The 72089-nt window shown below is 43.7% G+C and overlaps 8 non-coding genes across 8 annotated transcripts; 2 read left to right on the top strand and 6 right to left on the bottom strand.

Moving 5' to 3' along the window:
- Positions 1 to 13376: 13376 nt before the first annotated feature.
- Positions 13377 to 13448, bottom strand: trnam-cau (transfer RNA methionine (anticodon CAU)). The gene has a single exon. It is a non-coding gene; the product is annotated as a tRNA-Met (tRNA).
- A 14577-nt stretch (positions 13449 to 28025) lies between these two features.
- Positions 28026 to 28098, bottom strand: trnaa-agc (transfer RNA alanine (anticodon AGC)). Its single transcript has one exon. It is a non-coding gene; the product is annotated as a tRNA-Ala (tRNA).
- An 11728-nt stretch (positions 28099 to 39826) lies between these two features.
- trnaa-agc (transfer RNA alanine (anticodon AGC)) lies at positions 39827 to 39899 on the bottom strand. Its single transcript has one exon. It is a non-coding gene; the product is annotated as a tRNA-Ala (tRNA).
- Positions 39900 to 40829: 930 nt separating this feature from the next.
- On the bottom strand, positions 40830 to 40901 carry trnam-cau (transfer RNA methionine (anticodon CAU)). The gene has a single exon. It is a non-coding gene; the product is annotated as a tRNA-Met (tRNA).
- An 8547-nt stretch (positions 40902 to 49448) lies between these two features.
- On the top strand, positions 49449 to 49520 carry trnam-cau (transfer RNA methionine (anticodon CAU)). Its single transcript has one exon. It is a non-coding gene; the product is annotated as a tRNA-Met (tRNA).
- Positions 49521 to 50676: 1156 nt separating this feature from the next.
- trnam-cau (transfer RNA methionine (anticodon CAU)) lies at positions 50677 to 50748 on the top strand. The gene has a single exon. It is a non-coding gene; the product is annotated as a tRNA-Met (tRNA).
- A 3360-nt stretch (positions 50749 to 54108) lies between these two features.
- trnaa-agc (transfer RNA alanine (anticodon AGC)) lies at positions 54109 to 54181 on the bottom strand. Its single transcript has one exon. It is a non-coding gene; the product is annotated as a tRNA-Ala (tRNA).
- Positions 54182 to 55056: 875 nt separating this feature from the next.
- Positions 55057 to 55128, bottom strand: trnam-cau (transfer RNA methionine (anticodon CAU)). Its single transcript has one exon. It is a non-coding gene; the product is annotated as a tRNA-Met (tRNA).
- Between the last annotated feature and the right edge of the window lie 16961 nt (positions 55129 to 72089).

Genomic DNA, 72089 nt, shown 5'->3' with positions numbered 1-72089 from the left:
GCGTCTCTGTACCATGTGTATGTGGTGGTGTACTTTGCTAGCTTTCCCACATGACTCCTGACTTTATGTGGGCTGAAATGTTTAACGTCGGCACAGGTCTCATTCTGCTAAAGAGGTTCATCCAGACTCTAAATTGACCGTAGGTATGACTGGGAGAGCCAAAGGTTGTGTGTCTATATGTGTTGGCCCTGCCATGGACTGGTGACCCATCCAGGGTGAACCCCACCTCTCGCCCAAAGGCTGCAGGGATGGGCTCCACCCCCCAAACCATTGCAGATCATCAGTATAGACATGGAAATTTATCTGTTAGGTTGAATCACAGACACCTTTATAAATTTCCATTCATCCATTGTCTTCCACTTATTCATACTTTAAGGGTGGCAGGGGGCTGGAGCCTATGCCAGCATCAACGGGCGAGAGGCGGAGTTCACCCTGGACAGGTCACCAGTCCATAGCAAGGCCAACATATAGAGAAAAACAACCATTCACACTTACTTTCATACCTACGGTCAATTTAGAGTATCAATAAGCCAAGTGCCCAATTGCATGTCTTTGGATGGTGGGAAGAAGCCGGAGGACCATAGAGAACACACACAGGTACAGGGAGGACATGCAGACTCACACAGAAAGATCCCGTGCCCGAGACGGGATTCAAACTCAGAACCTTCTTACTGTGAGGCAACAGTGCTGACCACTGCACCACCATAAAGCCTCCTTCAAAAATATATATTGACATATTTATTTAATTCATATGTATATATATATATATATATATATATATATATATATATATATGTATATATATATGTGTGTATATAGGAGGCAAAAGTGCTGACCATTGCACCACCATGCAGTCTCTTTCAAAAATATATATTGACATATTCATTTAATTCATATATATATATGTATGTATATATATATATATATATATATATATATATATTTATATATATGAATAAACTTCTGCTTCAGTCAGAAGTAGACTGTTGAATGTTTCACCTTTTGTCTCTGAAGCAGGAAGTCTTGCCATCAACCTGCAGGATGAACTCCTTCACTATGTGGGTGGTTCAAAGTCACTGGTTTCGTTCCAGCTTTGACCTGAGCACGTGTTCATTCACATTTCCAGTAGCAGGGTGATACTTTCTCACACTTGTGGACAAACGTCAGCATTTTTCTCTCAGCAGCTCCTCTGATCAACAACAGAAGAAGCTCAAGTGTTCTGGAGAATGAGGGCATCGATCCCTCTACCTCTGGCATGCTAAGCAAGCGTTCTACCATTTGAGCTAGCTCCCCTGCTAGTGGTCACAGCAGATAATGCAACTTGACCTTAATGCATGGTTGTGTGATTCACCAGTTGAAGCTTCTCTGGTTGACCAACATGTGGAATCTTTTTCAGTCCTCCAGTGGTGGTTTAAGTGATGAAAAATATGTGTGTGTGTGTGTGTGTGTGTGTGTGTGTGTGTGTGTGTGTTTGTGTGTTTATGTGCAGATTATCCCCTGGAAAAACTGATTTTATTTGAAGCAAGAGCCTCCAGATCCAAGTCAGAATTAACGATGATGTCATCAGGGCTTTGATGGTGTATTTATTTGTACCTAGAATTCTGTCTTTGATCTCAGGAGGACATGAAAGAAACACAATAAAAAAGTTTATAAGAGGACATTCAGCTTCATTAGAAAACACTTGAAGTGTTTCACAGTAGAATTTGTTTGAAACAGTTTACAACACTTAGAATTAAATTGAAGATACAAAAAAATCTTCCATACTTAAATCCGGTCTCTAACTGAAAACTAGGGATGAACATTTTTATAATCAGTCTGTTTATATGTGTTGGCCCTGCCATGGACTGGCGACTTATCCAGGATAAACCCTGCCCCTTGCCCGAAAGCTGCTATGATAGGCTCCACCCCCCTCGTACCATTGCAGATCATCAATATAGAAATGGAAATTTTTCAGTGAGGTTAAATTGAACACCTCTATTAGTAAACTTCTGCTTCAGTCAAAAGTAGACTGTTATTAACACTCAGAATGGTTTGTGGTTCTGCAGGAAGACCAGTTTCTTTTCCACCGTGTTTTAACAGATGAACATCTCTAAACAATCAGGTTTATTTTAGTCTTTTCATTTGTCAGAGGATGGTTTTGATCCATCAACCTCTGAGTTATGGGCCCAGCACGCTTCCGCTGCGCCACTCTGCTCTACCACTTGAATAGGCTTTGCTTTAGGAGTGCAGGATTGTGACAAGAACAGGAATTTGAGTCTTGAATGTTTCACCATTTGTCTCTGAACCAGGAGGTCTTGTAGAAACAGGGACTGACCTGACACCAGCTCCCTCATGGAACAATGGTTCATTCATTCATCGCTGCCAGTCAGCCTCAAAACACACAAAACACCAATTAAATCAACTCTCTTGGAGCCAAAAATTAAACTCCATCACACACGGTTGCTCCGCTATGGCTCACGAAGGTGAGTGAGGCTGAGCGCTCCAGTCTGCTCTGTGGAGTCATCAGACATCTGCACCACTCAGAGATTTGGTTGGTCTCTTTGAAAAAATGCACACAAACTAAAATGCTGTTGAATCCAGGAAGTTCTTGTTTCACTCTCATCCACGTCCCATGAAAAAGAGAACCTACTCATTCATTCAGCTTCTGTGACAGCGTCCTACCCAGCTCACTTTGAGTCCATTTTTTAAAACTTTTGTGATAACAAGATCACACTGTTGAGGATTTCCATTTCCACTCAGAATTTATCCAAGTGAAGCAGCCCCCCCCCCACCAGAGAACCTAAGATTATTCCAAAAACTATGACCATGAGGAGGCCTGAATGAGAGGAACTTCAGACTCTGACCAAGTTTCAATAAGGAAAAAAAAAGTGATACAATAAAATCATTACCAATAAAAGATGGCTCTTAGATTCCACAGACAACCCTTTGAAAGTGAGTGACTAAACTGACTAGCAGGAAGTATTTTAATAGTAATCAAGTCAGATAGAACCCACCTGTGCAAACACATACAAACAGGTTTTTTTGACAGTCTTGCTGTGTAATGTACTGGAGTACTTGACACTTGTATGGTGGCAGGTAAATTATTGAGGGAGGAAAGGTGCTCTTCATGATGATTGGGAGTGGCTACTGGCTCAGGGTCATGCTGACATGAGCATCAATCAGAATGAAAAGCAATGAACTTCATGAAGTTTTGTCAAACACCTTTCATGTTGGGGTGTGGGCCATCAGATCTGTGAAGGACAGGATCGGTCGAAAAACAGTCAAAGTTGCTGATAAAACCAGAACCAGTTGCAGTCCAGAAGTCTTTCAGCCATTCATGCAGACCGTAAAGACGGCTGAAATGCTCCCTGCATTTGGAAGGAGCAGGGATGGGGCCAGAAGAAACACAGAATTGAAATTACAAGAGACTGGACTTGGTCATGAAGTGTGATTGACTGCCTCTTCCTGACGTCATTGGTGCACACCTGTATAATCAGAATGTGAGCTGAGGGGTGGAGATCGATGAGTACTGGGGACGGTTTGATAACGTCCACAACTTTGGCACCAGGAAGACAGTTGGTGATAGCACCTGGGAGTTCAACAGACCTGATGATTGAATCACCAATGACAAGGATTTCAGCCACCATCGTAAACACAGAGTTCAGATGAGAGAGAAAACCTGCTGTCAGCCTCACCAGCGAGGGCAGTGGCAGAGGCAGCAGAGTTGAATGAAGCAGTATCAACCGGCAAGTCTCAGCTAGAGGTGATGTCACCACTGGTTTTAGTCACAACCAGTGCTCCACCTAGCAGCAGGGACTATGGTGAAGGACCAGTAGAAGCACCCTCAGAGTTGGAGACAGCAAGAGGAGAGAGACAACCACAGCGTTTCCCATGGTAAACCGTTGGATCCACTCAGGACAGGCTGCTCCAGAGAGGTCGAGGCACCCGGAGCCACTGGGTCAGGGAACTCTTTGAGCAAAGTAGTTTGACACACAAGAAGGTCATCTGGAGAGAATTGAGGAAAAGAAATCCGCCTCCCCTTCTCCACAACCGACATACACAGGAGAGGGTGGACATCAGATGAGCCGAGAGCAACACTATTTGCTGGATTCTCAGAGCTGCGGGGCCATCCAGGTGCAGCGCGTCCAGCCAGGAGACAAACAGGGACTGCTGCTTGAGGACATCAACCAGGAGGCTCTCGATGGTGTGGAGTTGGGATCTCAGACTGGACAGTACTGGATGCTAAGTTGTCCAACCAGCCGTCACATCACTTCCTGAACTCTTGTCTCCTCTTGACCAGGTTCTGGATGGTGATTCAGCAGGAGACAGGAACGTAATCAATGTTGAATGAATTGAAAAGCTGCCACCAACCTGCAGGATGAACTCCTTCACTATGTGGGTGGTTCAAAGTCACTGGTTTCATTCCAGCTTTGACTTGAGCACGTGTTTATTCACATTTCCAGTAGCAGGGTGATACTTTCTCACACTTGTGGACAAACGTAAGCATTCGTCACACAGCAGCTCCTCTGAACAACAAAAGAAGAAGCACAAGTGTTCTGGAGAATGAGGGCATTGATCCCTCTACCTCTCGCATGCTAAGCGAGCGCTCTACCATTTGAGCTAATTCCCCTGCCAACGTCCACAACAGATAATGCAGCTTGACCTTCATGCATGGTTGTGTGACTCACCAGTTGAAGCTTCTCTGGTTGACCAACATTTGGAATCTTTTTCAATCCTCCAGTGGAGGTTTAAGAGATGACAAATATGTTTTAGCCAGTGGGCATCTGATGTCAATGCGACCTCAAGATGATTTCAAACATTGATATCAAAATGAAATCATGATGTGGTCAAAAACCTAAATCAACATGATGTCAAAGTTTGACATTAATTTGATTATTTTCAAATTTCTGCCAAATAATGATCAAATTGATCTTATTTTGATATTGCTTTGATTTTAAGATTCTTTTGTGCTGAAGCCAAATCATGATATTGATGTTATTCTGATGTTTCAATGTGATTCTTTAAACTTTCAGCCATACAATATGATGTTATTTTGACATCATTTGAATGTCAATATAGTATATCAAGTAGAATTGCCTTACTCTAGACTTTGTCTCACTAAAGGATCTCTATCAGGATTAAAAGAAGAAGATCTTGTGATTCCAGTTCAAAGCAATAAAATAAAGCTTTAGATCCATGTAGTTTTGCAGTATTGCATGCGTGGGAGTGGCAGTGCTACATTTTCTTTTTCTACAACAGGTTCCACCTGAGAATATCTCTCAATGACCAAGCATACATGTATGCTCAAAACATTTTATTTTCTATTTTACACAATTTTTTTTACAAAAACTTTTTCAAAACACAAATAAATTTCAATCAATCTATCAATCAATCACAGCTGCAGGCCTGCGCCCACCCCCACCTTTTCTGTCCGGTGCTGACCGCAAATATATTGCAATCCTGGACACAATAGCAGCCTCAGTCGTGCCAGGCTCTGACTTCTGAATGGTGTCTGAAAAAAGCAAATTTTACAAGTGTTGATTAAAATGAGTTTTTTGATTGAGGACCTAACATTTATCAAAACAGGGTTTCCCCCAGAAATTAGGCATAGCCTGGCGATGGGGTGGGGGGGTTTCGTGATCGTTCCTCAAGCAAACAACAGCTCACCGCAGGGGACGCTAGTGGCTATAATGAAGCCCACCCAAACTGTTGCGCACCAGCTTTTCCTGACAGGTGGCCCGCCTTGTTTAAAATGCACTGGGGGAAACCCTGCAAAACAACTTACACTGCTCAAAAAATAAAGGGAAACTAAAATAATACATCCTAGATGTCTTTTAAGGAAATGTTCTGGTTGAAAATCTTGATTAATCAAACAGCAGAATGTTGAGAGTGTTGAGAGTAAAATAACAAAAGAATGTTTTATGTAAAATGAAATTATCAACCCATGGGGTTCTGGATTTGGAATCCTGCTCAAAATGAAAGTGGAAACTCAGAATACAGGCTGATCCAACTTCAGTGGAAATTCCTCAGGACAAGTCAAAATGAGGCTCAGGAAATGCCTCTGATCACCAAACATCATGACTGGCAAATTCGCCATTGGCGCCCTGTTTTCCTCAGAGAGCAGGTTCCCACTGAGCACATGTGACAGATGTGACAGAGTCTAGAGACGCCATGGAGACCACTACGCTGCCAGCAACATCATCCAGTGGGACCAGTTTGACTGTGAGTCAGTAATGTTTTGGGGAGGCATTTCCTTGTAAGGCCATACAGCTCCCCTTGTGCTTGCCAGAGGTACCTTGACTGTTGTTAGGTACCAGGATGAGATTCTCAGACCTATTGTGACACCATATGCTGGTGCAGTGGGCCCTGGGTTCCTTCTAATGCATGGCAATGCCAGGCCTTGTATGGCTGAAGTTTGTTGGCAGTTCCTGCATGATGAATGCATTTATGCTTTGGACAGGCCTGCACGTTCCCCAGACCTGAAACCAATTGGACACATCTGGGACATCTCCATCCGTACACCAAGGCCACAATGCACCCCAGACTGTCCAGGAGCTGACGGATGCTTACATCCTGGTCTGGTAGGGAGAGAATTTTTTTGTCTCATCAGGAGAATGCCCAGGCATTGTAGGGAGGTCACACAGGCACAAGGAGGCCACACACACGACTGAGCCTCAATTTGACTTGTCCTGAGGAATTTCCACTGAAGTTGGATCAGCCTGTATTCTGAGTTTCCACTTTCATTTTGAGCAGGATTCCAAATCCAGAACTCCATGGGTTGATAATTTCATTTTACTTTTTTTTTTTTAAAACCTGTCCTGTTCAGTAGCTGAGGCAAGCAGCATCAATGTTCCTGGTGCCTTGTTGTACTGAAGCAGTTTTATTCTGTATAGGAGGAATCTGATAAACTCCTCCTATTGCCATTTATGTTTAATTTTATTAGGAATGGTATTGGTTCATTGATGAAGCTACTGGACTGAGGCTCAGGAGTGGACAGGAAGAGAGAACAGGGACAGGACAGCGAGGACAAGGGGGAGGGGGGAGACAAAAACAACAACAGCAATAGAAGAAAAAAAAACAACAACAATAAAAAACACAAAAAACAAACAAAAAACAAATAAACAAACAAAGAAAAAGTAACAACAACAAAAACAGAAAGAAAAAACATTGGTTGCAGAATTTCCGGTGCAGGCTTACCATTTGGTTTAATATAATTTTAAGATAAATGTCTGAGTGTGTGTATTTGGGTCAGCTTTGCGCCCCATGCGTGTATGTGTGTGTGCTACGGTTTGTCTTGGATGCTGTGCGTAGCTGGCTGTAGCTGATGTGGGGGAGCCAGGACATCCCACCCCCAGTCCAGGATAGCAGGTAGGTCAGGACCAGGCCACCAGAGCACCCAGAAACCCCCAGGACACGGGGAGCCCCAGGCCACCCCTCCCCCAGGAAACAGCCACAGGCCCAACCCATGCCAGGACCCTAAGGAAAGCATAGCAAGCATTTCATTTTACATTAAACATTCTTTTGTTATTTTACTCTCAACACATTCCCCTGTTTGATTAATAAAGATTTTTAACTGAAACATTTCCTGAAATGACATCTAGGATGTATTATTCTAGTCGTCCCTTTATTTTCTAAGCAGTGTATTTCAACAACAGGCGATGCACAAAAAGAGATTCACAAAAGGAGATTCTACTTACCAATCATGACCTGGCAAAGGCTCATTGCTCTGAAGGCACCCTTGCCATTACCGCCATCCATATTGAGCCCCGCCATTACCCTATTTGTAAGGACTCTGTCGAACACATACACATCAAGGTTATTAGTTAATCATGGTCAACTGCAGTTTAACTGCTGCAATTTTTCTAGGATTAACTGATAAAGAACACAGCTAACCTCTTCATGACGTTGCTGACATTGTCACGGATGCCACTGCCACCAATCTTGATCATTTGAGCAGTCTGAAAAAATAAGTTTCCAACATTATATTAAATATGTTTAAATACACTTCCAGGTGTTACTTTGAAGGGGACAACACAGATACTTGAACATACACACACAGACACAGTCATACATATTTGTATATATGTATATATGAAGAGCTCTTTTCCAAAATGCAACACAAGCCAAACTTTTGTAAAAAAATGAGTTTTTGGTGCGACAGTATTTTGTTGTGTACTGATCCTTCTACCTGCCCTATCAATGTTTCATGCCAGAAATTTCAAAGTGCAGTTCCCCAGCAAACCCAGTAGTGATTCTGAGTAAATAAGTTAAAAAAAATGATATATTTATAAAATAAAAACCTACCATCCCTTTTCTTTCGACATCCAATTTCAGCTGTCTGTTAAGATTGTGAAGCTCTTCCATAGAGTCAATGACTTCGAGATGAACGAGAGAGTCTTTGGGCACAGACTGCTTGCCAACTTTGGACAGTTTTGCTCTGATGTCCGAGAGCAAAAAAAGCACTCTCTTTTGGAACTCTGAATGTCAGACCAAAGACAGCAATGTCAGTTCATGTTCGGTACCCCATGCAGTATTTTCTGTTTAGTACACACTTACTCTTCTCTTCCATGGGGAAGGGATCTCCTCTCTGGGACCTTTGGTAGCCTGATCTTGACCCTGACCTGCAGCGGTTAACCTTTGTTGATGGGGACCTGCTGTGTGGTATTGGCATTGACACGGTCCTTTTGTGTCTCGAGCTGCACAATTATGGAAAGAACTATAATCACTATTATTTTGATTGCTATTGAAATAAAAGATATGATTATTCACTCTTTGAATGTGCCTATTCATTGATAAACTTTTAAACAGTGGGGTTTGGTTTTTCATGATTTTGAGCATCAAAAGAAATGTTTGGGAAAAAAAAGCCCCCCAGCTTGGCTTCTGCTTCTCCCCTCCTCTACACTCATCAACCACTGTATTTATTCATTAAAGGATAACTCCGGCTGGGTTCCATGTAAGGCTACACAGCTCAAGGTCCCTGAGTGCTACAACAGGAAAAGTTGCAAGGAGAATCTGTCCTGGTGGATCGGAACCCTCCCGCAGCTAACTGCGCTACATTGTCGCTAAACGGGGAAATCCATGGGGGCAGCTTTTTCTAATCGCAAGTGTGGTGTCTCAGGTCTACCCTGGATCTCGATTCTACCAGCGCATGTGTCGGAAAAACAGCTTTAACACCGCTTTCTCTCATCAACAGAGTTCATCCAGGCTCAGGTTTATGGAGCTGCTGGATGTTCTGAAGCCTGTGTTGTGATATGTTTAACATACCGTAAATTCCGGACGATAGAGCGCACCGTTATGTAAGCCGCAGATGGTTATTTGTTCAACGTGTTAAACGTCACGCATCTGCTGTTTCCTTGGCGCAATGAATGCACCATCATTATTTTGCGTTTCGTATTGAATACGGATGGAAGCCGTGAGTCACATATGTAGAGTTCACTACCAGTAAAACACCATGGACGTCCGCGCGAGCAGCAGTGAGGAAGATTGTATTTGTAATGCACCCACAACGTTTAAGTCGTATGTTTGGAAACACTACGGATTCGCAAAGAACAGAGGGAAGGATTGACAAAACGTCCGTCATTTGCAAAGAATGCCGCGTTAAGAAGCCGTACAATGGCAGCACGACAAATATGCAGACCCACTTAAAAAGAGTGCACCACATCACCGACAAATCTCCCGCCACCTCCCCCGCCTCCCCGTCTAGTTCCTCGTCGGACACAGGAGAAAAATCACGCAAAACGGGTCAGGATCAGAAAAGTGTCGCCTCTTATTTTGGGGGTCCTCTCGCAGCAAACTGTGACCGCGCAATGGCTATAACTAAGGCCACTGCTTATTTCATATGCAAAGACCTCCAGCCTTATAGCGTGGTGGACAATGAGGGCTTCAGACAGCTCGTGCACGTTTTGGAACCCAGGTATAAAATACCAGACAGGTCTGTCTTCACTTATAAACATATTCCCGATCTGTACAACACAGTGAGACGTGAGATTATTGAGTCGCTGAACAGTGCACAAAGAGTCGCGCTTACAGTGGATGGGTGGACGTCTTGCACTACTGACTCATATATAACAGTGACGGCACACCACGTTGACATGGAGTGGGAAATGCAAAACTTCGTTCTCCAGACCAGAGTTTTCCGTGAGTCGCACACCGGAGTAAATCTTGCAGAGTTACTGCGCGACGTTAGCCGCGAGTGGAACACTGGCGACAAGAAGCCAGCGTTAGTCACGGATAATGCCACTAACATGATACTGGCTGGGTCTGGTGCAGAAATGAAGCCGCATGTGCGATGCATAGCGCACACACTTAATTTGTCCCCGCAAAGAACATTTAAAGTAGACCAGGTGAAACCTATCCTGGTGAAAATAAGGAGAGTCGTTACATTTTTTCACAAAAGTACCAAAGCATCTGATGCTCTCCGTGATCAGCAGCACAACTTGGGTCTGGCACACCACAAGCTAATCCATGATGTTTCCACAAGGTGGAATAGTTCCCTTGAGATGTTGGAGCGTTATTGGGAAAAGAAGGATGCTGTGGCGGCAGTATTAAGGAAAATTAAGCCAAGGGGAGAACCACTGCCTCCCCTCTCAGATGATGAGATGAGAATTATCCCAGAAATTGAGAAACTGATGTCCACCCTGAAATTGGCAACCGAGCTTCTCAGTGAGGAAAAGACCCCCACCGTCTCCATCGTTTCCCCACTACTGGCCAAACTACGGTCAGTATTTAGAGAAAACCACAGCGATCTAGCAGTCATTGGCAAGATGAAAGAAAATTTCAGACAGGACTTTGATTCCCGTTACAACTACATCCAAGACTTCCTCGACAATGCCTCAGCCCTTGACCCCCGATTCCAAGACCTGCACTTCATGGATGCTGACAACACTGCAAAGGATGTGATATTCCTGAGGATAGCAGAACAAGTGGAGGATATGGTAAGAAATACAATATTATCAGCAGTTAGTTTTACTCTACTTTTAGTTCTAATGATATTTTATGTATTTATTTATTTCACATGGAAAATAAATTATGATGATGATCATCTCAGCTGCTCTCTGCTCTGCTGATTGTCAGGCAAGGGTTGATGGTATGCTGGATGATGAGAGCCAGGCAGCTAAGGCAGAAGGTGATGGGAGAGGCCACAAGGAGGAGGAGGACAATGAAAATGATGTGGAGGAGGTGGAGGAAGATGTGAGAGGTTTGTTTTGGGACTTGGGTATATTATCTATGATGGTATTGTAATGCAGTCATATGGTATTTAACTAATAACTAGTCTAATGCTGGTATTATTGTAAACAAAAGCACAGGTTTGTGCAGCTGCGTGTGAATTAATTTGGAGCATTACAAAGTGAGTTATGAGACTGTGCTATTGTTTTTGATTCCTGTTAATGTATCAGCACCAGGAGGAGGATGTGCATTATACAGTTTTTTTGTTGTTTGTGTTTGTGATAGTACTGTAGACATATTGTTGTGACTCATGTTTCTTTTGTCCTGTCTTGCTTTGTCTTGTCTACCCCAGATGATGAACCAGAGCCCCCCAAGAAGAAGTCAGCTATGGACCAGTTGCTTGGAGGTTTCCTTGCTCCTAGAGCACCAGAGAAGACCATAAGGGAGAGAGCAAAGGAGGAAATAACAAAATACAGGGGGAGGGATGGGTTGGATGTCAATGGTGATGTGTTGCAGTGGTGGAAAGAACAAGTGGATCTTCCACTGCTTTCAAAATTGGCCAGGAGTTATTTGTCCGTCCCTGCAACAAGTGTCCCCTCTGAACGAGTGTTCAGCACAGCAGGTGACATTATAACAGCAGAGCGCAGCCGGCTTCTTCCTGAACATGTGGACCAACTAATCTTCCTGAAAAAAAACCTGAAGCAACGCCATTTAAAGTGCATCACAAAGTGAGGTGTTGATATTGAGAGTGGCATTTACAGAAAGATCTGTTTTAATTTTTTCTTTCTTAACTCTTATGGACATTTCATATTGAGACACTCAGTGAGAGTGGTCTGTGTATACTATGCACACAGCAGCTTTGAGCCTGTGACTGCCATATTGTTTAAATTGTATTTTACTTTCTGTCTCATGGAGATGGATATTTCATAGAAGACACTCAGTGAGAGTAGTCTGTTTGTGTTTACACTACAGCAGCAGCTGTGAGTCTCAGGTGCCACATTGTTTATATTTTCTTTGCACAAAACCCAATTGTGAAAGGGTAAAAGTAGTTTTACACGTTCTACTGTCTATAAGGAATAAAGCCGAATCCTTTTTGTAATACCAAACTGAATTTCATCATTTTCAAAACTTTTTTTTTCTTTATTTATTTACATCATGTTGAATCGCACAATATCGTAACAAATTGCATCGTAATGTATCGGATCGCATTGATTTGAACTAAATGATTATCGAATCGTATCGTATCGTGAAGAGGGTGAAAGGTATCGCATCGTGTCGTCAGAAAATTCCATGTATCGTTAAAGTATCGCATCGCTGGTAGTACATCGAGATGTGTATCGAATCGTCCTCAGTGCTGAGATTCACACCCCTCTGCTATGCCCCCCCCCACACACACACACACACACACACACACACAAGGCGGTGTCGGCGCACTTAAAACTCGGTGGAATGCCGCCGAAGCACTGAATGCGCATCAAACTCACACCAATTTGATGTCAGGTATAAAGCAGCAACGTTAATTTGATGTCAAATATTTTGACTTACAATGTGTAGCACAGTAACCTGATGTAGGATTGATCCCTTTGTAGGATCTTTTTCCAAAAATGAGGATGTCTTAACCCCTGCAAGCTCTTTTTTGATAGTAGTCAAAATTTTTTTTGCCCGCTGGGTAGCCACTGGGAGCGTGTGTGTGTGTGTGTGTGTTTGTGTGTGTGTGTGTGTGTGTGCTTGTGTCTTTATGTGCAGATTTTCCTTGTAACAACTGATTTTATTTGAAGCAAGAGCCTCCAGATCAAAGTCAGAATTCATGATGATGTCATCAGGGCTTTGACAGTGTATTTATTTGTACCTAGAATTCTGTCTTTGATCTCAGGAGGACATGAAAGAAACACAATAAAAAAGTATATAAGAGCACATTCAGCTTCATTAGAAATGCATTGGTCCTGCCATGGACTGGCGACTTATCCAGGATAAACCCTGCCCCTCGCCTGAAAACTGCTGGGATAGGCTCCACCCCCCTCGTACCATTGCAGATCATCAGTATAGAAATGGAAATTTATCTGTGAGGTTAAATTGAACACCTCTATCAGTAAACTTCTGCTTCAGTCAAAAGTAGACTGTTATTAACACTCAGAATGTTTTGTGGTTCTGCAGGAAGACCAGTTTCTTTTCCACCCTGTTTTAACAGATAAACATCTCTAAACAAACAGGTTTATTTTGTTCTTTTCGTTTAGCAGAGGATGGTTTCGATCCATCGACCTCTGGGTTATGGGCCCAGCACGCTTCCGCTGCGCCACTCTGCTCTACCACTTATTGAACAGGCTTTGCTTTTGGAGTGCAGGATTGTGACAAGAACAGGAATTTGAGTTTTGAATGTTTCACCATTTGTCTCTGAAGCAGGAGGTCTTGTAGAAACAGGGACTGACCTGACACCAGCTCCCTCATGGAACAATGGTTCATTCATTCATCGCTGCCAGTCGGCCTCAAAACACAAAAAAAACACCAATTAAATCCAGGCTCTTGGAGCCTAAAATGAAACTCCATCACACACGGTGGCTCTGCTGTGGCTCACACAGGTGAGTGAGGCTGAGCGCTCCAGTCTGCTCTGTGGAGTCATCAGACATCTGCACCACTCAGAGATTTGGTTGGTCTCTTTGAAAAAATGCCAACAAACTAAAATGCTGTTGAATCCAGAAAGTTCTTGTTTCACTCTCATCCACGTCCCATGAAAAAGAGAACCTACTCATTCATTCAGCTTCTTAAACTAAAACTTGTGTGATAACGAGATCACACTGTTGAGGATTTCCATTTCCTCTCAGCATTTATCCAAGTGAAGCAGCCCCCCCACCCCCACCCCCAATCGGAGAACCTCAGATTATTCCAAAAACTATGACCATGAGGACGCCAGAATGAGAGGAACTTCAGAATCTGACCAAGTTTCAACAAGGAAAATAAAATGTGCTAAAATAAAATCATTACCAATTAAAGATGGCTCTTAGATTCCACAGACAACCCTTTGAAAGTGAGTGACTAAAATGACTAGCATGAAGTATTTTAATAGTAATCATGTCAGACAGAACCCCCCTGTGCAAACACAAACTAACAGGTTTTTTTTTTACAGTCTTGCAGAACCCACTCATTCATTCAGCTTCTGTGAAAGCGTCCTTCCCAGCTCACTTTGAGTCCATTTTTTAAAACTTGTGTGATGAAAAAAGCACAGACCAGAACATAAAACATGGAAATATCTTTCAGCATCTTATCATACAATATCACTGTCTTGTTTGTTTGCATGTATAGGAGGTGTGTCTGTTTCTGTTGAAGCCTGTTTGGTCTGGGGGGGGTTAAGATGGTGGGGCTGTTTCAGCTCTGGTGGTGAAGGCTTTCGCCATGACAATCAGACTCTCATCTGTCCTTCATATTCCCTCAAATGTGCAGTGTGGACCTCACACACTGAATTTAGTCTGAAAACTCTTCATGAACAGCAGGAGACTCAGAGTCTCTGTGGTGCAATCGGTCAGTGCTCAGCTGTTAACCCAGAGGCTGGTGGTTGGAGCCCACCCAGGGACCAGGACCAGGCTTTACTGGTGCTGAGGACTCTTGATCAACTGGTGAGTTGCTCCTTGATCTCAACATTGGTTTGTTTCATCCTGAGTAGTTTGATTCTAGCAGAGTCGTTGTTTCAGTTTGAATGTGGACGGACAGATAGACCCTCCACAGCAGAGGCACCTGACAGAGCTCTTGATGAGGCCCTTTGGTCATTCAATGAAGTCATCATGTGGAGGAGGCTGGGGGGGGGGGGGGGCACTGGCTTGGATGCTACAGCTAAGGTTCACGAGGTGGTGGAGAAATGTTAGAGAGCTTTACCAGCTGGAGCCTCTTGGGTCACGGGAGGCTTCACTCCTGGAGGTGGCAATGATGAGGAATTTTAAAGGTCCCCTAGAATGAAAATCATTGTTTTCGTGTTTTCGGTGTTTATTCAACGTCCCCCAGTTGTGGGGAAGACACACGAAGTGTGAGGCATTGTCATAACCTCTGTTTGAAGTATCTCCCCTTTTTTAAATCGCCGCGGGAAAACGGACAAATGTCACATAGCGGTTTCAGAGAGCCTTTTAGGAAGGTTCTGAGCCATCACAGACCCAACCATTTTTTGAGGGGTTACATATCACACCACAGAACAAGTATTAATACCCCCTTCAAAATCTCTGTGGCACCTATAAAATGCGCTCCTCCTGGACAAGACGGCTTTTTAAACAGCTTAAACGACACGTTTCAACATTTAATCTGATGGGTTCATGTATTTTGGAGGGGATGTGAGCTGCATAGAGAAGCTCTTTGAGACAGGAAGCATTCAGAGCTCCATCCTGCTTCTTCCAGCAGGATCCACGGATCCCACAAACACAGCAGCTGTCTGGTGTGGAGGGTTTTTAACAGGATCATAGACAGCACACCTGGACTCACTCAACAGGTAACTTGTTACCACTGACTAGACAGGACCGCTTCTATGGTTTTACTCATCCTTTCAATGTTTTTAGAAGATGTCACACTCAGCCTGAGGGTTTCAGTGATCACTCTTCTTTCTCCTGTTCTGTTTTTATGAAAAATATTCATTTCAAAGCTCCTGTTGGCATTTGAACACAGCTCTTCTCACCCACCAGGCTTTTAGAAGTGCTTGTCAGTATTTTTGGGAGCGTCCCAGGAGAGCAGGCCTGCCTTTCCTGACTCTCGGCAGAGGTGGGATTTTACCAAAGCTCAAGTTCAGCAACTCTGCCAGCAGTTCACTGGTAGGCTCACTGGAGACTGAACCTCATCTTTGAAAATCTGGAGTTTGAGCAGGAAGACCTGCAGGCTTTGCAGGGTCCTGGAGAAATTAGGGCCATTTAGCAGCCACCTGCTAGGTGTGTCAGCACAGGGCGCTCTGGTCAGGTCAGGTTCTGAAATGTTGAACTGCATGTGATCACGATGATCACTGGGATCACTACAGACCAACATGAGGCCTTCCCGTCGGCTCAAGGCCCCACCAGCCTGTGAACACCTGATCTGGTCTGATCTCAGAGGTTAAGCCTGATTGGGTCTGGTTAGTACTTGGATGGAGACTGTTGGGATACCAGGTGCTGCAAGCCTCTTGCTCTCTCCAAGAAGGAGCACAATGCAGATTTCATGGTGGGTTTACAGGTACAAAGTGGGCCAAAAGTTACACACTGATCCAAGAGAGAGAGAGAGCTTGACATTTAATCATCCAATATATTACCTACATTAATGAACAACAAACATCAATCAACATCTACAGCAAAAACACCAACAGGAGCAGACATTCTGTGATTCAGAGGTCGACCACAGTACATAAAACACTCCCCCCCCCCCAAACAGTCACCAATCTTTCTACGTGAGACATCATCCTGTAAGATGTCAACTCAACTTTCAGCTGAGTGGCAACTAAACCTTTGAACATGAGTGTGGCCTCAATCGACCCCAGAACTTTCATTTTGTGTCTTCTACTCAGCCAGATGCTTATTTTAGCCTGACTGATGAGGAAGTTGACCAGAGGGACACGGCTCCGCTGTGCCGCTACGTATCAGGGCCCAAATACAAACAAGCTGTCGTCTAAATCACTTAGCAGCTGACGCAGCACTGAAAAGAGAGGACTCAGTCTTGGACATCCAAGCCACAAAGCTGCAGAGACTCCTCACTATTGAAGTAGAAGCAGTGTCCGCATGTCTGTTTGTAGCCACAGCTCCACAGAGAGGCTGGATCCAAGTCCACCTTGACAATTGGGCACAGACTTTCTCAACTACACCCTCCCAGTTTTTACTCACAAAGCTCTCACTGCCCAGGAAAACACTGAAGAATTTCATCCCCTCAGTGTTCCACTGAAGCCCTGCTGGGAATACTGGCTTCTCTTTATTACTCCACTTACCTAACAGCAGACCTTCAGACTTGGACCAGTTAACTTTTGCAGAGGATGCTTGCTCATATAAAGCAAATTTTTTAAAAAAGAATTATGACATCCTTTTGACCTGTTAGGAACACTGTGACGTCATCAGTGTAAGCAGACGTATCACTGTTGTCAGAGAAGGCCAGCTCTGAGAGACCCTGCCTTAGCTGGTTTAAGAGAGGCTCATGGCCAGAGAACACAAGATCCCGGATAAGGGACAACCTTGTCTGACGCCACTGGTCGACTGAGTCCTCCCCCCACCTTTAAAAGGACACTGGCCTCAGAATACAACAACTTAATCCATGAAATGAACTTTTTACCAAAGCCAAAACCTTCAAGTGTTTTAAACTGGAAACCTGCCATCGCCTCTGTCGAAAGCTTTTTCTTGATCAATTGAAAAAAGATTTACATCTAAATCCTGTAACTTGGAAATGTCAATAATGTCTCTGATTAGGAATAGGTTGTCCATAATTGTGCGTTCAGGGACACAGTATTTTTGACTGGAGTGAATAACACTGTCCATGAATTTCTTGAGTCTGCTAGAAAGACATTTTGCCATTATCTTATAGTCTGTACATAACAACGGCACTGGTCTCCAGGTTTTTAGCAACCCCAGGTCTATTTTTTGGGTAATAATGTTAAGATTGCCCTCATACAACTTAATGGCAAGGTCCCAGAATCCAAGCATTCCATGAAAACCTCATACAAGTCTTTACCAATCAAAGTCCAGAACCCCTTGTAGAACTCTGAGGGAAGTCCATGAACTCCTGAGGCTTGACCACAGCTGAGCTGTTGAACTGCTGCAGTCATTTCCTCAAAGGACATGGGGCCTCCAGCGAGCTGCCTGTGCTTCACTCAGCTGTGGTCGTCCTTCCAGGATCTCCTCCACACACTCCAGTTCACAGCTCCCAGCACTCAAGAGATCAGTGTACAAATCTATTGCCAGCTTCCTCATCTTTACTGGACCTGTTGTTGTGACTCCATTTGGAAGCTTGAGATGCATCATCACATTATTCTCTCTGACCTTTTTCTCAGGCTTAAAGAAGAAGGATGTTGGGGCATGTGTGTCTTTGATAGTGGAGACTATTTTTAATCAAAGCCCCTTCAGCTTTTTCATGAAGAAACCCACCTAGAGCCTTTCTCCTATTTTCCCAATTCTCACTCCTACCATAACTGGTTGAGATTAATTCATCTTCCACACTGTAAAAAAGATAACGAGCTAATGTTGGTCTATATTAAGTTTTTTCATTGATCTGACTCAAAATAAGAGTATTTTGTATTCAATTTACAGAACTGTTTCCTCAACAAGCAACCCCCTATGGTTGGTCGAAATAGAATTTCCTTGTCCGCACAACAAGACGACATGCGTTAAAATTCAAGCGCGTTCGTCTTGTTGGTCAAATCACGTCAGCGCATGCTCAAGTGACTTGAACGGGTTTAATGGCTCAGCGGTGCGCACAGACTTCACTTTTGTGCCTTCATCACAAAGACTGCAAGATCCCAGGGATATTTTACTACAGCACTTCTGCTCTTCTGAGCTGGTAAGTACATTTTCATAAAACAATTTCCAGTAGAATTTTTTTTTATCTCTATTGAAACAAAGGGTTGTTGAATTTGTGCCCCCTAGGGGACATTCGCCTCACACTTGATTTTTTTCTCCTACAACTTTGTTTTTTATATCCTAATGCTTTATTTTTTCTCCTAAGTTTTTTTTTTCTACTCAATTTTTATTTTTTCCCCTGACATTTTGTCTTTATTTCCTTCCACTTTTTCTTTTTCTCCTTCAACTGATAGGAACACTTTTGTCTTTTTTGCTGTTGTCTTTGTTTTTTTGTTCCTTCAACTTTTTTTTTTAACTCAAAGTACCACTTTAAACTCGTACTTCGACTTCAAACTCGTACTTCGATCCTTGCGAACGCACGTTTTTCTTGCGTAAATCTCATTGATACATGAGGCCCCTGGTCAGTTTTCAGTGTTTGGGTGTTACATTTTCTGAAAGGATCTTCACATCATCGTGTATCAATAACATTCTCTATGTCAGTTTCTGCAAGACCAAGATTTGCAAGCTTTTACTAGAGTTTGAAAAGCAGGTTCGACTGACGAATGTCGTGCATCTGTTGATAGTCCTCAATGATAGCCTGAATCACAGAAGCTGGGAGGAGAAATTTGACTTGCAACTTGAGATAAAACATTGCTAAATTTCTGAAGAACTGATTTTCTTCCACAGCCTCTGGGCAGACTTCTGATTGTTCACAGCACTATCTCCATTAGTATCTTGGGAAGTGGACAGCAGTGGCGGTCGCTGTGAGATTTAAATGTTCTGAACTTTTGGAAAGTTCTATGACATCCAGGAAAAACACACTTACAAGAAGCACTGGGTGTGCAACTGTGGGTCCACATATGCCTAACATATGTTAACATATGAGTGCATGTCTTAGCACACGTCACACAAGATTATTTTGCTTTAGTTAAATGTCTATCTTTGACCACAAAAATCATGTGATATACTAACATACTAAATCTAAACTTGTGGAAGATCCTTCCTTTGCGTTTGAGGAGCACAGGCAGCTCTGTAATATCACAAGTTGACACAAGTTAGTTCAACATTGTAATTGGCAATTTATTTGTAGTTTCTAAGACAGGGGTGTCAAACTCAAATACACAGTTGGCCAAAATTTTAAAAATTGGTAAAAGTCGAGGGCCAGACTGGTTCAGTGTTTATTGAGACCTTGCAAATGACCTTATTGCATGAATTGAACCTGAAATTAACAAAGCCTGCAAAGCATATCAGAACATTAATAATTATTATAAATTTCAAAAATCAGGTGTATTCACTTCTTATTGGGAGCTTTCCATAGTCATTTATCATGGAAATATTTCTCTACAAGAAATTTCTGGTGGATGATATACCAAGATTTTTACCATTTCTGTACCAAGTCTGAACATGCCTTTAGAGTGCTGATGAATGAGTGCAAGAGGACTTGCGCTCGCGGGCTCCCGATTGACACGCTAACTCACTTACGGTGCATTGTGGGATTTGTAGTGTATTAGCGGTGCATGCAATAATCCAGCGGGCCAGCTCTAACAGTGATTAGATATTATCATGCAGGCCAGCGATAGTTACATCGCCCCCCACCCCTACCGACTGAAGGAACGGTGGTTATGACACATGAACTACAATAAAAACAATGAAAAACACTTTTTGAAGGCGAGCAAAAAGGCTTGGGCTCAAGCTAGCAACAGAGCTTGCTTTAGCAACCTGAAATATTGAAAAGGACTGAACAATCAATTGAAAAGTCAACAGTTCAAGAATCATGCAGACAAAACGACAGTGGACACTTCAGCTTTAGGAGATGAGCATGAATTTACATTCCCTGCTCTCCATGCGCTGCTCTGGCTGCAATTGACACTGGTTTCCACTGGTTTGAAGAAAATACTGTTTCATGCTGTGAAATTAAGTTTGTTATTGACTGAGCATTAGTTGTTAATCAACATGTCAGCATGGATATAAAACAGTAGTTTACAATTATTATAAAGTACTGTAATATCGTGTTGTAATCCACTGTAAATTTAAAGCAATTCATTTCAAATACTGTTTAGTGCTGTTAAATTAACTTATCTGACCTTTGTCTCGATGTCATTGTTAACTGGCCATTTTATCTGTAAATTTACAGGAAAGGGATGAATATTTAACAGTATTTTACAATTATCATGAAATACAGTAGAATACTGTTGTAAATCCACCGTAAATACACAGCAATTTGTTACAGTGAAGACCTGAAGGTGTGGTCCAGTTTTCTGTATGATGAAGTAAACAGAGATGGAACATTTGAGGTTCTGATGTTTGAGACCTGATGAACAAAAAGGAACGAAAAGATGGACATCTCTCAATAGAAGTTACTTCAGCAGTCACAGGAGGGCAGTGGATCAGGGAACTGATGGTCTTGAAAAGCAGCCTAGGGTTATGGGGGTAAGCAGCAGTAAGTTGAGAGAAGTACTTAGATCGTTCCTCTTCTGTTAAAATCCTTTAAAAGATCCTTCATCATAACGAGATCAAACTGGAGAGGATTTCCATTTCCACTCAGCATTTATCCAAGTGAAGCAGCCCCCCCTCAAAACAGAGAGCCTAAGATTATTCCAAAAACTATGACCATGAGGACATGTCTTCATGAAAGGAACTTCAGACTCTGACCAAGTTTCAACAAGGAAAATAAAAATGTGCTAAAATAAAATCATTCACAATAAAAGATGGCTCTTAGATTCCACAGACAACCCTTTGAAAGTGAGTGACTAAACTGACGAGCAGGAAGTATTTTAATAGTAATCAAGTCAGACAGAACCCACCTGTGTAAACACATACTAACAGGTTTTTTGACAGTCTTGCTGTGTAATGTACTGGAGTACTTGACACCTGTATGGTGGCAGGTAAATTATTGAGGGAGGAAAGGTGCTCTTCATGATGAGTGGGAGTGGCTACTGGCTCAGGGTCATGCTGACATGAGCATCAATCAGAATGAAAAGCAATGAACTTCATGAAGTTTTGTCAAACACCTTTCATGTTGGGGTGTGGGCCATCAGATCTGTGAAGGACAGGATCGGTCCAAAAACAGTCAAAGTTGCTGATAAAACCAGAACCAGTTGCAGTCCAGAAGTCTTTCAGCCATTCATGCAGACCGTAAAGACGACTGAAATGCTCCCTGCATTTGGAAGGAGCAGGGATGGGGCCAGAAGAAACACAGAATTGAAATTACAAGAGACTGGAGTTGGTCATGAAGTGTGATTGACTGCCTCCTCATGATGTCATTGGTGCACACCTGTATAATCAGAATGTGAGCTGAGGGGTGGAGATCGATGAGTACTGGGGACAGTTTGATAACGTCCATAACTTTGGCACCAGGAAGATAGTTGGTGATAGCACCTGGGAGTTCAACAGACCTGATGATTGAATCACCAATGACCAGGATTTCAGCCACCATCGTAAACAGAGAGTTCAGATGAGAGAGAAAACCTGCTGTCAGCCTCACCAGCGAGGGCAGTGGCAGAGGCAGCACAGTTTAATGAAGCAGTATCAACCGGCAAGTCTCAGCTAGAGGTGATGTTACCAGTGGCTTTAGTCATAACCAGTGCTCCACCTAGCAGCAGGGACGATGGTGAAGGACCAGTAGAAGCGCTCTCAGAGTTGGAGACAGCAAGAGGAGAGAGACAACCACAGCGTTTCCCATGGGAAACTGTTGGATCCACTCAGGACGGGCTGCTCCAGAGAGGTCGAGGCACCCGTAGCCACTGGGTCAGGGAGCTCTTTGAGCAAAGTAGTTTGACACACAAGAAGGACATCTGGAGAGAATTGAGGAAAAGAAATCCGTCTCCCCTTCTCCACAACCAACGTACGCAGGAGAGGATGGACATCAGATGAGCCAAGAGCAAAACTATTTCCTGGATTCTCAGAGCTGCAGGGCCATCCAGGTGCAGCGCGTCCAGCCAGGAGACAAACAGGGACTGCTGCTTGAGGACATCATCCAGCAGGCTCTCGATGGTGTGGATCTCAGACTGGACAGCTCCTACAATCCTCCTAGAATCCTACAAGCAATGCAGTCAGAGATGTCTTCCAATGATACAGAAGATGACACACATTTTTATACTGATTTCAAGCTGTGTGTGTGTGTGTTTGTGTGACGTGATGGACTTTATACTATCTTCAGGTACCACAAAGGAATTGGACATTCCTGGATATGCAAAAGTAGAGAAGTTGCGCACATCCCATGAATAGGTGCTGGACTACACATCAATATAGAAAGGCAAAAAAGAGTCCGCAAACATCAGCTCACTTTTGTGAATTTATTTCGCACATCACCATACAGCGGCGTTTGGAGCGTAGCCGCTCTTCTTCAGGCTAAATCCTGTGTACAGGACGCCATCTTTTAATCCACCCTGAGGGGTCACATGATCAGGGTTTTTTTTTTTCCACGATTCACATCGTGACAAATAAATACATACATATGTACAAAAATGAACACATCAAAAAACACAAGATAATTGTAATGTCATATATACATAGGACTTTAAATTAAAACAGATGGAAAACACATGAGGCTGGCCGGCCGGGATAAATCTAGTAGAATATAGAGGCGCCTCTTAATATTTTTAAGAAATTGCTTTATCAATAGGATGGTTATTTAACATGTTGAATCTAAAGATGTTTTAAATTATATGATAATCTAAACTGATCCATCCTTAGACAGGACCAAAGGTACCTGTCATATCCATTGTATTGAAGCAGTACACAGATAGAAATATAGAGGAAGAATCTCGCAGGCACATACATAAGAAAGTCAGAGGTACATGAAACACCACCTTCATAAACCACATGGAAATTATTTCAATGGCCGCAAGACCATCAAAAAAGTCACTCAAACATCGCAGAAAGTGGACCATGATACGTTTATAGGAATGGCTTCGTGTTGAAGTCCTCATTAAGTCCTTTTGATGCTGGAGTACCCAATGTATTTATCCAGAATAGTTCCCTCCTGAGGAGTAACGTGTCCACATTCCCACCTCTGCGAGGGGGTTTGATGGATTCAATCCTGATGTATTTTAATAAGGTGACCCCGTGACGGGCTTCTGTGACGTGGACAGAGACTGGACTGGAAGGGTCCTGGTTGCGGATAGCGCACCTGTGTTCTGTGATTCTGTTTTTTAAAGGTCTTGTGGTTTTGCCAATGTAGGAGAGGCCGCAGGGACACAGAAGCATGTAAATGTCATTTTTGGTTATACAGGAGATGATGTTCTTGATGGGGAATCTCCACCAGGACCCTTCCAGTCCGGTCACTGTCCACATCACAGGAGCCCGTCAAGGGGTCACATCTTGTCTTTGGCTGTCTGTATGTGTGTGTCTCTGTACCATGTGTATGTGAGGTGTACTTTGCTAGCTTTCCCACATGACTCCCGACTTTATGTGGGCTGAAATGTTTAACGTCGGCACAGGTCTCATTCTGCTACAGAGGTTCATCCAGACTCTAAATTGACAGTAGGTATGACTGGGAGAGCCAATGGTTGTCTGTCTATATGTGTTGGCCCTGCCATGGACTAGTGACCCATCCAGGGTGAACCCCACCTCTCGCCCAAAGGCTGCAGGGATGGGCTCCACCCCCTAAACCATTGCAGATAATCAGTATAGACATGGAAATTTATCTGTTAGGTTGAATCACAAACACCTTTATAAATTTCAATCCATCCATTGTCTTCCACTTATTCCTACTTTAAGGGTCGCAGGGGGCTGGAGCCTATCCCAGCATCAACAGGGGAGAGGTGGGGTTCACCCTGGACAGGTCACCAGTCCATAGCAAGGCCAACATATAGAGACAAACAACCATTCACACTCACTTTCATACCATACGGTCAATTTAGACTATCAATAAGCCGAGTGCCCAATTGCATGTCTTTGGATGGTGGGAAGAAGCCGCAGGACCATAGAGAACCCACACAGGCACAGGGAGGACATGCAGACTCACACAGAAAGATCCCGTGCCCGAGCCGGGACTCAAATCCAGAACCTTCTTGCTATGAGGCAACAGTGCTGACCACTGCACCACCATGAAGCCTCCTTCAAAAATATATATTTACATATTCATTTATTTTATATGTATATAAAATAAACTTCCACTTCAGTCAAAAGTAGACTGTTCTTCACACTCAGAATGGTTTGTGGTTCTGCAGGAAGACCAGTTTCTTTTCCACCCTGTTTTAACAGATAAACATCTCTAAAAAAAAAGGTTTATTCCAATCTAATCTTAACATTATCAGCACACACATTCAAAGATACTAATACCGACTGAAAGGGACTATCGTCATTATGACCGTTGCTCTCCGTTCACGCAACAGGTCCTCGTGGCCTTAAGGCCGCATGTTAGACTGAACATGAAAAAAGCACAGACACACTAAAAAAGCAATTTCATTGCGGTATTAATGTGATTAAACAATATGAAAGTGACTTTTGAAGTGTTTTCCCTTACACTTGCAATTTTCTTAACCTCGAAGACCGACTCGTACCCCTCGCTTCACGTCCTCCATGTTGGTTGGATTTTTCTGGCTTCATTCGGTCCCGCCAATGTAGCGACATGCTTATGTCATTAGGCTGCATGCATCCGCGCATTCAAAGGTTTTGAGTAAGGCCGAGATGATCACTCAGACAACTTAAGTAGCATTAAATTAAAACTACGTTACTCGTTCGGAACACTTGGCAATTTAAAGTTTGGTTGACTTGATAGCCAATTTTGATTGCTGTTCTCACAATACTTTTGAGTTCGTAGTACTGTTCGGGTTTACAGTGTAGAAATGGAAATTTTTCTGTGAGGTTAAAATGAACGCCTCTATCAGTAAAATTTCTGCTTCAGTCAAAAGTAGACTGTTATTAACACTCAGAATGGTTTGTTGTTCTCCAGGAAGACCAGTTTCTTTTCCACCCTGTTTTAACAGATAAACATCTCTAAACAATCAGGTTTATTTTGGTCTTTTCATTTAGCAGAGGATGGTTTTGATCCATCGACCTCTGGGTTATGGGCCCAGCACGCTTCCGCTGCACCACTCTGCTCTACCACTTGTTGAACAGGCTTTGCTTTAGGAGTGCAGGATTGTGACAAGAACAGGAATTTGAGTCTTGAATGTTTCACCTTTTGTCTCAGAAGCAGGAGTTCTTGTAGCAACAGGGACTGACCTGACACCAGCTCCCTCATGGAACAATGGTTCATTCATTCGTCGCTGCCAGTAGGCCTCAAAACACACAAAACACCAATTAAATCCAGTCTCTTGGAGCCAAAAATGAAACTCCATCACACACGGTGGCTCCGCTGTGGCTCACACAGGTGACTGAGGCTGAGCGCTCCAGTCTGCTCTGTGGAGTCATCAGACATCTGCACCACTCAGAGATTTTGTTGGTTTCTTTGAAAAAATGCCAACAAACTAAAGTCCTTTTGAATCCAGGAAGTTCTTGTTTCACTCTCATCCACGTCCCATGAAAAAGAGAACCTACTCATTCATTCAGCTCCTGTGACAGCGTCCTACCCAGCTCACTTTGAGTCCATTTTTTCAAACTTTTGTGATAATGAGATCACACTGTTGAGGATTTCCATTTCCACTCAGCATTTATCCTAGTGAAGCAGCCCCCCCCCCCTGCCCCCAACCAGAGAGCCTAAGGTTATTCCAAAAACTATGACCATGAGGACGCCTGAATGACAGGAACATCGGAATCTGACCAAGTTTCAACAAGGAAAATAAAATGTGCTAAAATAAAATCATTACCAATTAAAGATGGCTCTTAGATTCCACAGACAACCCTTTGAAAGTGAGTGACTAAACTGAAAAGCAGGAAGTATTTTAATAGTAATCAGGTCAGACAGAACCCACCTGTGCAAACACATACAAACAGATTTTTTTGACAGTCTTGCTGTGTAATGTACTGGAGTACTTGACACCTGTATGGTGGCAGGTAAATTATTGAGGGAGGAAAGATGCTTTTCATGATGAGTGGGAGTGGCTACTGGTTCAGGGTCATGCTGACATGAGCATCAATCAGAATGAAAAGCAATGAACTTCATGAAGTTTTGTCAAACACCTTTCATGTTGGGGTGTGGGCCATCAGATCTGTGAAGGACAGGATCGGTCCAAAAACAGTCAAAGTTGCTGATAAAACCAGAACCAGTTGCAGTCCAGAAGTCTTTCAGCCATTCATGCAGACCGTAAAGACGGCTGAAATGCTCCCTGCATTTGGAAGGAGCAGGGATGGGGCCAGAAGAAACACAGAATTGAAATTAAAAGAGACTGGAGTTGGTCATGAAGTGTGATTGGCTGCCTCTTCATGACGTCATTGGTGCACACCAGTATAATCAGAATGTGAGCTGAGGGGTGGAGATCGATGAGTTCTGGGGACAGTTTGATAACGTCCACAACTTTGGCACCAGGAAGACAGTTGGTGATAGCACCTGGGAGTTCAACAGACCTGATGATTGAATCACCAATTACAAGGATTTCAGCCACCATCATAAAATGAGAGTTCAGATGAGAGAGAAAACCTGCTGTCAGCCTCACCAGCGAGGGCAGTGGCAGAGGCAGCAGAGTTGAATGAAGCAGTATCAACCGGCAAGTCTCAGCTCGAGGTGATGTTACCAGTGGCTTTAGTCATAACCAGTGCCCCACCTAGCAGCAGGGACGATGGTGAAGGACCAGTAGATGCACTCACAGAGTATGAGACAGCAAGAGGAGAGAGACAATCACAGCGTTTCCCATGGGAAACCATTGGATCCACTCTGGACAGGCTGCTCCAGAGAGGTCGAGGCACCCGTAGCCACATGGTCAGGGAGCTCTTTGAGCACCGCAAAGTAGTTTGACACCTGAAGAAGGACATCTGGAGAGATTTGAGGAAAAGAAATCCGCCTCCCCTTCTCCACAACCGACATACACAGGAGAGGATGGATATCAGATGAGCCGAGAGCAACATTATTTGCTGGATTCTCAGAGCTGCGGGGCCATCCAGGTGCATCACGTCCAGCCAGGAGAAAAACAGGGACTGCTGCTTGAGGACATCATCCAGGAGGCTCTCGATGGTGTGGAGTTGGGATCTCAGACTGGACAGCTCTGGATGCTTGGTTGTCCAACCAGCTGTCACATCACCTCCTGAACTCTAGTCTCCTCTTGACCAGGTTCTGGATGGTGATTCAGCAGGAGAGGGGAACCTAATCAATGTTGAATGAATTTAAAAGCTGCCATCAACCTGCAGGATGAACTCCTTCACTATGTTGGTGGTTCAATGTCACTGGTTTCATTCCAGCTTTGACCTGAGCACGTGTTCATTCACATTTCCAGTAGCAGGGTGATACTTTCTCACACTTGTGGACAAACATCAGCATTCTTCAAACAGCAGCTCCTCTGATCAACAACAAAAGAAGCTCAAGTATTCTGGAGAATGAGGGCATCGATCCCTCTACCTCTCGCATGCTAAGCGAGCGCTCTACCATTTGAGCTAATTCCCCTGCTAATGGCCACAGCAGATAATGCACCTTGACCTTCATGCATGGTTGTGTGATTCACCAGTTGAAGCTTCTCTGGTTGACCAACATGTGGAATCTTTTTCAATCCTCCAGTGTGGTTTACGTGATGAAAAATATGTGTTAGTCAGTGGGAGTGTGTGTGTGTGTGTGTGTGTGTGTGTGTTGATGTGCAGACTTTCCCTTGTAACAACTGATTTGATTTGGAAACCATCTTTTCTAAATCTCCCTCCAAAAACCATCTTTTGCAACTTTGTACCACAGTTGTGTCCTCATCAGGCACCACAGTATCCAGTATGTTCAGTTCAAACAAGTCGTTCTTGATTGATGTTCATGTTAAATATTGATGTCATCATTGATTCTCCTAGAATCATCTGAACAAACCCTCCCCCAACATCATGAAGCTAAACATATTCACATTAGTGATTCAATTGATGAAGTGAAAAGCTGAGCTCATCAGAATGGTCTGATAGGATCAACTACTGTTGGCTCTGGAGTGGAAACAGCAACCTGTCAGAAATCATGAGTCAGATCATAGTCAAGATTAAAGCAAGAGCCTCCAGATCAAAGTCAGAATTCATGATGATGTCATCAGGGTTTTGATAGTGTATTTATTTGTACCTAGAATTCTGTCTTTGATCTCAGGAGGACATGAAAGAAACACAATAAAAATGTATACAAGAGCACATTCAGCTTTATTAGAAAACATTTTGACTGTTTAACAGTAGAATTTGTTCAGAACACTTAGAATTAAATTGAAGATACAAAAAATCTGTTTAACAGTAGAATTTGTTTGAAACAGTTTCCAACACTTACTGACAGTATTTAAGTATGGAAGCTTGGGGATGAACATTTTTATAATCAGTCTGTTTATATGTGTTGGCCTTGTCACGGACTGGCGACCGCTCCAGGATAAACCTCGCTCTTCACCCGAAAACTGCTGGTTTAGGCTCCACCCCCCTCGTACCATTGCAGATCATCAATATAGAAATGGAAATTTATCTGTGAGGTTAAATTGAACGCCTCTATCAGTAAACTTCTGCTTCAGTCAAAAGTAGACTGTTATTAACACTCAGAATGGTTTGTGGTTCTGCAGGAAGACCAGTTTCTTTTCCACCCTGTTTTAATAGATAAACATCTCTAAACAATCAGGTTTATTTTGTTCTTTTCATTTAGCAGAGGATGGTTTCGATCCATCAATCTCTGGGTTATGGGCCCAGCAGGCTTCCGCTGCGCCACTCTGCTCTACCATTTGTTGAACAGGCTTTTTTTTAGGAGTGCAGGATTGGAACAAGAACAGGAATTTGAGTTTTGAATGTTTCACCATTTGTCTCTGAAGCAGGAGGTCTTGTAGAAACAGGGACTGACCTGACACCAGCTCCCTCATGGAACAATGGTTCATTCATTCATCACTGCCAGTCGGCCTCAAAACACACAAAACACCAATTAAATCCAGGCTCTTGGAGCCTAAAATGAAACTCCAACACACACGGTGGCTCTGCTGTGGCTCACACAGGTGAGTGAGGCTGAGCGCTCCAGTCTGCTCTGAGTGGTGCAGATGTCTGATGACTCCACAGAGATTTCTTTGTTGTCTTTGAAAAATCACAAACTGAAATCCTGTTCAATCCAGGAAATTTTGTTTAAGGAATACATGAAGGGGAGGGGCATTGCCCTGGACACATGCATTAAATGGCCAATCTCAAACATGGAGAGGTGGTGTGTCATAGTGTATCACTGTTGAACGATAAGAGCTGTTAATGGAATGACTGTTGTGAGTGAGGAATTCTGGGTAATGGACTTACTGGCAGCACAGTGGTGCAGTGGTCAGAACTGCTGCCTCACAGTAAGAAAGTTCCAGGTTTGAGCCCCGGCTGGAGCACGGGGTCTGTCTGGGAGAGTCTGCATGTTTTCCCTGTTCCTTTGTGGGTTCTGATGATTTCATCAGGGCTTTGATCGTGTATTTATTTGTACCTAGAATTCTGTCTTTGATCTCAGGAGGACATGAAAGGAACAAAAAAAGTATATAAGAGCCCATGCAGTTTCATAAGAAAGCACTTGAACTATTTAACAGTTGAATTTGTTTGAAACAGTTTACAACACTTAGTGACAGGATTTAAGTTTGGAAGCTTTTTTTGTATTTTCAATTTAATCCTAACTGAAACTGGGGATGAGCAGTTTTAAGTAGTTCATATTCTAATATACAGAGGAAGTCTTGTCATTCACTTTTGGAAAAAAAGAGAAAAACTATGTGAAGGTCCTGGCCCCAGCTCCAGATGGTAGAGACAGATAGAGAGAGATGAGGAAGCAAAGAAGTGTTTTGATCCTCTTCAGTGCTCTGGTGTTGTTGAGTTCTTCTCAGCTACGTCATGAAGACGTGCTGGCAGTGGGCGCTGGTGGAAGTTTGCAGCACTCACTGGAAAGTCCTGAGGCTCGTCCCATTCTGAAGCAGCAGCTGCTCCAAGCCAGATGACTCTTTGACTCTCTTGTGTAGGAGTGAAGGACAAAATCAAAATAAAGAATTGTTACTGTTTCCATGGAGCACATTCCTCTTGTTCTGATACAAAAACTCATCAGCTTCTATCATGTAATTACAGAAATGTTGATGACACTGGGATGTTTGGTTTGAATGCTCTCACTGTCAAGTGCCAGTTCATGATTTTGCAGAAAATCCAACACGGTGGTGCAGTGGTCAGGACTGTCCCCTCACAGCAAGAAGGTTCTGGGTTTGAGCCCTGGCTCAAGCACAGGGTCTTTCTGGGTGAGACTGCATGTTCTCCCTGTGCCTGTGTGGGTTCTGGGTGAGACTGCATGTTCTCCCTGTGCCTGTGTGGGTTCTCTCTGGTTCTCCGGCTTCTTCCCGCAGTCCAAAGACATCAAGAGGGGATGAGGTGTCGTGGCAGAAAAAGGTGGATGAGAGGAATCAGACGACTGAGTGTCAGGTGCCAGATGGGGGACCTCTTTATTCTCAGCAATGAACCCTACGAGAAATGCAGTCAGAGATGTCTTCCAATGATACAGAAGATGATATACATTTTATACTGATTTCAGGCTGTGAGTTTGTGTGTGTGTGTGTGTGTGTGTGTCTGTGTGACGTGATGGACGTTATACTATCTTCAAGTACCAGAAAGGAATTGGACATTCCTGGATATGCAAAAGTAGAGAAGTTGCACACAATTCATGAATAGGCGCTGGACTACACATCAATATAGAAAGGCAAAAAAGAGTCCGCACACATCAGCTCACCTTTGTGCATTTATTTAGCACATCACCATACAGCGGCGTTTGGAGCGTAGCAGCTCTTCTTCAGGCTAAATCCTGTGTACAGGACTCCATCATTTAATCCACCCCGAGGAGTCACATGATCAGGAATTTTTTTTTTCCACTATTCACACCATGACAAATACATACATATGTACAAAAATAAAACCATCAAAAAACACAAGATAATTATGTCATATATACATTGGACTTTAAATTAAAACAGATGGAAAACACATCAGGCCGGCCGGCCGGTATAAATCTAGTAGAATATAGAGGCGCCTCTTAATATCTTTAAGACATTGCTTTATCAATAGGATGGTTATTTAACATGTTGAATCTAAAGATGTTTTAAATTATATGATAATTTAAACTGATCCATCCTTAGACAGGACCAAAGGTACCGGTCATATCCATTGTATTGAAGCAGTACACAGATAGAAATATAGTAGCAGAATCTCGCAGGCACATACATAAGAAAGTCAGAGGTACATGAAACACCACCTTCATAAACCACATGGAAATTATTTCGATGGCCGCAAGGCCATCAAAAAAGTCACTCAAACATCGCAGAAAGAGGACCATGAACAGTTCATAGGATTGGCTTCATGTTGAAGTCCTCATTAAGTCCTTTCGATGCTGGAGTACCCAATGTCTTTATCCAGAATAGTTCCCTCCTGAGGAGTAACGTGTCCACTTTCCCACCTCTGTGAGGGGGTTTGATGGATTCAATCCCAATGTATTTTAATGAGGTGACCCCGTGACGGGCTTCTGTGAAGTGGACAGAGACTGGACTGGAAGGGTCCTGGTTGCGGATAGCGCACCTGTGTTCTGTGATTCTGGTTTTTAAAGGTGTTGTGGTTTTGCCAATGTAGGAGAGGCCGCAGGGACACAGAAGCATGTAAATTTCCTTTTTGTTTTACAGGAGATGATGCTCTTGATGGGGAATCTCCACCAGGACCCTTCCTGTCCAGTCGCTGTCCACATCAAAGGAGCCCATCAAGGGGTCACATCTTGGACCTTGGCTGTCTTTATGTGTGCGTCTCTGTACCAAGTGTATGTGTGGTGTACTTTGCTTAGTCATGACTCGGCTCAGGAGCCATGAGAAAAAAAAAACGGGAGAGACACAGTAGTTTATAAAGAAATGGATAAGTTTACTTAACAAAAGCAAGGATAACTAAAAATACTCAATACAGGTATGAGGTGTGTCATCAGTGGTGTATGTATAGGACATGGTGTTGAGAGTGTTGTATGGTGTGAACATAAAATGCTAAGATGGCCGAAGCCAAACAAACCAAAAGGTGCCAGGCATGTGGAGGAAGAGAGAAAACGGCCTGATCAGCCAGACTTTTATACCCTTGGGAGCACTGGCCAGGTGCTACCAGTTGGACTAATTGGCCCCTCCTCCTGAGGCCTGCAGGGAAACAAACAGAACATCAGACATGGGGAAAAACAACATAAGCAGACCCAGTAAGGCAGGGGGCCGTCACAGCTTGCTTTCCCACATGAAACCAGTACTTTCTTGTGTTACCTCCCTAGCAGCTAGCATCAACCAGGGCAACCCCTCCTCCCAATCCCTCTCCATCTGAGTACAATAAGCACGTAACAGAGACTTCACAGTCTGAAGGAACCGCTCTAGCGCACCCTGACTCTGCGCATGATAAGCAGATGCTTTGTTGTGCTTGACATGAAGTTGTTTCAGTACTTGAGCGAAGAGATGGGAAGTGAAGTTTGACCCCTGGTCAGTTTGGATGATCTTTGGGATACCAAAAATAGAAATAAACTGGAAGAGCACGAACCACAGCCCTTGTTGTAATAGCGCGCAATGGGTATGCGGCCAGATAACGAGTACTCTGACACATTACTGTTAGGAGATAACTTGCACCAGACTTCGAACGCGGAAGTGGACCCACACAATCAATTATCAGATGTTCAAACGGCTGGCAGACAGTGAAATGGGTGACAAAGGAGCAGGAGCTATGCTCTGGTTGGGTTTCCCAGTGAGTTGGCAAGTATGACATGTTTTAATATGTGCCGCAACATCCTTTTTCAAATGGGGCCAAAAGAAATTTCGCAAAACCATATCATAGATTTTCCTGACCCCCAAATGTCCAGATTCCTCATGAGCTAGTTTCAACACTGATTCCCGAAACTTAAATGGCAACACAATCTGAATAATGGGGTCCCCAAAAAAACTGTCACCATGAGGCACCCACTTTCGTACCAACACATCACTATGCTTGAAGTAGCCCTGAGAGCTACTTTTTACCTCCTCACCGGGAAGCACCTGCTCAAACAAACCCTTTAAAGACGGATCAGCTTGCTGTTCTGCTTTCAGGTCTTCCTGCGAGATGGAGAGAGGTTGTCTCACCAATGGAACTGAAGAAACCACAGGAGGGGGCGGCAGTGGAACATCTGCCCAAACATGCCCTCCTGCCACACCATTACCCAGAATCAATGTGATGCCCCTGATAGGCAGTGCCGGACGCACACCAACAACAACTTGGCCCTGGAACAAGTCAGAGTACAGCATGACGTTGTGCAAAGGGACCTGCAAAGTTTTCATCCCCATTCCTAGCACAGGAATAGAACACCCAGTATCACTTTCCTCTGAAAAAGGCAATGCTGAAGCTTGGATCAAAGCGTCAAAAGCAGCGGTATCAGGCAGTAGCCCAACAGGCACCCTCACCTCACTTCCCACAAGAGAGACAAAACCCTCCAACACAAAAGGTAAAAATGAATCCAGTTCACCAGTCTGCACTTCTTCCCGCATCCCATCACCTACTACCCCCACAGATGACCTGTTTGACATAGGCACCGCTAGACATGCACCCTTTGCTTGCCCCACCGTACCAGTTGGTCTAGCCTTAGACTTAAAAGCATAACAATCTGCCTTCCAATGCCCCTTTTTATGGCAAAAGTTACAGACCCTATCAGCACTGCGCATGCTACGCTCCCTCACGTCAGGTTTCAATGACTGGGTAGGAAAATACACACCACCTGAAACTTCCCCAAATCCAGTACTGCGAGCACACAAACCACCAAAATTACGCCTATGCGTCAGCGCATAGTCATCCACTAAAGCAGCCACTTCAGCAGCAGTTTTTACCTTTTGGTCACTTACATATGTAGCAATACTTTCAGGGATGGAATTCTTAAACTGCTCCAAGACTATCAAATCGCACAGCGCTTCGAAATTTTCAACCTTCAAGGCCAAACACCAGTGACTAAAGTGAGCAGTTAGATCACGAACAAACTCCAGATGTGTCTCTTTATCCCCTTTCCTCCATGTACGGAAACGCTGACGGTACGCTTCAGGGACCAACTCATACGCCTTCAATACAGCTTATTTAACAATCGAATACTTTTGACTCTCTGCCAAAGACAAAGATGAGTAAGCCTCTTGGGCTCTCCCAATCAACACACATTGCAACATTACAGCACGAGCAGGCTCCGGCCACCTCCTTGTGTCGGCCACACACTCAAACAAAGAGAAAAATGTCTCTGGGTCTTTTTCATTAAACTTTGGCAACAGTTTCAGGTTTCCCAAAATATCAAAAGACTCCTCTGTAGACCCAAGACTAAAGGAGGACCGCTCTACCTCCCAAGAACCATCAGCAGCCAACCTCCCATTCTCAATGAAGTCAAGCTTCCTCTGCTCTGAAACCGACTTTGCCTGCTCAAGCTTTAGTCTGTCCCTTTCAATATCAGCCTTGTGTCTTATGCCATCATGCTCCAAGTGCAACAACAACAACTCCTTCTTCTGGTCAAATGTCAAACCACCAGTCGCCATAACTGATGGTATCAACCCAGCAGCAGAAGTTAGATTAGACACCAGAGGGGCGGATACTTCTTCCTAAAGAGCCAAAACCCCACTTTCCCTTAGGTTTGCTTTCAATATCACTTTATTATCTTTCAACCGCTTATCAGGAATGCCAATGTCATAATGCTCTGCTATTCTTAAAAACTGCTCTTTTGTACACCTGTCCAAAAACTCCTCTGATGGAGCACTAACAAAATTAGTAATATCAGCCATGATGCAACAAAACCAAATGTCTAAACCCCACAACCCCACAGCCACAGAGGGCCAAGCAAGTGCCAACACGGTGGGTACAGCGTCCAAATTAACCCACAAACAGTGCTTATCCCCTCTACCTATCCAAATCTAACTCGACTCAATCTTCATGCAGTTCTAACGGCGGGTACTTATGCACTGGCTTCCGCTTGCGCAGATAAACAACCAAAAAATGGCAACTTCCCTGCAACTACAGAAAGTGCTCCCGAGCAGTTGCTCCAACCACGTTTACTGCAACAATACAAGAAAAAAAAAAAAGACGAACCCAAAGGGGTACCGCCGCTATGTCTAACAGAGAATAATGCACTCACAAACAAATCTGCACCAGCTGACACCTACCTAAACCGCCTGGCCACAACACTGAAACAAAAACCAATCATATTCTCAACTCAAAAAACTGTGCTTCACCCTAGCAGATTAACTACCATCACAAAACCAATCAAGGCTTACAATCTACACAATTACACTGTAATTGGACGAGCCCCCACTTTGTCATGACTCGGCTCAGGAGCCATGAGAAAAAAAAGGGGGGGAAACAGTAGTTTATAAAGAAATGGATAAGTTTACTTAACAAAAGCAAGGATAACTAAAAATACTCAATACAGGTATGAGGTGTGTCATCAGTGGTGTATGTATAGGACATGGTGTGCAGAGTGTTGTATGGTGTGAACATAAAATGCTAAGATGGCCGAAGGCAACCAAACCAAAAGGTGCCAGGCATGTGGAGGAAGAGAGAAAACGGCCTGATCAGCCAGCCTTTTATACCCCTGGGAGCACTGGCCAGGTGCTCGCAGTTGGACTAATTGGCCCCTCCTCCTGAGGCCTGCAGGGAAACAAACAGAACATCAGACATCGGGAAAAACAACATAAGCAGACCCAGTAAGGCAGGAGGCCGTCACAGCTTGCTTTCCCACAAGACTCGTGACTTTGTTATGTGGGCTGACATGTTTAACGTTGACACAGGTCTCATTCTGCCAGAGAGATTCATCCAGACTCTAAATTGACCGTAGGCATGACTGGGAGAGCCAATGGTTGTCTGTCTATATGTGTTGGCCCTGCCATGGACTGGTGACCAATCCAGGGTGAACCCCACCTCTCGCCCAGAGGCTGCTGGGATAGGCTCCACCCCCTAAACCATTGCAGATAATCAGTATAGACATTGAATTTATCTGTTAGGTTGAATCACAAACACCTTTATAAATTTCCATCCATCCATTGTCTTCCACTTATTCCTACTTTAAGGGTCGCAGGGGGCTGGAGCCTATCCCAGCATCAACAGGTGAGAGGTGGGGTTTGCCCTGGAAAGGTCACCAGTCCATCGCAAGGCCAACATATAGAGACAAACAACCATTCACACTCACTTTCATACCTACGGTCAATTCAGAGTATCTATAAGCCAAGTGCCCAATTGCATGTCTTTGGATGGTGGGAAGAAGCCGGACGACCATAGAGAACCCACACAGGCACAGGGAGGACATGCAGACTCACACAGAAAGATCCCGTGCCCGAGCCGGGACTCGAATCCAGAACCTTCTTGCTATAAGGCAACAGTGCTGACCACTGCACCACCATGCAGCCTCCTTCAAAAATATATATTTACATATTCATTTAATTTATATGTATATAAAATAAACTTCTGCTTCAGTCAAAAGTAGACTGTTATTAACACTCAGAATGGTTTGTGATTCTGCAGGTAGACCAGTTTCTTTTCCACCCTGTTTTAACAAATAAACGTCTCTAAAAAAACAGGTTTATTTTGTTCTTCTCATTCAGCAGAGGATGGTTTTGTTCCATTGGTCTCTGGGTTATGGGCCCAGCATGCTTCCTCTGCGCAACTCCGCTCTACCATTTGTTGAACAGGCTTTGCTTTAGGAGTTTAGGATTGTGACAAGAAGAAGAGTCATCAGACATCTGCACCACTCAGTGATTTGGTTGGTCTCTTTGAAAAAATGCCAACAAACTAAAATCCTGTTGAATCCAGGAAGTTCTTGTTTCACTCTCATCTACGTCCCATGAAAAAGAGAACCTACTCATTCATTCAGCTTCGGTGACAGCGTCCTACCCAGCTCACTTTGAGTCCATTTTTTAAAACTTTTGTGATAACGAGATCACACTGTTGAGGATTTCCATTTCCACTCAGCATTTATCCAAGTGAAGCAGCCCCCCCTCGAAACAGACAGCCTAAGATTATTCCAAAAACTATGACCATGAGGACATGTCTTCATGAAAGGAACTTCAGACTCTGACCAAGTTTCAACAAGGAAATGTGATAAAATAAAATCATTACCAATTAAAGATGGCTCTTAGATTCCACAGACAACCCTTTGAAAGTGAGTGACTAAACTGACTAGCAGGAAGTATTTTAATAGTAATCAAGTCAGACAGAACCCACCTGTGCAAACACATACTAACAGGTTTTTTTGACAGTCTTGCAGTGTAATGTACTGGAGTACTTGACACCTGTATGGTGGCTGGTAAATTATTAGGGAGGAAAGGTGCTCTTCATGATGAGTGGGAGTGGCTACTGGCTCAGGGTCATGCTGACATGAGCATCAATCAGAATGAAAAGCAATGAACTTCATGAAGTTTTGTCAAACACCTTTCATGTTGGGGTGTGGGCCATCAGATCTGTGAAGGACAGGATCGGTCCAAAAACAGTCAAAGTTGCTGATAAAACCAGAACCAGTTGCAGTCCAGAAGTCTTTCAGCCATTCATGCAGATGGTAAAGACGGCTGAAATGCTCCCTGCATTTGGAAGGAGATTGGATGGGGCCAGAAGAAACACAGAATTGAAATTACAAGAGACTGGAGTTGGTCATGAAGTGTGATTGACTGACTCTTCATGACATCATTGGTGCACACCAGTATAATCAGAATTTGAGCTGATGGGTGGAGATCGATGAGTACTGGGGACAGTTTGATAACGTCCGTAACTTTGGCACCAGGAAGACAGTTGGTGATAGCACCTGGGAGTTCAACAGACCTGATGATTGAATCAACAATGACAAGGATTTCAGCCACCATCGTAAACAGAGAGTTCAGATGAGAGAGAAAACCTGCTGTCAGCCTCACCAGCGAGGGCAGTGGCAGAGGCAGCAGAGTTTAATGAAGCAGTATCAACCGGCAAGTCTCAGCTAGAGGTGATGTCACCACTGGCTAGTTGTCTGGAAGAAAAGCTAAAACGCGACTTCCCATGTGAAAGATAGCCCTTGATCATAACCAATTTAGCTTGTTTAAAATAACTGCCGTTTGCAAAGAGGTGGAAGAAATGAACGAGCCTCAGCTGTGGCCTGAAGGGTTTTTAGTGTGATGATTCTATAAGGACTGCAAACCCAGGGCTGCTGCAGATACAAGGAATGTACCGGAAGACACAAGGAAAATATCTATGCCTGAGAACGAGGTGCTGAATAGATATTATGTCTGTTCCTATGACTTGTATTAGAGTTATATCTTACAGCCCAACGTTTTGTTATAGACAAGCTCCTGGAGAACGCTGACATTTTGTGCGTAGAAGAGACTTTTCTGGTAAAGCAAGATATGGATAATCTGAACTCTGGTAGTGAGGACTTCCATGGAGCTGGGGAATCAACAAAAGATCAGAACACTGGGGTTTGCGTAGTAATGAGACAGGTATACTACTAAATGGGGACGATGACAACAAGACAGGTACATCGCCTGATTTGGCTAGCAGCAGGGACGATGGCGAGAGACCAGTAGAAGCGCTCACAGAGTTCTCTGGTTTTCTCTGCTCCAGAGAAGTCGAGGCACCTGTGGCCACTGGGTCAGGGAGCTCTTTGAGCAAAGTAGTTTGACACACAAGAAGGTCGTCTAGAGAGAATTGAGGAAAAGAAATCCGTCTCCCCTTCTCCATAACCGACGTGCACAGGAGAGGATGGACATCTGATGAGCCGAGAGCAACACTATTTGCTGGATTCTCAGAGCTGCGAGGCCATCCAGGTGCAGCGCGTCCAGCCAGGAGACAAACAGGGACTGCTGCTTGAGGACATAATTCAGGAGGCTCTCGATGGTGTGGAGTTGGGATCTCAGACTGGACAGCTCTGGATGCTAAGTTGTCCAGCCAGCCGTCACATCACCTCCTGAACTCTAGTCTCCTCTTGACCAGGTTCTGGATGGTGATTCAGCAGGAGAGGGGAACGTAATCAATGTTGAATGAATTTAAAAGCTGCCTTCAAGCTGCAGGATGAACTCCTTCACTATGTGGGTGGTTCAAAGTCACTGGTTTCATTCCAGCTTTGACCTGAGCACGTGTTCGTTCACATTTCCAGTAGCAGGGTGATACTTTCTCACACTTGTGGACAAACATCAGCATTCTTCAAACAGCAGCTCCTCTGGTCAACAACAGAAGAAGCTCAAGTCTTCTGGAGAATGAGGGTATCGATCCCTCTACCTCTCGCATGCTAAGCGAGCGCTCTACCATTTGAGCTAATTCCCCTGCTAATGGCCACAGCAGATAATGCAGCTTGACCTTCATGCATGGTTGTATGATTCACAAGCGGAAGCTTCTCTGGTTGACCAACATGTGGAATCTTTTTTCAAACTTTCAGTGGAGGTTTAAGTGATGAAAAATATGTGTTAGCCACTGGGAGTGTGTGTGTGTGTGTGTGTGTGTGTGTGTGTGTGTGTATGTGTGTGTGTGTGTGTGTGTGTGTGTGTGTGTGTGTGTGTGTGTGTGTGTGTGTGTGTGTGTGTGTGTGTGTGTGTGTTTGTTTGTGTGTGTGTTCATGTGCAGACTTTCCCCTGGAGCAACTGATTTTATTTGAAGCAAGAGCCTCCAGATCAAAGTCAAAATTTATGAAGATGTCATCAGGGCTTTGATTGTGTATTTATTTGTACCTAGAATTCTGTCTTTGATCTCAGGAGGACATGAAAGAAAGACAATAAAAAAGTTTATAAGAGCACATTCATCTTCATTAGAAAACACTTGAACTGTTTGACAGTAGAATTTGTTTGAAACAGTTTTCAACACTTAGAATTAAAGTGAAGATAGAAAAAAATCTTCCACACTTAAATTCTGTCTCTAACTGAAAACTGGGGATAAACATTTTTATAATCAGTCTGTTTATATGTGTTGGCCCTGCCATTGACTGGTGACCTATTCATGTTAAATCCCGCCCCTCATCCAAAAGCTGCTGGGATAGGCTCCACCCCCCTTGTCGCATTGCAGATGATCAATATAGAAATGGAAATGTATCTGTGAGGTTAAATTGAACACCTCTATCAGTAAACTTCTGCTTCAGTCAAAAGGACACTGTTATTAACACTCAGAATGGTTTGTGGTTCTGCAGGAAGACCAGTTTCTTTTCCACCCTGTTTTAACAGATAAACATCTCTAAACAATCAGGTTTATTTTGGTCTTTTCATTTAGCAGAGGATGGTTTCGATCCATCGACCTCTGGGTTATGGGCCCAGCACGCTTCCGCTGCGCCACTCTGCTCTACCATTTATTGAACAGGCTTTGCTTTTGGAGTGCAGGATTGTGACAAGAACAGGAATTTGAGTTTTGAATGTTTCACCATTTGTCTCTGAAGCAGGAGGTCTTGTAGAAACAGGGACTGACCTGACACCAGCTCCCTCATGGAACAATGGTTCATTCATTCATCGCTGCCAGTCGGCCTCAAAACACAAAAAACACCAATTAAATCTAGGCTCTTGGAGCCTAAAATGAAACTCCATCACACACGGTGGCTCCGCTGTGGCTCACACAGGTGAGTAAGGCTGAGCGCTCCAGTCTGCTCTGTGGAGTCATCAGACATCTGCACCACTCAGAGATTTGGTTGGTCTCTTTGAAAAAATGCCAACAAACTAAAATCCTTTTGAATCCAGGAAGTTCTTGTTTCACTCTCATCCACGTCCCATGAAAAAGAGAACCCACTCATTCATTCAGCTTCTGTGAGCTGCAGCGTCCTACCCAGCTCACTTTGAGTCCATTTTTTAAAACTTGTGTGATAAACACAAACAAACCAGAACATAAAAAAACGTGTAAATATCTTTCAGCATCTGATCATACAATATCACTGTCTCGTTTGTTTGCATGTTCTATTAATCAGATTGAATCATCAATGGATGTTATTTGAGGTGTGTCTGTTTCTGGTGAAGCCTGTATGGTCTGGGGGGGTTAAGATGGTGTGGGCTGTTTCAGCTCTGGTGGTGAAGGCTTTCGCCATGACAATCAGACTCTCATCTGTCCTTCATATTCCCTCAAATGTGCAGTGTGGACCTCACACACTGAATTTAGTCTGAAAACTCTTCATGAACAGCAGGAGACTCAGAGTCTCTGTGGTGCAATCGGTCAGTGCTCAGCTGTTAACCCAGAGGCTGGTGGTTGGAGCCCACCCAGGGACCAGGACCAGGCTTTACTGGTGCTGAGGACTCTTGATCAGCTGGTGAGTTGCTCCTTGATCTCAACATTGGTTTGTTTCATCCTGAGTAGTTTGATTCTAGCAGAGTCGTTGTTTCAGTTTGAATGTGGACGGACAGATAGACCCTCCACAGCAGAGGCACCTGACAGAGCTCTTGATGAGGCCCTTTCGTCATTCAATGAAGTCATCATGTGGAGGAGGCTGGGGGGGGGGGGCACTGGCTTGGATGCAGGAAGGCAGGAAGGCTTTTAATGGGGGTCATTTTAAGTCCCAAGTCCAGCTGTAGCAGAGGGTGGACTTTGATTCTCCAGGAGGTTTTTATACCGGTTTCTTTGGATTTGGAGGAAATCATTCCAGGTGTTGAAAGAAAGAGAGAGCAGCTTTGGAAAATGTTCAACTTGTGTTTTTAAATGTCTTTGCACCAACAAATGTTTGGACAGGACGGCTTTTTAAACAGTTTAGACGACACCGTTCAACATTGAATCTGATGGGTTCATGTTTTTAGGAGGGGATGTGAGCTGCACAGAGAAGCTCTTTGAGACAGGAAGCATTCAGAGCTCCATCCTGCTTCTTCCAGCAGGATCCACAGATCCCACAAACACAGCAGCTGTCTGGTGTGGAGGGTTTTTAACCACCTGGACTCACTCAACAGGTGACTTGTTACCAAAAGTGTGTGCACCAAGTTACGCACATATCCGAGCGAGAGAGAAAGAGAGAGCTTGACATTTAATAATCCAGTCTTCTTAATGACACCCAGATACATCGAGCGTCAGCGTTAGTTCTGTCAGGCTATGGTAGTCAAGCGCTATTGGCTTCCTGTCCGTCAATCAACTGATCAATCAGCCGATCTACAGCTGCTCCGCATCAACTGATCAAATCCCTTGCTTCTGATTGGCCCCTCTCAACTTAAATATCATCTGGCCTCAGCTACCGCTCTGCTAGTTACTGGATTATGCTCCTGCTCCTGCTCCTGCTCCTGCTCCTGCTCCTGCTCCTGCTCCTGCTCGCAACTTGCTACCCTCCACCTCCCGAGCTCCACCTTGTCGTGTATACATGGCATAGTTCGTGCCATGTCATGTCGCTTGCTCTTTTCACAGGGGTATGATTGCTCTTCCAGTCTTTAACTGGGAGAACCTTCCCTCATGCTGCTGGTCCCCTGTTTCATGGTGCTAATGAAAAATTATCAGGGGACTCCCCTGAACAGAGCCATACTGCCAATTGTACTATAATAAACAAATCAAGCTCATTATCATCTGTGTTTCTTGACATGAATGGACCTGACAGAATTAAGACTGTCAACAGTTTTTATGCCCTCCCCATTAACAAGGACGTCAGGTTGCTGATCTACATCACACCTCTTGATGGAGAAATACATGGCTACTGTCTTGCTCACATTAAGAGTAAGACAATTGTATGTCAGCCAATCTGACACTCTGTTTAAGGCTGAGGTAAGTTTTCATGCAGCTTATTCTCTAGTTTTGGCATGGACATAAATAACTATCGTCTGCATACATTTGCGTGTGAACATCTGGGCAAATCAAGGGTAAATCATTAATATAGACTAAATAAAATTGGTCCCTGGGGCACTCCAGTGGTGCTATTAGACAGGGTGGAGCATGTGTCAATAATTCCTGTACACTGCTCTCTTGAAACTAAATAGGATTCCATCTATGACAAAGCATTCGCAGAGAAATCAAGCTGTGAGGGTTTGGACAACAAAACATTATGATTTACTGTGTCAAACGCCTTCCTAAAATCCAGGAAGACAGCACCAACAACACCACCTCCGTCAAGCTTAGATTTAATTTGCTCTATAAAGTAACAAAGGCCGTTTCCGTTGAATGATTTGCCCGAAATCCAAACTGCATAGGGTGCAGTAGGGAGTGGCCCTCCAAGTAGGCTATCAGCTGGTCACATACAACCCTTTCAGTTATTTTAGAGATGGTAGGGAGGGTGCTGATAAGCCTATGAACTGAGACATTGGCTGCATCCCCAGATTTAAAGATGGGGGTTATTACTGCTGTCTTCCAGGCAGTAGGAAAGTAAGTTTGTGCAATGGATAAATTGACCAAGTGAGTAATAGGAGAACAAAGAATATTTGCAAACTTTTTAACAAATGCACAGTCACAGTCAAAAATGTAATTTGCCTTGGAATTTCTGAGCTGCTTCAGGATTTTAGCTACAGACACTTCTGCCACTTCTGAGATGTTAAAGGATGGAATATCTTCTTTCACAAATGTAATGATTTTCTCTCTTGCGCCAAAACCTAATGCTAGATCATGAACTGAATCAATAAAGTAACTCTTGGAAATTTGGACTTTATCCTGGATGAGGGTCCCCTGCACTTGCAATTCATACCCAGTATATTTTTTTTATTGCTGTCTTTCTTAAGAGCTCTATTCATATTTTGCCATGTTTTCCTGGAGTTCCCTGGGTTAGGGTTAGGTCATTTATAATGTTAATAAAAAAATTTGCTTTGGCCTTTCTCAATTTATTCACTACTTTGTTATGTAGCTGCTGAAAGGTTCTCCTATCACTTGCTAACCCAGATTTAAGTACAATTTTCAATGCGTGATCCCTTTGACGCATTAAGTCCCAAACTTGATCACAAAGCCAAGGTAGATTTTTGGTTTTTCTTGAGAATGTAACATTTTTGCTAAAATCGCCTTAATCCTGTTAATAATAGTCATTCGGTTCTCAGAGGCATTTTCAAGCTCCCTAGTAGACAAGATCTCATTCCAATTCTGTTGCTTAAACTGACATTCAAATTCACTAATAAGTCTCTTTGGTACAATACTTGAGGTTCTTCTATTTTCCTGTCGGTACATAAACCTTTGTTTTGTTAATTTCCTTGATATCAATGTTAAATTATGATCTGATAATCCAGTTAAGAAATTAAATGTTTTTGTTATTCTCTCTGGCTTATTACTAAATATGAAATCAATTTGTGTTTGAGATGATGGTGTGATTCTGGTGGGGCCTTGGATTAGTTGAGTGAGGTTAAAGTGCTTTGTTAGAAGCAGCCCATAGGTCACCGCGACAGCTGAAGATAGACCCAGGGTTTCGGTGGATATCTCCTGCAAGTAGCAGCGTCATAACGAGGTATCCGAGAGATCTTCTCAGTTGTTCTGATGGTCCTTCTCTCTCCCTGGATTGAATCTGCCTCGTCGGGGAAGCCGCTTTGCCATGGTTCAACATCATGGAGTATGAGATGTATTGACTCCGTGGATCAAAGGTAGCAAGTTCATTTTGTTTTTGCTGGTGTAGATTCGTTGTTATCCAACAACAATGCACAGACAAAGCCAGAACTGTAACGATGTAACTTGCAATTATGGCCGACTGTATCAAATCAGTTATAAATCTGCGCTGTTTAATCTTAATGTTAAAACAAAAACCAGGTCGATTATTGATTAATTTTGAAGTGGCGTTTCCGGCACCGGTCGCACCTGCCTTGCAATGGGAGCGTTCTGCCATCTTTCTCTCGTGTGTCGTCATCTTCCAGGACCTTAACTTCTTTCTCAAGCTGTTCAAATCCTCCATGCCACCCGTGTGTTTCGTGTACTGCTGGATGAAAATTTTGATTTGTGTTTTTTTCGACCTCCCACCACCAAGCTCAGTTTTCAAAATCATTTTTTTCTCAGCCTCCACTGCCCCCAGAAATCAGAGAAGAACTGTTCAAAATTTTGGTTATGAATCAGCCTCACATTAAAATGCCAGTATGGACAGTGTCAAGAAGTCACCTGCAAGGAAGTATCTACCACAAGCAAATGATGGTCTGAGGAACCTACAGGTGACATTGTGGCCCTAAGAAGCCTGTTGTTGTATGCTTGGTCCCTGTGTGGGCAGGATGAACATTTGTGACCAGTGTCACCCCATTCAAAGCATTTCATGTTGCCAGAACTAGCATACACAGTGTAGAACCTGTTTTCAAACTTTACTTTAAAGGACACCTCCAGAGTTTGCAAGGGATCATTTAAATACGACTGAACGTGCTGCAGTCTGGCATCTCATACTTCATGATGTTGAACCATGGCAAACGTGCTGCAGTCTGGCGTCTTTACAGCCCAGACGAACTGTTCTGAAACCACTTGCAACTGCGTCAGTTCTTTTTCAATCATCTGGTTTGGGATGAAAGGAGGAAGATAGATAGATAGATAGATAGATAGATAGATAGATAGATAGATAGATAGATAGATAGATAGATAGATAGATAGATAGATGCTTTATTAATCGCCAAGGGGAAATTCCATTCCACACTCAAATGCCTGATACAGCTAACACACACAGTCACAACTATTACAGGTTAATCGTAATAATGGTACACTTCATAATTAACAGCAGCACATATACATTTGTAGTGAATGTACGCTAAACTTGAACAGTCCGTTGACCCAGTAGAGGCAAGTGAGAGTGAGGCTTGCAGCCAGACTACAAGGTTGGCGCTGCCACCCCAAGGGAGGTGGAGAGGGCAGAGGCAGGGGTCAGGAACACACGGGGGAGGATAGTACATGCCATTTGCGTCACAAAGAATGACAGTCAGACAGAAAAGAAGAGGAGGAGAGAGAGGAGGAGTGCGACTGCTCTCGCCGAGTCCCAAGGAGAACACCTGACATGGTGATACAGGTCGATGGCACATACAGCCGTGAAACGGTATCAAGCACCAGGACTTTGTCAACCGACAGGTGAACCAAACACTCCTCCCGGACAAAAGCCCCCACGGCTTTACTCATCCGAGAGCCACGTGATGTTAATGTGTCCCATCTGATCACCTGAACCTGTTCCCCAGTGTCCCGAGCATCAGCCACGACTCTGACCCCGTGTCTGATCGACATGGGAGGCGAGCCCTCCTCAGGGAGGGACACCATGGTTCCCAGCACAAACGCCACGAATTAAGTCCTTTCAACAAGAACCACAAATCATTGAATTAAACACCTCTTACCTGTCACCAAGAAAAACATGCAGAAACTGGAAACAAGGTGTCACAAAGTTTCCCCCCTCATTCAGCTGCACTAAACACTCCACAGCCACTCACACACTCAGACTCCCAGCATGCAGTGCAGGAGAGGAGAGAGAGAGAGAAGCCTCGATGCCTCCCCTCCCATCACAAAGGATCAAACTGATCTCAAAATTCTTTGATCAGAATTCTTTTTACTCCTTGAAATATCTATCATTACATTGTCACAGATGCTCCATTATTATTGCAGTACCATAAACAATATTACAAATATATTTCCAAGGATGGGAACCGATTTAATATTTTGCAGGATATTACACTGTATTCTTGTTTTAGAAGAGAGACTTTAATCTCTGGCTTTGATGTCTAAGTTCTGACTCTGATGTCATTGGTGGTGACTGAATTCTACCACCTGACAGACTGTGAAGGCTCGTATTTGTGATGTCATCCATAAATACATGAAGGTCTTGTTTCAATGTCAGGGATTCAATCAGAGCAGCACGGTGGTGCAGTGGTCAGGACTTTCGCCTCACAGTAAAAAGGTTCCTGGTTTGAGCCCCGGCTGGAGCACGGGGTCTTTCTGGGTGAGTCTCCATGTTCTCCCTGTTCCTGCTTGGGTTCTCTCTGTTACTCCAGCTTCCTCCCACAGTCCAAAGACATCAAGAGGGGACCAGGTTAATCTAGACTCTAAATTGACTGTAGGCGTGGCTGGGAGAGCCAATGGTTGTCTGTCTCTATGTGTTGGCCCTGCCATGGACTGGTGACCCATCCAGGGGGAAGGCTGTTGGGATAGGCTCCACCCCGCCCTCCCTCCCCCCGTGATTCTTAACAGAGTAAGTGGTACAAAATGGATGGATGGATTGATGGGAGATCTGTCACTATTGGTTACCCCGGGGTCATGACTGGACGGAAGACTGTAGGTTCAACTCCTGGTTAGTTCAGTTCAAACTTCTTACTCAAACGTTTTCACACCTTAAGTGTGAACCTTTGACAAAACTCAACTGAATCCTACAAGGTTGCCTCCCTTTGCTACTGTAAAAATTAATACATGTATGGATCCTGCTGCCTCTCACATGTTAAGCTGGCGCTTGACTGATGGCACAAAATCAAAAATTTCCTGTGTGTCATCAACATTTCCTGAAAATTAAATGATGGGATCTGTTACGTTTTTGAATCAGAAACAGGAGAAATGTGCCCTGATAAAACAGTCATTATTCTTAATTTTGATTTTGATTTCTTCACTCCTACACAAGAGAGTTAAAGTGTTGGCTGGCTTGGAGCAGCTGCTGCTTCAGAATGGGACGAGCCTCAGGACTTTCCAGTGAACTGAGAGCTCAGCGCTCGAAAACAGTGGAGATGGTTGTGGACTTAAGAAAGAACTCAGCCCTGCCCCCATCACCCTCTGTCACTCCACCATTGACACTGTGGAGTGTCTCCGCTTCCTGGGGACCATCATCTCCCAGGACCTCAAGTGGGAGCCAAACATCAGCTCCCTCATCAAGAAACCATAGCAGAGGATGTGCTTCCTGCAGCAGCTGAAGAAATTCTGTCTGCCAAAGACAATGATGGTGCACTTCTACACAGCCATCACTGAGTCCATCCTCACTTCCTCCGTCACCATCTGGTGAAGGACAGGGAAGGACTGAGGAAAATCTCCAAAGAAAACCTTTTTAACAGGGCAAAAATCTGAGAAACCTCAGGGTGAGCAACAGAGGAGGGATCCCTCACCCAGGACAGACAGACGTGCAGTAGATGTTGTTACGGACAAGAAAACAGTTTACAATGCAGAATGTGAGAAACATGGAAATGTTAATAACAGATGAAGAAGGAAGCATCTGGAAGGGGAGGCAGGGAGAGCAAGCCAGCTTGATGGGGGACTGGATGGCAGACTGGTTTATGGAAGGGGAGCGCAGGCCGGTGTAACAGTAGTATCTAAGAGCAATCTTTTATTGTTAATGATTTTATTTCATCACATTTTATTTTCCTTGTTGAAACTTGGTCAGATTCTGAAGTTCCTCTCATTCAGGCGTCCTCATGGTCATAGTTTTTGGAATAATCTTAGGCTCTCTGGTTGGGGGCGGGGGGGGGGGGCTGCTTCACTTGGATAAATGCTGAGTGGAAATGGAAATCCTCAACAGTGTGATCTCGTTATCACAAAGGTTTTAAAAAATGGACTCAAAGTGAGCTGGGTAGGACGCTGTCACAGAAGCTGAATGAATGAGTAGGTTCTCTTTTTCATGGGACGTGGATGAGAGTGAAACAAGAACTTCCTGGATTCAACAGGATTTTATTTTTTTGGCATTTTTTCAAAGAGACCAACAAAATCTCTGAGTGGTGCAGATGTCTGATGACTCTACAGAGCAGACTGGAGCGCTCAGCCTCACTCACCTGTGTGAGCCACAGCGGAGCCACCGTGTGTGATGGAGTTTCATTTTAGGCTCCAAGAGACTGGATTTAATTGGTGTTTTGTGTGTTTTTTGTGTTTTGAGGCCGACTGGCAGCGATGAATGAATGACCCATTGTTCCATGAGGGAGCTGGTGTCAGGTCAGTCCCTGTTTCTACAAGACCTCCTGCTTCAGAGACAAATGGTGAAACATTCAAGACTCAAATTCCTGTTCTTGTCACAATCCTGCACTCCTAAAGCAAAGCCTGTTCAATAAATGGTAGAGCAGAGTGGCGCAGCGGCAGCGTGCTGGGCCCATAACCCAGAGGTCGATGGATCGAAACCATCCTCTGCTAAATGAGAAGAACAAAATAAACCTGATTGTTTAGAGATGTTTATCTGTTAAAACAGGGTGGAAAAGAAACTGGTCTTCCTGCAGAACCACAAACCATTCTGAGTGTTAATAACAGTCTTCTTTTGACTGAAGCAGAAGTTTACTGCTAGAGGTGTTCAATTTAACTCACAGATAAATTTCCATTTCTATACTGATGATCTGCAAAGGTTCTTGGGGGGTGGAGCCTATCCCAGCAGTTTTTCGGGCGAAGGGTGGGGTTTATCCTGGAGAGGTCGCCAGTCCGTGGCAGGGCCAACACATATAAACTGACTGTTTATAAAAATGTTCATCCCCAGTTTTCAGTTAGAGACAGAATTTAAGTGTGAAAGAGTTTTTGTATCTTCAATTTAATTCTAAGCGTTCTGAACAAATTCTACTATTAAACAGTCAAAATGTTTTCTAATGAAGCTGAATGTGCTCTTATATACTTTTTATTGTTTCTTTCATGTCCTCCTGATATCAAAGACAGAATTGTAGGTACAAATAAATACACTATCAAACCCTGATGACATCATCGTTAATTCTGACTTGGATCTGGAGGCTCTTGCTTTAATCTTGACTTTGATCTGACTCATGTTTCCTGACAGGTTGCTGTTTCCACTCCAGAGCCAACAGTAGTTGATCCTATCAGACCAGTCTGATGAGCTCAGCTTTTCACTTCATCAATGGAATCACTAATGTGAATATGTTTTGCTTCATGATGTTGAGGGAGGGTTTGTTCAGATGATTCTAGGAGAATCAATGATGACATCATCATTTAACATGAACATCAATCAAGAACGACTTGTTTGAACTGAACATACTGGATACTGTGGTGCCTGATGAGGACACAACTGTGGTACAAAGTTGCAAAAGATGGTTTTTGGAGGGAGATTTAGAAAAGATGGTTTCCAAATCAAATCAGTTGTTACAAGGGAAAGTCTGCACATCAACACACACACACACACACACACACACACACACACACACACACACACACACACACACACACTCCCAGTGACTAACTAACATTCTAATTCTCTTATAATGTTATTCTTTGAACTAACATTCAAGACTCAAATTCCTGTTCTTGTCACAATCCTGCACTCCTAAAGCAAAGCCTGTTCAACAAATGGTAGAGCAGAGTGGCGCAGCGGAAGCGTGCTGGGCCCATAACCCAGAGGTCGATGGATCGAAACCATCCTCTGCTAAATGAAAAGACCAAAATAAACCTGATTATTTAGAGATGTTTATCTTTTAAAACAGGGTGGAAAAGAAACTGGTCTTCCTGCAGAAACACAAACCATTCTGAGTGTTAATAACAGTCTACTTTTGACTGAAGCAGAAGTTTATATATATATATATATATATATATATATATATATATATATATATATGAATTAAATAAATATCTCAATATATATTTTTGAAGGAGGCTGCATGGTGGTGCAGTGGTCAGCACTGTTGCCTCATAGCAAGAAGGTTCTGGATTCGAGTCCCGGCTTGGCCACGGGATCTTTCTGTGTGAGTTTGCATGTCCTCCCTGTGCCTGTGTGTGTTTTCTATGGTCCTCTGGCTTCTTCCCACCATCCAAAGACATGCAATTGGGCACTTGGCTTATTGATACTCTAAATTGACCGTATGGTATGAATGTGAGTGTGAATGGTTGTTTGTCTCTGTATGTTGGCCTTGCTATGGACTGGTGACCTATCCAGGGTGAACCCAGCCTCTCGCCCGTTGATGCTGGGATAGGCTCCAGCCCCCTGCGACCCTTAAAGTAGGAATAAGTGGAAGACGATGGATGGAAATTTATTTAGATGTTTGTGATTCAAACTAACAGATAAATTTCCATGTCTATACTGATTATCTGCAATGGTTTGGGGGGTGGAGCCTATCCCATCAGCCTTTGGGCAAGAGGTGGGGTTCACCCTGGATGGGTCACCAGTCCATGGCAGGGCCAACACAGATTTTTTTACATATGTATGTATTTATTTGTCACGGTGTGAGTAGTGGAAAAAAAAATCCTTATCATGTGACCCCTCGGGGTAGATTAAAAGATGGCGTCCTGTACACAGGATTTAGCATGAAGAAGAGCAGCTACGCTCCAAACGCCGCTGTTTGGTGATGTGCTAAATAAATGCACAAAAGTGAGCTGATGTGTGCGGACTCATTTTTGCCTTTCTATATTGATGTGTAGTCCAGCACCTATTCATGGGATGTGCGCGACTTCTCTACTTTTGCATATCCAGGAATGTCCAATTCCTTTCTGGTACTTGAAGATAGTATAAAGTCCATCATGTCACACAAACACACACACACACAGCCTGAAATCAGTATAAAAATGTGTATCATCTTCTGTATCATTGGAAGACATCTCTGACTGCATTGCTCGTAGGGTTCATTGCTGAGAATAAAGAGGTCCCCCATCTGGCAAGTGACACTCAGTCTTCTGATTCCTCTCATCCACCTTTTTCTGCCACGACACCTCATCCCCTCTTGATTTCTTTGGACTGTGGGAGGAAGCTGGCGTACCAGAGAGAACCCACACAGGCACAGGGAGAACATGCAGACTCACCCAGAAAGACCCTGTGCTGGAGACAGGGCTCAAACCCAGAACCTCCTTGCTGTGAGGGGACAGTCCTGACCACTGCTCCACCATGTTGGATTTTCTGCAAAATCATGAACTGGCACTTGACAGTGACAGCATTCAAACCAAACATCCCAGTGTCATCAACATTTCTGTAACTACATGATAGAAGCTGATGAGTTTTTGTATCAGAACAAGAGGAATGTGCTCCATGGAAACAGTAACAATTCTTTATTTTGATTTTGTCCTTCACTCCTACACAAGAGAGTCAAAGAGTCATCTGGCTTGGAGCAGCTGCTGCTTCAGAATGGGACGAGCCTCAGGACTTTCCAGTGAGTGCTGCAAACTTCCACCAGCGCCCACTGCCAGCACGTCTTCATGACGTAGCTGAGAAGAACTCAACAACACCAGAGCACTGAAGAGGATCAGAACACTTCTTTGCTTCCTCATCTCTCTCTATCTGTCTCTACCATCTGGAGCTGGGGCCAGGACCTTCACATAGTTTTTCTCTTTTTTTCCAAAAGTGAATGACAAGACTTCCTCTTTATATTAGAATATGAACTACCTAAAACTGCTCATCCCCAGTTTAAGTTCGGATTAATTTGAAAATACAAAAAAAGCTTCCACACTTAAATCCTGTCACTAAGTGTTGTAAACTGTTTTAAACAAATTCTACTACTAAACAGTTCAAGTGTTTTCTAATGAAGCTGAATGTGCTCTTATATACTTTTTATTATTTCTTTCATGTCCTCCTGAGATCAAAGACAGAATTTTAGGTACAAATAAATACACCATCAAAGCCCTGATGACATCATCGTTAATTCTGACTTGGATCTGGAGGCTCTTGCTTTAATCTTGACTTTGATCTGACTCATGTTTCCTGACAGGTTGCTGTGTCCACACCAGAACCAACAGTAGTTGATCCTATCAGACCAGTCTGATGAACTCAGCTTTTCACTTCATCAATGGAATCACTAATGTGAATATGTTTTGCTTCATGATGTTGAGGGAGGGTTTGTTCAGATGATTCTAGGAGAATCAATGATGACATCATCATTCAACATGAACATCAATCAAGAACGACTTGTTTGAACTGAACATACTGGATACTGTGGTGCCTGATGAGGACACAACTGTGGTACAAAGATGCAAAAGAGGGTTTTTGGAGGGAGATTTAGAAAAGATGGTTTCCAAATCAAATCACTTGTTACAAGGGAAAGTCTGCGCACACACACACACACACACACACACACACACACACACACACACACTCCCAGTGACTAACCCATATTTTTCATCCCCTCCTCTCCTCCCCGCACATTTTGGAACTGTCATTACCATTACTTGTTGCCCTTTGTAGTTTGGCCTTGGTTTCTCTCAGTCTCTCTGTGTTTCCACAGATCTACTGGAGCTCCATCTCTCTGCTCCAAGCGCCACCTTCATTGCCCTCCTACCCCCCTTTTTTCCCTTCTGTTACACCATCCTGAACTCCCCTCCCATGAAACAGTCTGCCATCCAGTCCCCAATCAAGCTGGCTTGGTTTTTCGATGGAGTTTTTCCTCAGTTGATGTGGAGGTCTAAGGGCAGAGGATGTTGTTATGATGTCATTTAAAGCCCTTTTAGACAAAGTGTTTGTGAAAACGGGCTCTACAAATAAAATTGCCTTGACTTAAACCACACTGGAGGATTGAAAAAGATTCCACATGTTGGTCAACCAGAGAAGCTTCAACTGGTGAATCACACAACCATGCATGAAGGTCATAATCAATGTTGAATTAATTTAAAAGCTGCCCTCAACCTGCAGGATGAACTCCTTCACTATGTGGGTGGTTCAAAGTCACTGGTTTCATTCCAGCTTTGACCTGAGCACGTGTTCATTCACATTTCCAGTAGCAGGGTGATCCTTTCTCACACTTGTGGACAAACGTCAGCATTCGTCACACAGCAGCTCCTCTGAACAACAAAAGAAGAAGCACAAGTATTCTGGAGAATGAGGGCATCGATCCCTCTACCTCTCGCATGCTAAGCGAGCGCTCTACCATTTGAGCTAATTCCCCTGCTAATGGCCACAGCAGATAATGCAGCTTGACCTTCATGCATGGTTGTGTGATTCACCAGTTGAAGCTTCTCTGGTTGACCAACATGTGGAATCTTTTTCAATCCTCCATTGGAGGTTTAAGTGATGAAAAATATGTGTTATTCACTGGGAGCGTGTGTGTGTGTGTGTGTGTGTGTGTGTATGTGTATGTGTGTGTGTGTGTGTGTGTGTGTGTGTGTTTGTTTGTGTGTTTATGTGCAGACTTTCCCCTGGAACAACTGATTTTATTTGAAGCAAGAGCCTCCAGATCAAAGTCAGAATTTATGATGATATCATCAGGGCTTTGATGGTGTATTTATTTGTACCTAGAATTCTGTCTTTAATCTCAGGAGGACATGAAAGAAACACGATAAAAAAGTATATAATAGAACATTCAGCTTCATGAGAAAACACTTGAACTGTTTCACCGTAGAATAGTTTTGAAACAGTTTACAACACTTAGAATTAAATTGAAGACACAAAAAAATCTTCCACACTTAAATCCTGTCTCTAACTGAAAACTGGGAATGAACATTTTTTTAATCGTTCTGTTTATATGTGTTGGCCCCGCCATGGACTGGCGACTTATCCGGGATTAACCCCGCCCCTTGCCCGAAAACTGCTGGGATAGGCTCCACCCCCCTCGTACCATTGCAGATCATCAGTATAGAAATGGAAATTTATCAGTGAGGTTAAATTGAACACCTCTATCAGTAAACTTCTGCTTCAGTCAAAAGTAGACTGTTATTAACACTCAGAATGGTTTGTGGTTCTGCAGGAAGACCAGTTTCTTCTCCAACCTGTTTTAACAGATAAACATCTCTAGACAATTACGTTTATTTTGGTCTTTTCATTTAGCAGAGGATGGTTTTGATCCATCGACCTCTGGGTTATGGGCCCAGCACGCTTCCGCTGCGCCACTCTGCTCTACCATTTATTGAACAGGCTTTGCTTTAGGAGTGCAGGATTGTCACAAGAACAGGAATTTGAGTCTTGAATGTTTCACCATTTGTCTCTGAAGCAGGAGGTCTTGTAGAAACAGGGACTGACCTGACACCAGCTCCCTCATGGAACAATGGTTCTGTCATTCATCGCTGCCAGTTGGCCTCAAAACACCAATTAAATCCAGTCTCTTGGAGCCTAAAATGAAACTCCATCACACACGGTGGCTCCGCTGTGTCTCACACAGGTGAGTGAGGCTGAGCGCTCCAGTCTGCTCTGTGGAGTCATCAGACATCTGCACCACTAAGAGATTTGGTTGGTCTCTTTGAAAAAATGCCAACAAACTAAAATCTTGTTGAATACAGAAAGTTCTTGTTTCACTCTCATCCACGTCCCATGAAAAAGAGAACCTACTCATTCATTGAGCTTCTGTGACAGCGTCCTACCCAGCTCACTTTGAGTCAATTTTTTAAAACTTTTGTGATAATGAGATCACACTGTTGAGGATTTCCATTTCCACTCAGCATTTATCCAAGTGAAGCAGACCACCCCCCCCCCCTGCCCAAAACCGGAGAGCCTAAGATTATTCCAAAAACTATGACCATGAGGACGCCTGAATGAGAGGAACTTCAGACTCTGACCAAGTTTCAAAAAGGAAAATAAAATGTGCTAAAATAAAATCATTACCAATTAAAGATGGCTCTTAGATTCCACAGACAACCCTTTGAAAGTGAGTGACTAAACTGACTAGCAGGAAGTATTTTAATAGTAATCAAGTCAGACAGAACCCACCTGTGCAAACACATACTAACAGGTTTTTTTGACAGTCTTGCTGTGTAATGTACTGGAGTACTTGACACCTGTATGGTGGCTGGTAAATTATTGAGGGAGGTAAGATGCTCTTCATGTTGAGTGGGAGTGGCTACTGGTTCAGGGTCATGCTGACATGAGCATCAATCAGAATGAAAAGCAATGAACTTCATGAAGTTTTGTCAAACTCCTTTCATGTTGGGGTGTGGGCCATCAGATCTGTGAAGGACAGGATCGGTCCAAAAACAGTCAAAGTTGCTGATAAAACCAGAACCAGTTGCAGTCCAGAAGTCTTTCAGCCATTCATGCAGACCGTAAAGACGGCTGAAATGCTCCCTGCATTTGGAAGGATTAGGGTAGGCTCATGGCCAGTTTTCTGTGTTGACTGCAAATGGCCGTGAATTGCTGGAGACCTGGACTTGCATGACACTTTACAGTGCCACGTACTGATGAACCAGAAACAGAACACACAAGGGCAAAAAAAGAGAAAAGGAAACAAAAACAGCTCTGAGCCCTGGCCGGTCCTTTGAGCGTTTAGTCTGGAGCCCTTGATTATCTTAAAAGTCCACCTCTAATATAAAGACATAACGGAGCAGTTGTGAATGTTCCAGTGGGAGTTTCAAAGATGCCAGCATGTGAAAGAACTCAGGAGTCTTCAGGTGTTTCACACAGAGAGATTCATTTCATGATAAATGAGCATCGAGGAGACCCAGTAATCATCAACACAAGCGTCACATGAGCAGGTCACCACCCGCTGTCATTGATTGGTTGTTGCAGAAATCACACTCAATGCCATCAGGATGTTATGTTTTGTCCTGCCCTGCTGAGCACCACTACAGCCTGAACTTTGCCACTACCTTATCCCTCCCCTAACAACCTCATCCAGATCCATTACTTCAACGAAGCCTGACCCCCTGACCCTTATCAGTCACTTGTAGCGCCTCCCACTGGAGGGAATAGAAGCATCTGTGAGCTGTGACTGTTGTGATGTACATCCATGTAATGGAAGAGCTGTTTTAAAGAGGGAATCATTTGACCTGTGTGGGCAGGTACAGAGGGACGATTCCATCATGAACAATAATATTACCAAACAAATGGGTCTTTAGCTTCTTCTAAAGGTGTCCACAGTGTCCTCATGTCCAGTGGGAGAGCGTTCCAGAGTCTAGGAGCTGCAACCTGCAAGGTACAATCTCCCTCTGTGAGGTTGAATACCTGCGGTCAGTGAGGATAAGGGACCCCACAGGTATTGCTGAAGTGCTTTAAACTGCAAAGCACACAACTAATCAAGCTGGGATCAACTGTTGTTGTGATCAGGATCATCTAAAGTAACCAAATAAAACCAAACAAATATATAAAATAAAACATTATAAAAGTAAAACAAATAACGCAGAGGTTTTTTTACACCAGATGCCATACGGCTCAGTAAACCTCTGGTTTGACCCGTAGCAGGTCCAGTCTCCAGGGTGCCCCCATCATTCTGCTTTTCAGTTGCAGGACATGGGGCAGAATCCCATGACTCCATGGCAGAAGCACATATGGGAGCATCCGGTTGCTCTTCCCTGGCTGGACGTATGGGAGAGTCTTTTTGCTCTTCAGAAGTTTGCTGGACCTTCGCTTGAAGGTCCTGATTTTCCTGTTGCACACAGCTTTTTAAATCATTACGATTTCCCAGGATTTCCTTCTGAGCAATCTGAACTTCACCGTTCAGACTGTCAGTCTTTGTGGAGTCCTTGTCCTTCCTTGAGTCAAGGTGGGCCAATTCAGCAGTGAAGGTCTCTGTCTCCTGAGATGCAGTAGAGACTCGGCTCCTCAAATATCCTTTTTCTGCCTCTCTCTCCTCATTCCTGGATTTCAGCTGTTCAAGTTTCCTGTTCTTCTCAGTGAGTTTGTCTCTGATTTTGTTCATCTCTGCCTGGATGAATTTGAGCTCACACTTGAGGTCACACTTCTCCTTGTAAACTGTCTTCACCTCAAGCTGAAGATTGTGGACTTGTGAGTTCAGGTTTCTAATCTGAGTCTGGTTCTCCTCCCTCACAGACTCAAGGTTGCCCACCATGGCAGACAGGTTCTCTACCACCTGATATGAAATGATCTTCTCTTGTCCAAGACAAGAAACTTGTCCACACAAATTCTGATTTTCTGTCCATCTCTTGTCACACAGAGACTGGAGCTGCTCAAGTTCAGTATTCTTCTCATTCCGGTTGTCCTTGATACATCTCATCTCCACCTGTTCACTCTCCCTCAGAGACTGAACGAGGGTCAGCTCTTTTCTGAGCTCATTGTTCTCCTCCTGAGGGATCCTCCCTTCATGCAGAAGCCTGTGGACTGTTGTGTTCAGATCTTCTATCTGAGTCTGGTTCTTGTCTTGGACTGTTTGGAGGTTGGACACCACAGCAGTGAGGTTCTGTATCTCCTGGACTGCACTTCTATTCTCACATTCAAGAGCAGAAACTTGTTCCCTCAAATCCTCATTTTCTGCCTGTGTGTCCTCACACAGGGACTGAAGCTGCTCAAGGGCAGCTTTCCTCTCAGTCAGTTCCTCCTGCTCCGTCAGCCTTAGAGATGGAGGAGCAGAATCCCATTCACCAGGATCGTTGAGTGCATAAATACAGCTGGTACCGAGATGCACCAGATCTTTGAATGCTCCAAACAAACAACCCAGTGGAGTCATAGCCTTCTGTCCAGTGCTGATTTGAAGATACTGAGCCATCATGAATCTCCTGTAGCTGTCAAGTGTTTTAAGACCAGAACTGCTCAATAAATATGGAGTCTGAATTCTTTTCTATAATGTGACGGCAATGACAGTCCTGCCAAGTGACATCACTGACATGACTGGAGTCATTCTGTCACATGACTGGATGACTCCTGTCATGTGACAGGAGGACAGTTTCAGGCAGGGGTCAGCAACCCAACATGTTCAAAGGGCCAAAGTGGAGCAATAAAGCAAACACCAAATCTGTCTGGAGCCGCAAAAACTTCAAAGCCCAATACGAGCCTTATAATGAAGGCAAAACAGGCTGTAAGTGTATGTCAGCTATATTAGCCGACTATTAAGGTTAGATATAAATGATGAGCATTCATGATTAAATGTTAATTTTCCCTGCAGCCTGAAGAGAATGACACACCACATGACTACTCTGCTGTACAATATTTGGTGCTTTAAGTTTCACTTTCATTGCAATATCGATGTAATGTGTTTTGTTGCATTGATGAAATCAAATACGGTAAAGAAGTCTGAATTTTCATGTTATTTTTTTATTCTGAGGATTTGAAAAAACCAAAATAATTGAATTCAGACCTTCCCATGGAAATGAAATGCAGTTCGCATCTAACCTCAATAACAACACAATCCTCTTCTAAACTCAATAAGATTACAAGCTTCCTCTTTTTTCCCCTCATTATCTGGGCAACAAAGTGCAATAAAACGGCTGAAATTAAAATGCAACCTGCCATTATAAAAATTCAACAGCAGCCTTTTGAAAAGGTACCCTAAGCAGGCTACGTAAAAAAAAAATAATCAAGTTTAATTTCGATTTCAGGGCATTTCTGTGCATTGTGCCTTGCTCAGTTCTGCAAATGCCAAGTTAAGTAGCCTGTCAGTGCAAATGACACAAAGGCAGGAAAATCCTTTTCTTTCTACCTCTCATGGCGACAACAGACACAAATGAATAGGCTACATTTTCAAACTATTATGAATAAAAACAGCCTTCAATTAAAAGGCAGCTTTTGAAAAAATAAAACACGGTAGAGTAGCTTTTTGAACATTGAAGCACATATATTCAAATAAGGCAGTTCAAGTTTGATTTCTGTGCATTATCCTCTTCTCTGTGGTTTCCTGCAAACGCCAAATAAGACAGTGCAAGTGTTCAATGCAGCAGCTTCCTCTTCTCTTTTCACTGTCATCTCAGCAACAGAAACGCATTGCACAGTACAAGCGCAGCAATCCTCGGACCTGAGCAATAAAAAAAAATAATAACCCGAAGTGTCATTCCAAATATATGTAAAAAAAACCCATAAATCTCTTTATAAAAAAGGTATGCACTTTTAAATATGTGCGTATGACAGGATTGTGTTCTCACCCGTTTAATGCGGTTTCTGCTTTCGGACATCGCTGGACAGCTTCTCAACATCGGGCACGTCAGATGAAATTTAATCTTCCCACAGGACTGCAAGCTCTCGTCTGTGAGCCGCGTGCGGTATTTTGACTTGATGTAGTTCATGTTTGAGAAGATCTGCTTGCACATGTATGTCGATCCATTGTTGTTGTTCATCTGCATGCTGAAGATAGAGGTGTGTTTGAAACGGCTCAAATCAACTGGCTCATGTCCTGGACGCAGCAGCTGGATTTCTGGATCGACTCCACTCGGCCCTAAACTGGTCTGATGCTCTGTGTTCCGTTTGTAAAGAAGTCCAATAAATGGACTGTTGTCCAGTTCTCGTGTGCTGGTAGAACCACAGTCGTTCAATCAAAAGTGGTGACTGAGCTGCTGCTAAACCCAGAGAGTGTCGGGCCACCACAGTCTAACTGGTCTCACCTGAGTTTCAGATCAACTTTAAAAATGTTCTTTTATTTTACATGAAGCAGGAGAGACAAGTTAACAGTGAGAAAAGACCAAGTGTCAACAACTGAACCATGAAATAAGACACGAGAATCAAAGCAACTGAAGCCATATTTGCAGAAACTGTGCGTGTGTGTGTGTGTGTGTGTGTGTGTGTGTGTGTGTTCTGTTCAGTTTCTTTGTATCTCGTGTTTTATTAATGCCACAATATCTATCATGGCAGGCTAATGAATGACATATCTGAAGAAGGTACTTGTAAAAGGAGTAGAATAAATAAATGGGTGGATAAATAAATCATAAATGACAGGAAAAAGAGATGAAGCGCTGAAGGAGGAGTGAAGCTGAGGAAGTCCCAGGTGAGAGGCGTCTCTCCACATGAGCTCAGTAAAGTCCTTCACTGGGTGCTGGACATCTCTGTCCTGTAAAGGTCCTGTTGGAGACTGAAGAGAATAAACAAGTAAAGAAGGAGACAAAATACAGAAATTAGTCATCAGGTCAGTAACAGCAGTGATGAACAAAACACAGATATCAATGACAGCAATAATGACTGGGATAATAATTGGCCTCATAAGAATGGAAGAAGAAAGTGGATATTTGATATCAGAAATGGCAACTCTGAACATTTGTGGTGACCTGGTAACTGTTGTTATCCACACCATCGCCATGAGTTGGTTCATGTCAATGATCCTCAGAAGGTGGCCCCCGGGCCCCATCTGGCCCGCCGGCCGCCTGTTTGTGGCCCCAGAACTGTTATTCCTTCACTGTGTGTTTTGGTTGGGTCGGCACCTGAAGGCAGGGAGGCCACAGGGAGGTTGGGAGGTTTCCTGAATGGTTGCTGCGGCTTTTTGGAACCCCAAAATGCTGCGTTTATATTCTTATTTTATTTTGTTCTTGTTTTGGTTTTATTTTCTTTACTCTGTAGTTCACCACCCTTTTCAGCAGACAGGAACTCCAAACAAACATTTGTTCAAGCCAGTTAACAATACGAACAACTGAAACAATACACTTGAAGACGAACTGAGGCGTGTCAGGGTGAATAAGAACTGAATAAAATCACAAAATAATAAATAACTAGAAGTCAAACACGTGCCAGCAGGGCTTCTTTTCACTCCACACATTGTAGTTCAAACACTAAAATAACACAACAGGAAAAAACGTCATCTGATGCTAGAACTTCCATCAGAATCTTGAACCTCTGCAAACACTTTCCACCCTCTGGTTTCCCCCCTCCTCTCGTCGTGATTCTAGCGACAGTGAATTCACCTGCAGCAAGTTCACGTGTCACAGACTCCATCTTCTCCTCCAGGGCCAGGCTGAAGACGTGCACGCGGCAACGTCAGGTCTGGCCCCGCCCCTCTCCATGATGCATGTTGCAGGCAGCAGCCTGCCAGAGACTTTCTTTACCAGGGATTGTTTTTTTTTGGTTAAAATAAAAAGGCTGGCCAACGTCCGACACAACCTGACCCGCTTGTATACATTTTTGACCCGAACCTGCAAATCCCTTCGGATTTGTCGGGCCGCCCCGACCCGTTGAGAACTCAACCTGCCTGGTCCTGTCTGACCTGAGAACGACACAATTTTGTTGAAATCTGATTGTCTATTTGACTTTCATCCCAGTCAGCTTTTTTGTGGCATGAACCTGTTATGTTTGTGTGTGTGTGTGTGTGTGTGTGTGTGTATGTTTATGTATGTTTTATGTCTAATGGTTGTCTGGATTCCCATTCATTTCCTTTGCCGGTCACTTTTGACCGGGAACACCACCTGTGTAAAAAAGTTGTTTAAAACACTTAAAACTCCATTAAAGTGGTGATCATCATTTTTATATGTTCAAGTGCACAGTGTGGAGGAATTCATAAGGCCTTGAAGCAATCAGGTATAAAAAATAATATTTGTGGATGTTTTAAGTTTAATTCGGTCAGATTTGACCGGAACACAACAGGAAGGTTAACATGGCTTCGGTGTGCAACTACGCTAAAACAATGTCGGACTCCGTAGTTTTCTCTGGCCCACTGCCCAATTTAGCGAGTGACGACATGTTTAGCCGCATGTGTTCATTCCATTGCTGGATGTCCAGGTGGTGCTGATATAACAACGTGGCTTATATAGAAAATTAGAGCTCCTTCTGGGGAAAGCCTGGTGTGATTCGGAGAGATGGCGTCCATCCTACTTTGGATGGTGCATCTCTCTTATCTAGGAACATAGAGCAATTTATTAGCAATACTAATCCCTGACAAGCACCCAGAGTTCAGACCAGCAGGCAGAGCTGCAGTTTAACACGCCCCTCTGCTGGTTCCTTCGTGTTGTCACCCACCCAGCCTATAGAAACTGTGTCTGCCCTGAGGCTTTATAAGCCTGCACCCAAATCTGGAGGAGTAACTTATAGGAACTGAGTTAAAATTAAAACCACTGCTCCAGCTATGCTGCTATAGGCTTAGACTGCTGGGGGACACATTTGGTTACATGGAGCCCTCTCCTCTCCCCCCCCCCTCTCCTCTCCTCTCCCCTCCTCTCCCCCTCTCTCCTCCTCTCCTCCTGCACATTTTGGAACTGTCATTACCATTACTTGTTGCACTTTGTAGTTTGGCCTTGGTGTCTTGCAGTCTCTCTGTGTTTCCACAGATCCACCAGAGCTCCATCTCTCTGCTCCAACCGCCGCCTGCATCACCCCCCCATCCCCCCTTTTTTATCCCCTGCTGTTACCCCGGCCTGCGCTCCCCTTCCATGAACCAGTCTACCATCCAGTCCCCCATCAAGCTAGCTTGCTCTCCCTGCCTCCCCTACCAGAAGCTTCCTTCTTCAACTGTTATTAACACTTCCATGTTTTCCACATTTTGTATTGTAAACTGTTTTCTTGTCTGTCACAACATCTACTGCACGTCTGTCCCTCCTGGGTGAGAGATCCCTCCTCTGTTGCTCACCCTGAGGTTTCTCAGATTTTTCCCTGTTAAAGTTTTTCTATGGAGTTTTTCCTCAGTCGATGTGAGGGTCTGAGGGCAGAGGATGTTGTTATGATGCCATATGAAGCCCTTTGAGACAAACTGGTGGTGAAAACGGCTCTACAAATAAAATTGCCTTGCCTTGCCTTCATGTCAGTAATGCATGCTTGTAGTTTAGTAACTGTTGGCCTTCATCTGGCTTTATTGATGAATATAATTGAGTATCATCTGCTTAACAATGGAAATTTATGGAGTGTTTCCAAATAATAAGACCTAAAGGAAGGATTTATGAAGTGAAGAGTGTTGGCCCAAGCACTGAACTTTGGGGAACACCGTGTTTAACTTCTGTTTGTATCAATTTATCATTAATGTGTATAAACTGGAATCAACCTGATAAATATGATTTAAACCAATTTGTTCCCTCAATGCCGATGAAGTCTTCAAGTCTCTGTAGCAGGATTTGATGGTCAGTTGTGTCAAAGGCAGCACTGAGGTCTAAAAGGACGAGTACAGACACAAAGCCATCATCTGATGAAATTAACAGGTGGTGAGTAATTTCTACCAATGCTGTCTCTGTGCTGGGATGGGCTCTCAAACCAGACTGAACATCCTCAAATAAACTCTTATGTAGGAAGTCACTCAGCTGATTAGCAACTGCTTTCTCCAGGATTTTAGAGAGAAAGGGGAGGTTGGATATCAGTCTATAGTTGGCTCGAACCTCGGGGTCTAGAGGAGGCTTGCTAACTTGTGATTTTCCTATATTGCACTCAGCATGGTACCGGCTACTGTGGGTTATGCGCATGCGCAGGGAGGACGGAAGTGTGTGTGAGACGAAGGAAAATGGAGGGAGGTTGTTGCTGTTTTACTCCCACTGTTGAATGTGGAATAAATGGGAAAAAACTGAAGAAATGTTGTGTTTACTAAGTCATGATTTACACTGGTAGCAGGGGATGGTTGGAAGATGGCTGCGAACTACCGCTGAAATTTGACGAAGCCCGACCGTACAAATGTTGGAAAAAATGAAGTCAACATATGGAGACGAGTTACCGAACTCGACAAAAAGAAACAAGCCCTGGCTGTTGCTTTGGAGCTCGAAGGAAGAGCCAAGGAGATTGCCATGGAAATACCAGCGGAAGAGTTGGACAACGATAATGGTATGGCGACGTTGTGGGAGAAACTGGATCGTGTTTTCGAGTAAGAAGAAAAAGACCGCGCTTACGAAGCGTATTCACATTTTGACCGTTTAATGAAAGACAGTTCCGTGTCAATGGGGGACTACATTATTGACTTTGAGCAGCGATACAATCGCATGAAGAAGTATAACATGGTGCTCCCTGACGCTGTGTTAGCATTCAAATTGCTAGACACAGCCTGCCTTGATGAAAAAAACAGATCACTCGCATTGATGGCATGTCCTGATCTTAAGGTCTCATCTATGAAGTCGGCGCTAAAACGCATTTTTGGCGGCAGCGTGCCTGGCACGTTAAACGGAATACAGTGAAATTAAGATGCAGCTTTCTTTACAGAACAAAGACAAGGAAAGGGAAGACGAAACACGACGTTTCAAAATGACAAAAAGACACTGTTGCTGGGTACTAACCCACTGGATAAGTTCGGTAAGTGATCAAAATGCGCTGTGTGCCAAAGCACATTTCATTGGGCCAGAGACTGTCCTCACAAAAATGACCGAACAAGTAAGAATACCTGAAGAAGAAGATGTGGAGGAAGTTAACATCACATTGCTGACAAATTATCCCATGTGTGAAGCTGAGATTTTCACAACTGAGTCTCTTGGTTCAGCCATCATAGACACTGCATGCGCTCGCACCGTATGTAGGGAGAAGTGGCTTGACAGCTATGTAAATGGTCTCAGTAAACAACAGCAAAACAAGCTAATGAGCACTGAAGTGCGCAGTTGCAGACCTTTTGGTTTTGGTGATGGCAATTTAGTATATTCCAATAGAAAAGTGAAACTACCTGCCAAGATCTCACATTGAGACAGAAGTGGTTAATGTTGACATCTCACTGCTGCTGAGTAAAACATCACTGACAAGAGCCGGAACTGTTTTGGACATGCAAAATGACAGAGCAGTGATGTTTAAGCATCAGATGCCTCTTGAGTTCACGAGCTCAGGACACTACTGTGTGAACATTAGAGACAACGACAACACAAGGAGACAGGCGGGGCATGGTGAGACGCCTGCAGTGACAGATGAAGATGAAGTGCTGACAGTGACAGAAAACATGTTGCCAGGTGAAAAGTGGAAAGTCCTTCTTAAGCTTCACAAGCAGTTTGGTCACGCATCCGCAGACAGACTGCAGAGGCTGATGCAAAGCTCAGGAAACAGAGACAAAGAGTGTTTCTCCAGTCAACAACAAATAGGACAGGACTGTGATATATGTCAGAGATACAGCAAGACAAAGCCGAAACCAGCTGTTGGTCTGCCTCTAGCTCCGGAGTATAATGAAACTGTCGCAGTGGATCTTCATGAGTTGGAGCCAGGAGTTTGGTACCTACATGTAATAGACCAGTTCACACGCTTCAGCGCGGGAAGCATTGTGAGAACAAAAAGGGCCTCTGCAATTGTCAATGCTCTCATGCACACATGGATCAGTGTTCATGGCCCCCCTCGCAATTGGCTCCATGACAACGGTGGGGAGTTCAATAACGAGGAGTTAAGAGACATATCAGAAAACTTCAACATTGAGACGAGGACAACAGCAGCATCCAGTCCTTGGAGCAACGTACTGTTGGAAAGACACAATCAGACTCTCGCCGATATCATTTTGAAGGTGAGAAAGGAAAATGGATGTGACTGGGACACTGCTTTAGACTGGGCCCTTATGACTAAAAACTGTATGCACAGTGTTCGTGGTTATAGTCCACACCAACTTGTATTTGGTCAGAATCCCAACCTTCCCTCGGAATTGATTCAGCTGCAATGTATCTGCTATGTGAGTATGTTCAGAAACAGTCATTTTGACATAAACTGTATATACAGAAGAAAATAATATATTGCAATGTATATCGTTACTGCACGAGCTTCAAAATATGCCTGTGAGATGGTGAGCACCCCCCCTTCTCACTGTCTCCCTGTCTGGACGCCATAACGTGACGTGGCTCACGAAGGAGACGAGGGATGGTGCCTGGACATTTGAACACACGTGCGCGCACACACACACCATTGTTTAAGAGACTTGATGAGTATATTATGATTTGGATGTGTTTGTTGCTGCCATGCTTGGTGACACAGGTTACACAAGCGGTGCGCCGGCGTCGAGAACAGTGTGCCGCGGCTGTCACTCGCCTCACCCACAACTCATCTGCGACTCTTTTCACTCCTACCTAACATCCCAGTGTGTCATGAGGGACCCACTACGCGTCCCACTCTTCATCTGCTCACTGCTATAGACTCTGGTCCTATATACACACACATTATTACCTGGACTCTCTAGTATCGACAACATGCCTGGTCCGGCTCCACTGCTCCTCAGTGGAGGCACGCGCTGCTGCAGGTGCTGTCTTTATGGAGCTCAAGGCACGGGGTGTGTGTGTGTGTTCCATTGTGTTAAGGGGTGTTTGTTTTTGCACCTTCTGTGAGTTATGGGCGCACAAACAAATGTTTGTGGTATATAAAGGGGAATGGTGCATGGTGGATTGTGATGTACATCATTGTATTAAGGGGAACGGGGTAAACCATTCTGGAGTTGGTGGGTCCCCGCCGTAATGGTTTGCTCCAATTAGCCATATTGCAGATGGGTATTTAAGTGAGTTTCTTTTCCGCTCGTGGTGCTTAGAGGGAAAGTTCTGACCTGGTGTGAGGCTACAATTCTGCCATATTTGTCTGCAGCTCCTTGTGTTATGTTTTTTGAAAATGAAATGTCATTTCCGGCATTGAAGCTTTGCTGGCTCCTGTATTTCAGCCTCCTTGCCCGAATCTGGCTTGCGGGGACAATTAAGTGTGTCCTGATCCTGACATGCCATCCTCTGGATCTGTTGGAACTGAAGGCAAACTCTTGAGGGTCCAGGTTGGGTTTATTGTTCCATGAACCAGTTTTTTAAAGCAATTCATTAGGATGGAGTTGAATGCTACAGAGTGGTAGTCATTTAAACGTTGTAGGTGTAGAGACGACGGTGTCTGTGACAGTGATATGTTAAAAATGTCAGTAATAGAAAGTAGGTGACTGATACCTTCCCATCACCTTTCTTTGTGACAGGACCAGGCTCAGACACAGGACACAGATGCAGGGTTCACCGCAAGGGATTTTATTGTTTGATGCTCTGAGCCGAGAAATCGAAGGGCTTTGAAAATTCAACTAATCTACTCAGAGCTATGAAACAGATACCAAATGAAAATCGCTCCAATCAAGGAGGAAAAATAGACAGAATGAAGAAAACTCAAAAGCACTCCTGAAAACTGGAAGCCTAGGACTATGAAAGTTTAACCAAAAAAAAAAAAAATCACTACTATCAAATCACTACTGGTATCAAACTTACAACCAAAAACTCTCTCAGAGGAATACAAACAGAAAACAACAGGCACGGCTGTGTAACACGATCAAGGCTGTGACAAGGGCTTTGAATCACTGGCTAGGCTGAACGCACGAGGACAAAACACACTGGCACTGGACAAAGGGAGACCAAGACTATTTAAACACAAGGTAAGGGGACACAGGTGGAAACAATCAGGGTGGGGCAGACAATCAGACTGGCACAGGAGGAAGGGCAAGTGACCTGAAATGAGAGGAGAGTCAATATTTCACAATAAGACAGGAAGTGACAAGACAAATACCCACCACCTCACTGCGGTGTGACACTTTGGCTTGAAAGAATTTATTAAAAATGAATAAAAACTTGTGTCAAAGTAATTGATTCTTTTAGTTGATTTAGAACAGCCTTGATAGCATCTGTCTTGTTTAAAGCAGTCGCCATTGTTGTGTTCCTGCCTTTTCGCCTCAGTTCTGATGTGCAGTTTGGTGCACAACGGCATTACAAAAGCACTGGTCCTGCCCATGGTGAAATGAAATTAGTTAGACACGTAATTGCATTTGAGAAATACAGGCATAGGTTTCTTTTCTTTGCAAAATAGTTGGCGAGTACCAGCTCAAGTTCAGCTCAAGCCATTCCTCAATCTGATTGTTTAGTCTTCCACTAACTAGTCATGACTTGTGATCGATGGTTGTTGCAGTCAAGGCAGAAAGGATCCAGTGAGCTTGGAGAGTTGGGGAATCCTTTAAGTGTTTTGCACACAGACATTATGTTAGGCATGAAGGTCCACCCCCCCCCCCCCCCCCCCCATGATTTAGTTATACAAGTGTCATCACCATCATCATCACAATTATGTACAGGAAAATTAAAAATATTATACTGTCCGATCAGAGCACTCTGCTCCCAGAATGCAGGTCTTTTAGTGATTCCCAGTATCTCGAAAACAGACTGGGAGGTAGAGCCTTCAGGTACCGGCTCCTCTACTGTGGAACCAGCATCTCTCCATGGGTCAGAGAGGCAGACACTTTAACTACGTTTAAGTCCAGGCTTAAGACTTTCCTTTATGACAGAGCTTTCAGTCAGGACTGGTTCAGGTAGCTCTGAACCATTGATAGCTATGCTGCTATCGGCTGAGACTGCTGGGGGACACATTAGGTTATGTGGAGCCCTTCCCTCCTCCCCCCTCCTCTCCTCTCCTCTCCTCTCCCCCTCTCTCCTCCTCTCCTCCCTGCACATTTTTGGAACTGTCATTACCATTACTTGTTGCACTTTTTAGTTTGGCCTTGGTGTCTCGCAGTCTCTCTGTGTTTCCACAGATCCACCAGAGCCCCAACCGCCGCCTGCATCGCCCCCCTCCCCCCTTATTCCCCACTGTTACACCGGCCTGCGCTCCCCTTCCATGAACCAGTCTGCCATCCAGTCCCCCATCAAGCTGGCTTGCTCTCCCTGCCTCCCCTTCCAGAAGCTTCCTTCTTCAGCTGTTATTAACATTTCCGTGTTTCCCACATTTTGTATTGTAAACTGTTTTCTTGTCTGTAACAACATCTACTGCACGTCTGTCCGTCCTGGGTGAGGGATCCCTCCTCTGTTGCTCACCCTGAGGTTTCTCAGATTTTTCCCTGTTAAAAGGGTTTTCTATGGAGTTTTTCCTCAGTCGATGTGAGGGTCTAAGGGCAGAGGATGTTGTTATGATGCCATGTGAAGCCCTTTGAGACAAACTGTTGGTGAAAACGGGCTCTACAAATAAAATTGCCTTGCCTTGCCTCATATACAATCCATTAAGGTCATCATAATTTATTTAATATTTTGTGGTCTTAAATGGATTTTTATGAACTATATAAAATGTACATAATAAACAAATATACAGTTATGTTTTTTTTTTTCAAATGTAGGCAGTTACAAAAAAAATGATGTCTTTCATCGCCTCATTTTAATGTCTGAGTCAGGCTTGCAATTACATATGTTGGCCAAAAGGGGGCGCATTTCTTAAAACCAATACAATACACACCCAATAAAAATCCCTCCTTCTTGGGTCCATGCCATTTTTTCAATATTTCACTACCAGGCTGCATGTGAGCCATTTTTCCATCAGATGCAAAGGTTTTCTCTGGAACTATGGGTTGATGTCCCAAGAAGTGTAGTAATACAAGAACACACACACTCGTGTTTTTTCCACGTTGAGGGGACTTAAAACCTGGCTTGCATGGTGGCTACAGGCGGGGACACAACTTTCTAAAAGAGATACAGGCTTGGTTTTACCACACATTTTTTGCTGATTTTTCAAAACTTAAAAATGAGAGTCAAATATCAGATTTTCTCAAAATATAAATCTCACATTTTGTCTGATGATTCTATCCCAGTGGGGACGCAGTAGTTGTGTCTTACCACAAACCACAACCAGGTGTCACTGTTACACATTGTCTGTAAAAGATTTCTTTCCATTTTCAAGCCAGTACAGCGATGGAGAGTTTGTTTTTACAATCATTAAAGAACTTCACTTCAGTAAGGTGTCTGCATCATATTTGTATTCTTAAGTTTTATTTTGCATTTTCATCTTCACCATTGACTTGTGTTTGTATGAGAGATCTGTGCATGTTGGACTCAAGACAAATGTATTAAGAGCTTCATTTCTCAACACTGTTATGCTCTTGGCTTGTAACAGGGTTGCCTGTAAAAATAACACTTAAATATCAAGTACTTGATGAGCCCACTTCCTCCTGCAGTGGAATCATCACTGCACATCATAACCACTTTTCCTTGGGCCACATATAAAATGAACAACACTCTCCGGAATTATGGCTTCTAAATAACTTTTAACAACGATGTGCTGGAGCACAGCATTAGCACATTCTCCTTCTCCTTTTCCTTCACATTCAACAATATTTTCCATTTTATTGAGGGTGTGGCCTAACTTCAACACCAACGATGGTGTTTTGTATTTGTTTGTTTCCTCATTGAAACCAGCCACATTCTTCACTGCTTCTATCACAAAAGGGAAATTAGCTGGCACAAAGAACTCTGGCACCTTCTCCAACTTGCCATTCTTCTTTCCTTGTAGAACCAGTCCCCCTGTCTCCCGCATCTTTTGTCTGATATCATTGTGTTTTGTGACATCATGCCCATGCTTGTTGAAGAGATGTTCCCCCAATGTCAGTATGCTTTGCTCTTTGTGAACAACATCTGTAGCATCATCTTGCTGCATGTCAAGCGCCAGTTTCCAAAGTCGTGCATTCACACTGTCTGGAACTGGCTGAGCATATGCACAAAGGGCCTGAGCTCTTTTTATCCTGGCTTCAAACTTTGGACTTTCTTGTGTAGAGGGCATCTCTTCATGTGCCTCCAAGGGAATTTCCTCTTGAGGGAAGCCTCACAGGTCACGCAGTGCATGTAATCACTGGTTGTTACATTGACACTGGATTGTTGACAGGGTTTCATCATTCCTTTTCCTTTTTTAAGTACCTGATTATCGTGAACACGGTTCCCTCTATTCCTCAGGAAACTGAACTGTATTCTCTGTTCTTTTGACCCCTCTGGAAATGTGACTGCTCTCTTGCCTCTTCTGGTTTATCTTTGTGTTTCGATTCCAAATGACGTGCCAATTTGCTGAAAGGATTAAAGCAGAAAAAGCAGTAGAACCTTTTGTTGTACAGTCTGCTACCATGTTCATTCTTCTTCAGCATCATTGCCGTCCCATCAGAACTATCAGGTAAAGACGGTTCTCCAGTGCTGCTGTCAGGGAACTAGAATCTGTCACATGCATTTTCTGTGTCTTCCTCTTCTTGCCCTTGTGTTGTTTGATATTTTCTGATAAACTGTCACCTCTCATTTACCTTCTCTTGCATGGTTGGTCATCTACTTCTTGAAAGCTGGATGAAGATGTTTTCGGAACCTTACTCTTCTTATCCTTGTGCCGTTTAATATCTTCACGTAAACAATCTGCTCCAGAGAGTGACCGTCAGAAGTTGACTGAGGGACCCAGTCATCCTCACTGAACTCCAAACTTGATGATTTTTCAGTGTCCAAGCATTTGTCCTGTCAGCCAAAAGAAAGCAACAAAAAACAAAAACATGCTAAATTGGATTTTAAGAACTTAAATTATTGTAATGACATTTTAGACTTGTTAGAGTGGAAAAAAAGGGCTGTCACTCAGTT

The sequence above is a fragment of the Aulostomus chinensis genome, chromosome 15 (genome assembly GCF_037954235.1).
Source record: "Aulostomus chinensis isolate RoL2024-O1b breed Wild chromosome 15, RoL_Achi_v1.0, whole genome shotgun sequence".
In the NCBI taxonomy this organism is placed as follows: domain Eukaryota; kingdom Metazoa; phylum Chordata; class Actinopteri; order Syngnathiformes; family Aulostomidae; genus Aulostomus; species Aulostomus chinensis.
Note: the sequence above shows the minus strand (reverse complement) of the source record. Positions and strands in the feature narration are given on the sequence as shown.